This window comes from Hyperolius riggenbachi, chromosome 3 (assembly GCF_040937935.1).
Source record: "Hyperolius riggenbachi isolate aHypRig1 chromosome 3, aHypRig1.pri, whole genome shotgun sequence".
Taxonomy (NCBI): domain Eukaryota; kingdom Metazoa; phylum Chordata; class Amphibia; order Anura; family Hyperoliidae; genus Hyperolius; species Hyperolius riggenbachi.
The window spans coordinates 13786241-13858329 of NC_090648.1; the positions used below are offsets into that span (position 1 = coordinate 13786241).

A 72089-nucleotide genomic window follows, 5' to 3' on the forward strand; every position below is an offset into this window, starting at 1 on the left:
CCCATAATGCCCCCGTCCCTGCGTTTCAAAGGGCTTACAAACGATCCATTAGTCGCGTTGCAAGCCTCGCTATGGCGCACTTCCTCCTGCAAGCCGGAAAGAGGAAGTGCTCCATAGCGAGGCTTGCAATGCGACCATTAGGACGCTTGTGAAACGCAGGGTGGAAAGCGGCATTCTGGGTAATTAACCCTGCCGCATCTACCCGCCCAGCTGCGGCAATTACAACTCATTTTAATCACGAGTAATCACCGTAGTTACTAGTGATGGACAAGCCTGATTGCCAGGCCACAATGCACAGCGATTTGAAATCTATTGGAAATCGTCTTGCCTCCACCTGCCAGGCCAACCCAAGTGTAATGCGGCCCTGTCAGTGTTGGTCTCACCTCTCCACCCACCTGACTGGTTGCTTCCTCAGGTGTTCGGCGTCATCGCTAGTGCCTGTACCACATGCCTCAGTGCGTGTAGTGACATCACCACCCGTGCCAGTGTCCCGTGAAATAGGCGCCTGCAATGAAGGCAGACACCGGAAGCCAGAAGTCACCCGGCAGAGGGGTCTACTTATACTTGAGGGACCACCACAATATCGACCACCATTACCACCGTACACCCAATCGAGCCCTTGCGACTGACATTTTTCTGCCATTCCAGATTGACCCATTTGACCGGAAAACAATGAGATCAACATGCGGCCATGTTGCTGCATCAATTCTCTTCAGACTAATGCTGGGCATACATGGTAAGTTTTTTCCTTATCAATCGGGCCGCTGATGGCTCGATCGATAATAACCGACGACCCGCCGGATAGATTCCCTGCTCGATCCCCGCGGGCGGACAATAGCAGGGAATCGAGCGGCTGATAAGGCATGCCCGCGGGGACGAGTGGGAATCTATCTGCACGGACTAGAAGTGGCGCGCCGGCATCAAGCTGCTGGCTCAATACCGGCGCAGAAACTGTCCGTGTATGCCCAGCATTAAATTATCCAGTCAGAAGTTCTATAAGGTCGCAAAAATGATTAACTGTATGGACACCCTTAGAGGCAGTGGATCAGCAGGGCAGCCAGGCAACATGCATGGTTTAAAAGAAAAATGTCAGCCTCCATATCTCACACCTCAGGCTCCCGTTAGATGTGGTTAATCTAGGAAGTCGTGCTTCGGAAGATCAGATGGAGCACCTTCCCCTCATCTCCACCAAGAGAGACACACACTGTACACACACACACTGTACACACACACACTGTACACACACACACTGTACACACACACACACTGTACACACACACACTGTACACACACACACACTGTACACACACACACTGTACACACACTGTATATACACACACACACACACACTGTACACACACACTGTATATACACACACACACACACTGTACACACACACACTGTATATACACACACACACACTGTACACACACACACTGTATATACACACACACACACACACACTGTACACACACACACACACACACTGTACACACACACTGTACACCCACTGTACACACACACACACCCACTGTACACACACACACCCACTGTACACACACACACCCACTGTACACACACCCACTGTACACACACCCACTGTACACACACCCACTGTACACACACACACACACTGTACACACACACACTGTACACACACACACACACACTGTACACACACACACACACACTGTACACACACACACACACACACACACTGTACACACACACACTGTACACACACACACTGTACACACACACACTGTACACACACACTGTACACACACACACACTGTACACACACACACTGTACACACACACACTGTACACACACACACACACACACTGTACACACACACACTGTACACACACACACACACTGTACACACACACACACACACTGTACACACACACACACACACTGTACACACACACACACTGTACACACACTGTACACACACACACACACTGTACACACACACTGTACACACACTGTACACACACACTGTACACACACTGTACACACACACTGTACACACACACTGTACACACACACTGTACACACACACTGTACACACACACACTGTACACACACACACTGTACACACACACACACTGTACACACACACACACTGTACACACACACACACTGTACACACACACACTGTACACACACACACTGTACACACACACACACACACTGTACACACACACACACACTGTACACACACACACACACACACTGTACACACACACACTGTACACACACACACACACTGTACACACACACACACACACTGTACACACACACACACACACTGTACACACACACACACTGTACACACACTGTACACACACACACACAGTACACACACACTGTACACACACACTGTACACACACTGTACACACACACTGTACACACACACTGTACACACACACTGTACACACACACTGTACACACACACTGTACACACACACTGTACACACACACTGTACACACACACACACACTGTACACACACACACACTGTACACACACACACACTGTACACACACACACTGTACACACACACACACTGTACACACACACACACTGTACACACACACACACACACTGTACACACACACACTGTACACACACACACACTGTACACACACACACACACACTGTACACACACACACTGTACACACACACACACTGTACACACACACACACTGTACACACACACACACTGTACACACACACACACTGTACACACACACACTGTACACACACTGTACACACACTGTACACACACAGATACACACACACAGATACACACACACAGATACACACTTATTAAACAAAACCATGACACATTGAGATAAAGTCTTTGAGATTTTATTTAAAAAAACAAAGAGGACCAGTAATACCTGGGGAAGTGCAACAACTGAGAGGGGTGAGCGGGTAAAACAAACAGGGGCGTTAAAAGAAGTCCACATCGTCCGGCGCGTCCAGGTCGCGGTATTCGATGATAGAACGAGGGTCTCCTCGCATCATCCTGTGGGAGCAACAAGGAAGTGTTCAGAGAGGGAGGTACCAAACATGAGGCGGAAACACGTGGGGTGCCGCATCCTACCTGCTGCGCGGTTTGGGGTAGCCGCCGCCCTGTCCCCTGAAGGAGTCATAGCCACGCCCAGCGCCGTAAGCATTGGGAGCAAACTGAGGAGCTGATGGAAGGAATGGCAACAATGTGTTAATGACCCTACAAGCCACGCCCTGCTGCCCTATCCTGAACAACAGATTATACACTCACCTCCATATGGCATTATTGGGGGGCGGGGCTGACCGTAGGGCAAGAGAGCCTGGGGTCCCTGGTGAGGGTATAACAGTCCGGGGGCCAGGCCTGGAAAAATAAATTCATGAGTAGAAAGAAATCTGAGAATCCCCTGCCCACAGCAAGACACAGTCTGCCCCTCCTCCTGCAGGGAGACACAGACAGAAGGGAGCTGCCAGTCTGCACCTCCTCCTGCAGGGTGACAGAGAAGGGAGCTACCAGTCTACCCCTTCTCCTGCAGAGTGACATAGAAGGGAGCTGCCAGTCTGCCCCTCCTCCTGCATGGTGACAGAGACAGAAGGGAGCTGCCAGTCTGCCCTCCTCCTGTAGGGTGACCAACAGAAGGGAGCTGCCAGTCTGCCCCTCCTCCTGCATGTTGACAGAGACAGAAGGGAGCTGCCAGTCTGCCCTCCTCCTGCAGGGTGACAGAGAAGGGAGCTGCCAGCCTGCCCCTCCTCCTACAGGGGGTGACACAGACAGAAGGGAGCTGCCTGTCTTCCCCTCCTCCTGCAGGGTGACCGACAGAAGGGAGCTGCCTGTCTGCCCCTCCTCCTGCAGGGTGACAGAGAAGGGAGCTACCAGTCTGCCCCTCCTCCTGCAGGGTGACATAGAAGGGAGCTACCAGTCTGCCCCTCCTCCTGCAGGGCAACACAGACAGAAGGGAGCTGCCAGTCTGCCCCTCCTCCTGCAGGGTGACACAGAAGGGAGCTGCCAGTCTGCCCCTCCTCCTGCAGGGTGACACAGGCAGAAGGGAGCTACCAGTCTGCCCCTCCTCCTGCAGGGTGACACAGACAGAAGGGAGCTGCCAGTCTTCCCCTCCCCCTGCAGGGTGACAAACGAGAACTAGGGAAAGCTTGCTGTGGCCATAGACCACCCACCTTGAGCAGCAGCGACTGGAGCCTGGAGGGGTTTGATCTCGGGCAGCGCGGGACGCTTGCTGTCTATCAGGAAGTTATTGAAGAAGGCCACTTCCTTCTTCACCTCCTCAATCTTCTCGGCATGCTTGTTGAAGATGTGTTTCCGAACAAACTCTGGACCCTGAAGGCACAGAACACAATTCCAATGATAAGACACATATCTCCCTATAGTGATGCTAAAGACGGGAAAACTTATAAGCAAACATCCTCCTACATGTACTGGGCCATTTAAAAAGGAGCCGTCAACCATACAAAAAAAAAAAAAAAGAAACCTTAGGATTGCCAGCTCCTACACATTAGGTAGGATTATTAACAGAAAGAAGTGCAACTCTTCATTTAGCGTTACTACTTTAGTCTGTTAATATCAATGGGTATTAAGCCACTGAAAGCTTGCATATATTTGTTTTTAGCATATCCCAGGTTGAAATAAACAGAACACGCAGACAAGAGAATTATCACTAAATATAATGTATTCTTGTGATAATATACAGAGAATATACAAAAATTACATATAAGCAAGTTATGATTAAGATGCCAATTACTAAGATATCTGCTAACATATTATAAGGTCCACCAAAAAAGATATTGCATGAGATACATACCAGTTCCTAGAGACCGTTTAAGCAAGAGCAGCAGCCTAAAAATCTCTCTCTCGTTACCTATCTTTATAATGTTAGAACAAAGAAAGAAATCTAACTCCTCCTGCTGATTAACATACGCGTATGTCAGCACATCACATTCCAGAAATTCATTCCGATGATGTAATGTGCTTTTGGTTTCACTTTCTATCTTATGAGCCATTCTAGGAGACCTTGCCAACTATTAGCTACTTGCTAAAATATTTCAGCTATTAGTTACGTCATTTGCAGCATGAGAAAACCCAAGTGTGGGAATACATGAGAATAGTTTCACATCATTACACTCTATGCGTGATATAAGACTGGTTATACAACAGTAATTTTGAGACTATGGGTTAGGAATAAATCAAAAGATATAAATTCATGATATATAAAAGGAATACAACGTTAAATACTTGACAGGATTCTTAATTTTAATTGCATCTTGAAGCCAATCCTGATGTCATTTCCTCCCTTAATCTCCTCTGCCTGATTGTGTATACATTGCCTGCCCTCCTCCCAGTCTTAAAGCGGAATTGTCACCATAAAAATCAAATTTCAACAGCAACTGGTCTGAGTGTATTAAGTGATAAAAATGATAATCCTGCATTCAAAACTTGCAAAACTTGTTCTGCTGTTATGGTTTGGAGTTATCACATACTTTAGGAGCACTGGCTCTTTAGTAGTCAGTGCCAAAAAGTTGCATGCTGGGGGTTCTTTTTATCTACAATATATTCCTCCTCTTCCATTTATTTCCCTGCCTAACTGCCTATCTGAAACATAATGCCCTGCTCACTTGTGTTTACAAGAAAGGCTGAGGAGACTCCGCGATTGGAGCAGTTCCTAGTATACACCTCAGTGGGAGTGTCTGAAGACTCTGGGAGGAGGGCAGCTAATGAATACACAATGAGAAAGAGAAGGGAGGGGGGAAAACAAGAGTCAGGGAGGATATGATGTCAGTGTTAGCTTGGCAAGATGGCCACTGCCTAGAATAGGATTTTCTGCTTTTCCTTTATAAAATTCACAGGAATCATTACCAGGACAGTACACCTGTTATGCAAGTAGAAGTAGTAATTATCTACTTATATATATGCGTTTTTTTATTTCTAGGTTAAATATCTCAAGATCCGCACCATCAGAAGAATTTTTATTAGTAGTTCAATCCATAAAAACACATGTTAAAAAGTATGGGTTACACATGTGAATGATGATGCACAGGCGTTTCAGACCACCACGGTCCTTCCTTAAAGCGGAATATAACCCAGCATTTCAACTTTGCTCTAAAATATTATTTACAGCATATTATATGCAAAAAGCATTTTTTTTTACTAGACCAGTATTGGAAGGGTTAAACACAGAGGTTTAAAGTTCCATGGAGAGATATGCAGAAGTTCAGATTGATACATTCTATTTAGTTACATGTATCTATTGATAAATGTTACACACTCTTTGGTTGTCCTCCAAGCTCCTTCTCAGTCAGAGAGATGAGTCACATTCAACACTTAGATACATTTATGTAAACAAAATGTATCTATTTCAGCTTCGGATGCGTCTGCAGAAATCTCCAGGAACTTTAAAGCCCTGTGTAACCCTTCCAATGCTGGTCTAGTAAAAAAAAAAAAGACAACCCAGCATGCCCTGCAACTTCCTTTGTGCGCCAATGTACCAAATAAGAGCCACGGAAACTTGGGAATGATCATTAATCAACAAAAAACGTTTTGCTGGGAATACTCCATGAGATTTTTCAGCAGATTTACTGTCCAATCGATTTCCATTCACTTCTATGACAAAATCAGATCAGACATGTCGGAAATGATCTATCCAATCATCTATCTGCCCAAAAAAAAAATCTCATTCCCAGCATAATAGAGATTTGTAACTTTTGGATTGCCTGGTTAGCATCCTTATTACTTGTTTACTAGATAACAAATAAAGAATTGATTTTATGCCCGACAGTTGCACTTTAACGGGCTACAACATCTATCCACTAACGCCACACTACAGAAAATTCACTGAGTAAGTCCAGAGGTTGGTTAGCACAGAGTGGGAATGGGAATCCGGAAAAATTCTCAGCTAGGATTTGATTGGTTCATTTTTAAGCTGCACAAGTTTGCATAATTCTGTAACATCCTGAAATGATTTGCATCTAACTGACCATCTCTAACCAGCACATCCGAATCAGATGTGCTTACCGCCCCCAGTTTCCACATCCGCTGCGTTTGCATTGCAGTGTGAACCAGGCCTAAACATCACTGGGAGTGCGGGGTAACCTACCGGCATACAGCAAAATATACATACAATAATTATACAGGTCCTCTTAAGTGTCCAGACACTGACCTTGAACTTCTTGCCGCTCAGCGGGCACAGCCACTTCTCCTTGCCCAGTTCCTGAGTGTTGGAGGTCACAAACTTCTCCACTTCCTGTTCCGGATCCTTCTTCCCAATCTTCAGGACGTCCTCTTCTGAGAGGGTCTCCCGCACGGCGAAGAGAGGGGCGAGCTTGTCCTCGAAAGTCTTCTGCCAGTCACCAACTACGGGAGACACAACCAGACCTTGTGAGCTAAACAAATACTGAGAGCTGCAAAACCACCACCACAGGGACTACACAACCCAACAGGCAACTACGGGAGACACAACCAGACCTTGTGAGGTACACAAATACTGAGCTGCAAAACCACCACCACAGGGACTACACAACCCAACAGGCAACTACAGGAGACACAACCAGACCTTGTGAGCTACACAAATACTGAGCTGCAAAACCAAAACCACAGGGACTACACAACCCAACAGGCAACTACGGGAGACACCAGGGCTGTGGAGTCGGAGTCGAGGAGTCTGAGTCAGGGCAATTTTGGGCACCCGGAGTCGGAGTAGTCAATTTCATAAACTGAGGAGTCTGAGTCGGATGATTTTTGTACAAAATCCACAGCCCTGTTAAAGGGACACTTAAGCCAGAAAAGCGAAGTTTTTACCGCATTCCGGACTGTAATTAGCGCTATTTACAAAAATACGCGTTGCCGCATTACGAACGCATAGATATGCGGCAACACGTATTTTTGTACGCGTTACGGCCCGCAATAGCGCTAATTGCAGTCGGGAATGCGGAAAAAGCTACGCGTGGACAGTCCTGACAGGCCTGTCGGCAAAAACGAAACTAGCTGGCAGCGTGGGACCAGAGGATTAGTGAGTGGCTGCGAGGGCACAGGACTGCTGCAGGGGGCTGGTAGAAGCCCAAGGTGAGTAAAACAGGGCTGTGGAGTCGGTACAAAAATCTTCTGACTCCAACTCCTCAGTTTCTGAAACCACGACTCCGACTCCAACGCCAACTCCAGGTACCCAAAATTGCTCAGATTCCGACTCCGACTCCACAGCCCTGGAGTAAAACTTTTTTTTCTGGCTTAAGTGTCCCTTTAAGTATTAGAGTAAGGAGTCGGGGCCATTTTGGGTACCCGGAGTCGGAGTTGTGGTTTCAAAAACTGAGGAGTCGGAGTCTAAATATTTTTGTACCGACTCCACAGCCTTGGGAGACACAACCAGACCTTGTGAGCTACACGAATACTGAGAGCTGTAAAACCACCACCACAGGGACTACACAACCCAACGGTCAAGAGGTGATCACTGGTTACACAGAGGTGGCCAGTGAACACCAGATATGGACATCATACAAGGTGGGCGGTTACCTTCTCTGTGGGAGACGCGATTGGGCGGGATGGGTCCTCGCACGTGCATGATTCCACACCGGGTGGGCATCTCGTCTTCACTGGGATAGTCGCAGTTAATGTAATAATCCACGGAATGTACAATACGGAGGTACAGCAAGAGCTTATCCAGGACCTGTGTGGGGAAAAAAAAAATCCCATTCAAGTCCCATGCTGAAGGTGAAGCTACAACACAAAGCTCAGAACCTGACTAAAACCTGCACATTTGCACTGAGCATGTGCAAGTATGGTCTGCACATGCCCAGTAGAACAGAGCGCTAGTACACAGCTTTTTTCCCCTCTGTTCCAGGGCTGGGCTTGGTGAGAGTATGATCCGTGCAATGCCCAGTAGAATGAAGCTCCTCCCACACGAGCACCATGTTCTACTTTGTATGTGGACTACTTTGTATCACAGCATACCCAGTCGGGATGCACTGCTACACAGCCAGGAACGCAGCCAGAAGAGGATACTAGGCAGCAATGACGGCCTCAGGGAATCTTGGAAGCCTTCGGACCACTACCAAGTTACGTATCCATAGTTAAACCCCTCCCCTCATGTCACAGATTTGCTTTAAAGTGTACCTGTGAGAGGAAAACTTAAGATACCTCAGTAGATGGAAGCATTTGGATAGTCCTGGGGCGTCACCCCACCACCCTCAGTTCCAGAGCCGGGACCCTCAGAACATATTGGACAAGGGTAGCGGAATGTTTTCAGAGTCGTGCCTGTCCGTGTATGAGCGCAGTCGCACCGCAGCAGGCGTAGTACAGTCCAAGCCTGCTCTGTAGCTCAGACACTCATGTACAGCTTCCTCTTCCTAAGAAGAGGGGGGTCCCGGCGAGCATTGCTGGGCTCCAGGAGGATCGGAGAAACTTCTGGATCATCCAGAGGCTTCACTCTACTGAGGCGAGTATCTAAAGAAAAGGCCAGAAACTGTATACCTCTCAAACATCCAATCATTAGCATGGGATAAACCCTTCAGCAGGCAATTTAGAGGCTTGCAAGTGCTCCAGGCCAACTTATGTTAGCACATTTTTTTTTCGTTACATTTCCCTGCTTCTAATTAGTACTTCTGTAATGTGTATTTATGGTCACTTGTCACTAGAGGGCAGTGTGAGACAATAACAGAGGACTTCTGCTTTCAGTTTATATATCTGCTAGCAGAGAGAGATCAAAGCATTCCAAGAATTTACAGCACAAGTAGTTCTGCCTGATGAGGCCAAAAGCGGCGCACTTACTTTAAAGTGAGTGTTTACCATTTAAAAAAATAAAAAAAGTGGGATACTCACCTAAGGAGAGGGAAGGCTCGGTCCTAATGAGCCTTCCCTCTCCTCTCCCGGTGCCCTCGGTGCCGCGCAGGATCCCCCGTAGCAGTATTCGACCAGTTCGGTCAAATACTGCCACTTCCGCCGCCGAAGGGAGCTTTCGGAAGCCTTCGGGAGCACTCGGGCTCCCGATGACGCGGCCGCTCAATGCTACGCATGCGCGAACGCCCTCTATGATGCAATCGAGCGTGCATAGTATGGAGCGGCCAGTCTGCGGAAGCCTGAGTGCTCCCGAAGACCTCCGAAGTCCCTGCAGCGGCGGACGCGAACAGGGGAGCCAGCGCAGCACCGAGGGCACCGGGAGAGGAGAGGGAAGGTTCATTAGGACCGACCCTTTCCTTTACTTAGGTGAGTATCTGACTTTTTTATTTTTAATGTGGTACCCATTGGCTTTAAATGAGATAACTATTGAAGCTTCTGATGGGTTAAAATACACCCCCCTCCTGCAGGATTGGATGTCTTGAGTGGATCTCCCCCCCCCCCCCCCCCCCCCCCATACCTTGATGAGCTTATCATCCCTCTCCACGGTGATCTCTGTGGGATTTCCCTCTTTCGGGGGCTCGGCTCCGCCCGTCCTTCCTGCGCCCCACAGCAAGTCCTCCTCTTCGGCGCTGACTTCATCAATCAGGTAGTCTGTGATGTTCTTCAGGATGGGGTTCTGCACACTGACCTCCTGACAACACAAATCAGAAAGAGACTGAGTAAGGTATATTCACACCTCCAGGAAGGCCTGGACTCATCCTCAGTACTAAAGATGGTTCCTTGTCACCATGACGACACCAAATATCCAGTATGACCACCATCCCCAACCATTCTGGCACTCTGCATTTGGGTAAAGGCCTCTGGTGTCAAACATATTTAATCTTTATTATCAGGTTGTCATTAGGTAAACTGAAGTAGTGCAAGAACTAGAATTGGAGAAACACATATATGCATATCTTATGGTAGATGACTAATGTAACTGTATGCATTAACCACTTGAGGACCCACCCTTTACCCCCCCCCCCCCCCTTAAGGACCAGCATTGAATTATGTGATCTGTGCTGGGTGGGCTCTACAGCCCCCAGCACAGATCAAACACCAGGCAGAGAGATCAGATCACCCCCCTTTTTTCCCCACTAGGGGGATGATGTGCTGGGGGGGTCCGATCTCTCCTGCCTGCGTGTGGCTGGCGGGGGGGGGGCACCTCAAAGCCCCCCTCCGCGGCGAAATTCCGCTTCCCCCCTCTCCTACCTGGCCCCCTGGTGATCGGGGCTGCACAGGACGCTATCTGTCCTGTGCAGCCTGTGACAGGACGTCCCGTCACATGGCGGCGATCCCCGGCCGCTGATTGGCCGGGGATCGCCGATCTGCCTTACGGCGCTGCTGCGCAGCAGCGCCGTACAATGTAAACAAAGCGGATTATTTCCGCTTGTGTTTACATTTAGCCTGCGAGCCGCCATCGGAGCCCCCTGCCGTGATTTGACAGGAAGCAGCCGCACTGCGTCGCTGGTCCTGCAGCTGCCACTTTGCCGACGCACGGTATAAGCGTGCGGTCGGCAAGTGGTTAATATATCATGTGCAGTGTGTGTTTATTAATCCTAGAATATCTGGTGTGCTGTGAACAACAACTGTATGAACTGCTTGTGAACTCTGGAATACCTTTCACCTACTTAGAATGAACTGCTTGTGAACTGGGGAGTACCTTTCACCTACTTAAAATGAACCGTAAACGAACTAATCAACTGTGTGCACCTCCAGTCGTAAATTTCAAGTTGGCTCCATTCAAGGCCAACTCCCCTCACATGGATGAGACGCGTCTAAACGTGGCTGTCTCTTGTGACAACCCCGAAACTCACGTGAGTGAAACTTGGTGTGGGTATGATGTCCCCTATAAATCAAGACAATGCTCAGATAAGACATTGCTGAGATATGCTGTAAGGGAGGTGGTACGTATCTCTTTAATTTATGTACTCCTGATGGCTGAGAAATGTTGCTAGATATTTTTACAATTGCTCTTTTTATTATAACCCTGTTATATGTAATCTTTGTATATTCTATGATTATAATTACAAGAATACATTTATTTTAGGACAAAAAGTGATCTTGGTCTGAGAGGGGAGGGCGGCTCGGCGCGGCGGGTAGCGGCGGCTCGGCGCGGCGGGTAGCGGCGAATGGGCGGCGATCGCGTACTACACGCGTGTAGGGAAAAAAAATTATGCAAATCGGCCCACCGGGCCTGAGAAATCCTCCTGCGCAGGTTACCTCGAGCTGAGCTCGGGATAACCGGCAAGGAGGTTAAAGGGACACTTAAGTCAAACAAAAAAAAAAATGAGTTTTACTCACCTAGGGCTTCCAATAGCCCCCTGCAGCTGTCCGGTGCCCTCGCCGTCTCCCTCCGATCCTCCTGGCCCCGCCGGCAGCCACTTCCTGTTTCGGTAACAGGAGCTGACAGGCTGGGGACGCGAGTGATTCTTCGCGTTCCCAGACACATTAGCACCCTCTATGCTGCTATATGGTATATGATATATGCTATAGCAGCATAGATGGCGCTATTGTGGCCAGGAACGCGAAGAATCATTCGCGTCCCCAGCCTGTCAGCTCCTGTCACCGAAACAGGAAGTGGCTGCTGGCGGGGCCAGGACGATCGTAGGGAGACGGCGAGGGCACCGGACAGCTGCAGGGGGCTATTGGAAGCCCCAGGTGAGTAGATGACTGGTCTATTTTAACACTGCCATGTAGTCTGAGGGCTAACAGATTGTGAATACTATGAACAGACTGTGCAGGTAGGCTCTCATACTACATGAAAGTGGTAAAATTGGCCAATCATCTGAAGATAAAAATTGGATGTGTGTACAGACCTTTAGATGGCTGTAACAATAACCGACTGCTAAGTGAACCTGTCACCCTGAAAAGTAAGCTGACTGGGGAGCAGCAGCTCTGTATGCATAGCCTCACCTGACCGTCCTGCGTCTCCAGCCACAGCTGCCCGCGCTCGTCCAGGGCGTGGATGAGCTTAGCCGCCAGCTTGATGTCATTGCGGAGGATGGGCCGGTGCTGTGTGATGCCGTTCACATGCCGGATTCGCCAGGACAGCTCTCTGTTCACCACCGGGCTGAGCTCGCAGTCACGCAGCTGTGCATGAAAAAAAGATCTTACCGAGAACCCAGGAAACGGAGAAAAGTATAAAAACAGATCCCCGGGCAGAACTACATAGGAAAACGCTCAGGGATGTAATAAGGCACCGTGAAAGTGATGGTAAAGTGAGATGAGCTCCTGCACTCTTATTGGTCAGGGAGCTTGTCCATCAGTCAAGGCCACACCCAGGAAATATATTGCACTTTCATACACACACTTATAAACACTCATTACAGGAAGGTTCTGAGAGAAGTCTTGTGTACCGCAACCACGCAATCCGTTTGGCTCCCCCCAGTGGCAGCCTCTGGGGACTGCTGTCCAAACAATTCCACCCTTGCAAAGCCAAATTACCCTCATGCAGACAGTCCCCTTATAAACGACTTGATTAGGACATTTCAGAGATACAAAGTTGTGTTCATGTACAAAATATACAGTATTGTTTTTTTATAACCGAAAAGTCCCCAGTATCCGGCACCAGCAGTGATCCCAGATGCCGGATACAGAAGCACAAACCTCCCCTCAGGCATTCTGGGTAGTTGAGACTTCCGGTTGTCTGAGTTTCAGGTAGCAGGGACTTTGCTGTACATATTTGTTTGCTATTTTGTTGTTAAATGTTACAGTACTGTGATCTGTTAAGTAGATTAAAACACTTTAAAGAGAACCAGAGATGAAGCACCCTCTTGTATTTTACCTTATAAATCAGTGGGAACATGACAGTAAACACCTAATCTGCCCTTTGTTTCATTGTTCTCTGTGTAATCCGACTGTTATCACGTCTGATAAGAATCCCCGACTGAGAAGTCAGGCTGCTCCGTCTAGCTTTGCTACAGAAAGATTATAGCTAAGTCTGTCTTCTGTGGTGTTATTTCAAGCCCAAGCCTGCCCCCTTGTGGCTTTGCTATGATGACTCAGCAATAATCATTCCCAGCAAAGCCAGATTTAATTGCTCAGTCTGGGATTCTTGTGACTGCTGTTAACAGACACTTTTAGCAGTGAGGAGGAAACAGAGAGCATGGTAAGTGTTTTCTCATAGTTCTTACTGATATACATGGTAAAATACACAAGGGTGCTTCCTCTCTGGTTCCCTTTAAACTCCTTGCGACTACCTAACGCCAATTGGCGGTCGAAAGGTGGCAGCCCCAATAACGCCCAACGCTGATTGGTGTCAAGTCATGGGGAGGTGTTTAGCAGGAGATTGCACACCGCTCCATCATAAAGGTGGCCTCACACAATACAATAAAATCCAATTTTACAGCAATTCGATAAAAACATTCGTATCCCGGAAAAAAAAATAGAAAGCTTTTTTTCATTCGACTGAAAAATCCGATCAGATTTCCAGTTTTTTTCGATTTGAATCTATTTGGAACGCCAGATATTTCTCTTCAATTTCTACTAAAGACTGTATGGTGTGTGTTGGATTGTCAATTTATTAATATACACACCCTAGCAATTTTCTCAGTTCCAATCATTTTTACCATAATTGGGGAAAAATGTGTGCGGTACATTGGTCATATTGTTGAAATGTTAGTCAGAAAAATTGATTGCAATTCTTAAATTGAACAGATATTTAAAAAATTGTATAGTGTGTGGCCAGCTTCAGTCTAGCAGCGGCGATCTGTTAGATGGCGTAAACGACCTACGGCAGCGCTGTGCTGAGGACAGCCTGTACTGTACTGAGCTCTCCCCCTGGGAGACTCAGAGAGCGATCGGCTATCATAGGCCGATGTCTATGAGAGTTGATCGCTGTGATTGGTTGACGGGCGTGGGGGGGGAGGGAATACACAATTTTATTAAAGTAGTGCTCTGCAGCAAGTCACTAAAGCTGCAGAGCACCAGTTTGTAGAAAACAGCCTGGTCACTAGGGGAGTTTCAGCCTATGGTCCTTAAAGGAGTCATCAGGGATAATTAAATAAAATAAGTGCTACTTACCCTAGGCTTCCTCCAGCCCCAAGCTCCCAGCATGTCCCTCGCCGCAGCTCCGTCCCGGTCCCCGGCGATGACGTCAGGGCAACCTCCAGGTCGGCCTGTACTGCGCCTGCGCGAGTGGCGTTGTCAATCACGGCCAAGGGGGCCAGGGCGGACTGTGCAGGTGGTAGTACTGCGCCTGCGCAGTTTGTTCCGGCCCAAAAAGGAAAAAAAGAACAGTTTATACTATTATGTCCAAATCCACTGTTTTCCAAAAGTAAAGCTGGCTTATACATCTTGTGAAATCGCGGCCTAATCGACGATTTGATTTTATCAAAACAGTTGAAAACTGGTGCTGCAACAAGCATGCTCAATCAATGATTTGGCCGATTGTGAAAAAACAAAAATGGTCTAGTGTATCGATCACGCTGTAAAATGTCAGCAGACCTCTGGCCGCTGCCCCCCAAATGGAAAACCGCTTATCCAGCAGTGATAATCAGAGAGAGGCAGAGAGTATAATGCAGAGTGACTGGAGGGCTTTCCATACCCGAATGTTCTGCAGATTCCAGCAGATCTCCTTTATATTGACGCTGCGATCAAACGTCACATAACCTTTCCGCAGGAACCTGCAAGATATACCACAATCAGCCACATTGTCCTGCAACAGAAACACCAATACACTGATCAGCCAGAAGCCCCACCTCCTCTCTGGCTGAGGGTCCGACAGCGCCACCCGCAGGAATCCGGGGTATCTCTTACACAACTGAAAGAGAAGGGCAGAAAGAGAACATTACATAATATGGCAGGCACAGAAAGGAGAACTGAACATTTAAAGCGGGATTATACTTATTATAAAAATGTATTCCTATCCTCTCCTTCAGTTATCCAAGGCACTACTGTCCCTTCCCTTCTATCTGCTATCATCCCCGCTCCTTCTACCCGGTAATATTGTTTCCAGCCTGCCTGTTAATATTGTCCCCACCCCTTCTACTATAATCTTGCCTCTTCCACCCGCCAATATTCTCCCCACGCTTTCTACCTGCCACTATGGTCCTTGCCCCTTCTGCCTGCTACTATCAGCCCGCCCCTTCTACTACTGTCCAGCCCCTTCAACCATCATCCCGCCCCATCTACTATCATCCTGTCCCTTTCACCCACTAATATTGTCTCCACCCCTTCTATCTGCTGATATTGTCTCCGCCCTTTCTACCCGCCTCTATCGTCCTGCCCCTTCTACTATTGTCCAGCCCCTTCAACCATGGTCCTGCCCCTTCTACTCAGTAATATTGTCTATACCCCTTCTACAATGGTCCCTGCCCCTTCTACCCCTTTATTAATCGACCTTTTACCTAATATTGCACTCTATTGCCCTCCTCACTTCCACCACCTACTATAGCACTGGCCTCTTCTACCCTTTGCTATTGCCCTCTTCCCTCCCACCTCCTCCTATTGGATCAGGGAGTTGTGTTCTCACCGCAGTGATCTCGGCCTTGGAGATGTTCGGTGCCACGTTTCGCATGAAGAGGGAGCAGGTCTTGTGTAAGGGGCGGGGCTTTACAACGTCTTCTTTTGGATTTTCTTTTGGCTTCTCCTCTTCCTCCTTCTTCGGGGATTCCTCCGCTGCAAGAAGCAATAGCAGCTCAGCAGATCGGTCACATGACACGCAAACGTCAACCCCTATGTGTCTCTCCATCTCATCTCTGCCAAGCGGCAACACCTGGACAACACCGTCTTAGTGATGCACGATGCCGCCCACCCAGCTTACAAGAGCTGGAGAGTGAGCTGTGGGGACTTCTCCAGAAGCCCCGACAGTGACCTCATTACACTCCTGTGGGCAGTACGGGGTCCGGGAGGCACTGAAGCCCCGACAATGACCTCAGTACATTCCTGTGGGCAGTACGGGGTCCGGGAGGCACTGAAGCCCTGACAGTGACCTCGGTACACTCCTGTGGGCAGTACGGGGTCCGGGAGGCACTGAAGCCCCGACAATGACCTCAGTACATTCCTGTGGGCAGTACGGGTTCCGGGAGGCACTGAAGCCCCGACAATGACCGCAGTACACTCCTGTGGGCAGTGCGGGGTCCGGGGGGCACTGAAGCCCCGACAATGACCTCATTACATACCTGTGGGCAGTACAAGGTCTGGGAGGCACTGCAGCCCCGACAATGACCTCAGTACATTCCTGTGGGCAGTACAAGGTCTGGGAGGCACTGAAGCCCAGACAATGACCTCAGTACATTTCTGTGGGCAGTACGGGGTCTGGGAGGCACTGAAGCCCCGACAATGACCTCAGTACATTCCTGTGGGCAGTACGGGGTCCGGGAGGCACTGAAGCCCTGACTATGACCTCAGTACATTCCTGTGGGCAGTACGGGCTCCGGGAGGCACTGAAGCCCTGACAGTGACCTCAGTACATTCCTATGGGCAGTACGGGGTCCGGGAGGCACTGAAGCCCTGACAGTGACCTCAGTACATTCCTGTAGGCAGTACGGGGTCCGGGAGGCACTGAAGCCCTGACAGTGACCTCAGTACATTCCTGTGGGCAGTACGGGGTCTGTGAGGCACTGAAGCCCTGACAGTGACCTCAGTACATTCCTGTGGGCAGTACGGGGTGTGGGAGGCACTGAAGCCCTGACAGTGACCTCAGTACACTCCTGTGGGCAGTACGGGGTCCGGGAGGCACTGAAGCCCTGACAATGACCTCAGTACATTCCTGTGGGCAGTACGGAGTCTGGGAGGCACTGAAGCCCTGGCAGTGACCTTTGTACACTCCTGTGGGCAGTACGGGGTCCGGGAGGCACTTACCGTGGTCATTCTGCACCGGACTCTCCTTCGGATTCTCCCGGGGAGTTTCCCGCTGAGTCTCCCGCTCTCTCTCGGGCGGTTTGGGGCTGCTGGGCTCAGACCCAGAAGCAGACTCAGAGTCGCTGCCGTCATCACTGTCTCCACTGCGCTTCCTCTTTCGTTTACTGGACTGTAAAGGAAGAAAATGGATGGTAAATTCTACATAGACACTGACAGATGGAGAGCAACATGTTCTCTTCCCAGGCAACCAACAGCCAGATACACATACCTGTACTCTCCATGGGCAACCAATCAGAAGCTGAATACACACAACTCCTCTGTACATCTGTTCAGCTAGTCTTATGATTCCAACTTTCCTGCTCTGCATTAGTAGTGTGCTTCCACAACCTGAACATCTTCCTTCTGCCCCGCCTAGTGCCCACGCGCCTCTCCCCTCCAGGCCCCTAGCGCCCACGCACCTCTCCCCTCCAGGCCCCTAGCACCCACGCGCCTCTCCCCTCCAGGCCCCTAGCGCCCACTAGTGTCCACGCGCCTCTCCCCTCCAGGCCCCTAGTGCCTACCCGCCTCTCCCCTCCAGGCCCCAAGTGCCTAAACGCCTCTCCCCTTCAGGCCTCTGGTGCCTACACACCTTTCTCTATGGTACCCAAAGTCAACAATCTCTCCCTCTGCTTCTTTACTGGTATCAAGATACAGACACAGAAATGGGGATTCATAAAGCTCCTTTGTGTCCTCAGAGAACAGACTGGAAAAACAGCCACGTCCATGCTCCACAAGAGGCAGCCATGACACGCCAAGGCAACACCCATTCCTACCTTTCTGCTGGTTTCACGCTCTGGTGGAGGCTCTGGCTTCTCCACTTTCTTCTCTTCTTCCTCTTCAGGCTTGGGTGGCTTTTCCTCCTCCTCACCCCCTTCCTTTTCTGCCTCAGCCTGGAAGACAAATCATGACAGGTTCTCAGAACCACCAGAAGTGACAATTCAACCGTCCCACCACACATAGTCCATCTCTAAGGCCGAATGTCATGTGGTCATCTTAGAAGAAACGCACCTTAGGGGCAGCTTCCTTCTCTTCTGCCGGTTTGCTGGCCCCGTCAGACGTCCGTCCTTCCTCCTTTTTGGCGGCTTCTTTCTTAGCCGCCTCCCTCTTGGCCTGCTCCTCCTCCTCGTCCAGAATCTTCAGGTCAATCTCCGTTCCCCCCTCCATCCTTATCACAGCTGTGAGTGAAAGCAACAAAACCGTGTCAAACATTTAGCAAAAGGGGTTACCAATGTGGAAAACATGGAGAGTATGTATTATAAAATGAACCACATTGCACACACAAGTAGCCACAGGAAGTGACTTAGTACCACCAAAGGAAGGCGTGTTAAAGTAAACCCAAAGTGAAGAAAACTAGATACCCAGCACTGCATAATATGGTAGAACTTTATAATTAAAGTTTAATTTAATAGTAATGTCATGTCTGTGTACAGGGGGTAACAAATAGTGTTACACCTGTAATGTATGTATCCAGTTCCACACCTTTGAGCCTATAGTAACCATACAAAATACAAATCATCAAGCAGGATGGCATCTCACAGTGATAGCCGAGGATCGTTTCTGGGCCATTAAGGGTCCCTCCCCTTGTCAAGATACTGGCAAAGAGGTTGTTAGAACCACTCCACACATGGGGCACTTGGCGCTCCCATCTCTACTCCTGACTGCCAACACCCGGTCTCCTGGTCTGGTAACTGTACCGGTTCACTTCATTACACCTCATGTGCCGCTGGGCACCTGTTTGTGTGTCTTTACATCCTTCACTGCTCAGCCTGCTTGTTATCAGCCCTGATAAAATCCCTCACTGAGCATTCAGTCTGGCTTTGCTCAGGAATTATTATAGCAGAGTCATTATAGCAGAGCCAGAAGGGGGCAGGCTTGGGCTTGAAAAGACAGAAGACAGGCTCTGATATAATGATTCCTGAGCAAAGCCAGACTAAATGCTCAGTCGGGGATTTTATCAGGGCTGATAACAAGCAGGCTGAGCAGTGAAGGATGAAGCAGAGAGCAGGGTAGGTGTTTTCTATAATGTTCCCACTGATATATATGGAAAAATACATGAGGGTGCTTCGTCTCTGGTTTACTTTAACCAGTACATTGCACTAGGCTAATATAATCATATACTCTCCACCCGGACCAAGGTTCAAGTGGTTTCAGGAGAGAATCTCTCCTGTGGGCAAGTGTAATCGTTGGGGGGGGAGGGGTCACCTTTATAACATCAGGGAGACCATTACAATTGCTGAGGTTGAGTGTTCAGGCTATGATTTGCACGGCACTGTTTTTAAAATCTGTACCAGTGAATGTTTAAGTATTAGAATGATTAAATCATATTAGCGGTGCAGGTGCAGCCTCCTTTACAGCTTATACTTTTCTATTTGCTTTATTGCGCTTATTGATACTCTGGACTTGCACGCTCTTTACTCGCATGTGCAGAATCTTAGAATACCTTTGTCAAGATACAAGAGAGACAAACATACAACCAACCGTCGGTTGTGGCCACATAAGTCAGATGCCATAACGTGTGTGTGTGATGGAACAATGTTCCTGAAGTAACCTGTGTGTGGACCTTTCCTGGATGATCTGTTCTGTATGTAGGACACGACTACAGGGTCACCATAAAATGTGACTACAGCTCTCCCTGAATGTCCGTACAGCCCAACGTCTTGGGTGAAGCTTACATTACCTGCATCTAACAGTTTGATGATAGACGGGGCCTTCTCCATGTCCAGCTGGATTTCGGTCAGCCACCCATTGTCCATCAGGTAGAGGAAGGCATTGAGCCGGTTGCGCAGGGCGGCCTGTGACTCCTGTTTGTGGCGGCCCACCTCATCCGGGTGATACTTGGAGCGGAACCTGGAAGAGCACGGCGACGGAGGGAGGAGAAGATAGAGGGGGAGGAGAGAGGGCGACGGGAGGAGAGATAGTGAGATCATCGGAATCCACAACCAAAAAAAAAAACACGTAAAATCTGTACATCCAATGGCACTGAAACCCATAGCCACCTCCACACACTCCACCACATAAACTCCCTCAGCGGCCTTAGCTGCCCCAAGCCAGACCTGCCCAGAGGATCATCAGATCAAGGACACTCAAGAGACAGCAGGAACCAAAACGGTCGCTTCAACAACCAATCTCCATCCAAAACTGAACTTACAACTCGAAAGTAATTCGGGGCAATTTATTTTGGTACTTATCCCATCTGGAAAGTTTGGCAGCTTTTTGTTAAAGTTCTGTTTGCTCCCCCAGGAAGATCTGACCATTTTTGGAAAGCTGAGAGTCCTGGCTTTCTGTTGCACCAGGTCCCAAGTCGGTATGATGCTCAATTCCCAAGTTATGGGGTTTTGAAGGAGGGGTGTCCCCTGAACTTGGCTGCAGGAAGTGCAATTACAGAAGTATGGGACAAACCTGACATGATAAAGCAGCACACCCGGGAGGTCATATTCTTCCTTTACAGCATAAATCTGTGTCTTCAAAACTTATGTCAAGTGCCCTGGGTCTCATTACAGATAAAGGAGCAGAGCAGCTATGCACCCTCGTCTCCTCTGTCTTACTGGCATTGGCAGGACAATCAATTCCACTGCGCTCTCTGCAGCAAAGTGCAGGGGACACCCATCCCCCAAGCCCCCACTAACTTGGGAGTGGGGCATAGAATTGACTCGGGACCCAGTGCAAAGGAAAGCCGGGACTTTTAGCTTTCCAAAAATGGTTCGATCTGGCTAGGGGATAAAACAGAACTTTAACAAAAAGCTGCCAAACTTTCCAGATGTGATAATACGCAAGTACCAGTGTTCTCCACAGGCTATTTTAGCCGGGTGCTCCACCCGGCTAGGTTTGGTGAGCACCCGACTGTCATCGGCTCACCTCCTCCTAGAATTGCACACAGAAGCACTGGCCCTGCATTCTCTCATCTCGCCCCACCCGGCTACAATTTCTTGCCACCCGGCTGGAAAAAAATTCTGGGGAGAACACTGAAGTACCTTTATTTTTAAGTACGCACTAGATCAGAGTTGTTGCAAGGGACCATTTCCTGAGGAATAAACTATTTATTAGTTGCACAGCGACTACATGCTGGCATGACAACAGCTTCCTGCAATGCAGTGCTGACAGTAGAGGAAGCGTCTCTGGAACAGCTGCTCATGATCTAGTGCAGGGGTGTCAAATTTGAACACTGGGACCAAGTCGTGAGGCAACCTCAATGTCTAGCAGCCACTTTTAATTCCTTTCCTGGTGTCTCGTGGTTCCCCTACCTTTTAAATGTTCCCTAGTGTCTAATGCCTCCTGCTTCCCCTATACAGTTCACTAGTGTCTACTGGTCTTCCCTCCCCTATACAGTTTCCTAGTGTCTAATGCCACCCTCCCTCTCCCGTAGTCTCCCTGGTGTTTAGTGGTCTGATTCTCCACAATAAACAGTTCGCTGGTGCCTAGTGGCGCTCTTGCACCCCTAAAAAGTTCCCTGGTGACTAGAGACCCCTCTCCCGACCCTAAACCATTCCTTGGAGTTTACAGTTTTTTCCTCATTTTCCTCATAGGGCTTCCCTTGTTATCTAGGACTTCACCGCCAATATAGCTTCCCTGGTTGTCTAGAGCAGGCCAAACAATGCAAAGTGGGGAGACCGCCCCAGGGCCAACTTTGATGTCTCTTTGGGCCAGATTTAGCCCTTGGGCTGGGAGTTTGACACGTATGGTCTAGTGGTACAAGTACGCGATCTCAAGTGAACTACAGCCAGAACAGATGCGTCAGGATAGGTCGTATACAGAGCCTGAAAACCATTGCTCTGATTTCGTGTTGGGCATTTTTTCAATGAACATTTATCGGACAACTAGTCATGGATGGCTCTCCCCAACAACACCTCTAGCATTTGTACGAGGCTTTTGTTTTCTAAGACAGCGTGAGGGAAAGATTAGAAGGCGTTAGGCTCTTATGGCTCTCTGTGTCCCAGCTGAGGAGAATTCTCACTTCCTGTGCGACTGACCAGCGATACACACACGGGACTTAGCATCGATCTCTTCTGCAGCACAGACCTCACAATATCTTTCTGGAGATAGGAAAGTGATCAAGCTACAGATATACCATCGTCTCGACCAGAACCTGTGCAGGTCTCCACATCGTCTAGCATTCCAAATGCCACCTGATAACTTTGTTCAAAGGATGCTCAAGTAGAAGGGTGTTGCTTAAAACTCCCACCTTAGAGCCAAGAAGCTGGTCTATACAGCGCTTGTTACCAATGTTCAAAACTATCAGCAACAAACAATTACAGTGGTAGATTGTAAAGCTGCCGTTATCCCCACCAAGATATTGTAACTTTCTCCCCAAGTCGGCCTGGGGCCCACAGAAAAGCTATAGGGGGTCACCACAACAGGAAGTGAGGAGTAGTGGTGGTGGGCGTGCCTAGAAGTCATGAAGAAGCAGGTGATCAGTTTGGTCAGGTGATAGATACGCAAGGCTCTGATTTGCTAGTCATGATCACGTGCTAAAGTAAGATGTGATCGCAGCAATTCAAAGCTTTCCAAGCTCTCAGCTGGACAAACAAATTACATGTCTCTCTGACTTCTCCTAGACAGGACCTTGACTAAGGAGAAGTCCCCATAGAGCATGCCTCGGACTTCTCCTAGACAGGACCTTGACTAAGGAGAAGTCCCCATAGAGCATGCCCCTGTGACTTCTCCTAGACATGACCTTGACTAAAGAAAAGTCCCCATAGAGCATGCCTCTGTGACTTCTCCTAGACATGACCTTGACTAAGGAGAAGTCCCCATAGAGCATGCCTCTGTGACTTCTCCTAGACATGACCTTGACTAAGGAGAAGTCCCCATAGAGCATGCCTCTGTGACTTCTCCTAGACATGACCTTGACTAAGGAGAAGTCCCCATAGAGCATGCCTCTATGACTTCTCCTAGACATGACCTTGACCAAGGAGAAGTCCCCATAGAGCATGCCTCTGTGACTTCTCCTAGACATGACCTTGACTAAGGAGAAGTCCCCATAGAGCATGCCTCTGTGACTTCTCCTAGACAGGACCTTGACTAAGGAGTCCCCATAGAGCAGACACAGAAATAACAGTCTACCCATTCGCTCACACTATAAAAAGGAAAAATTAGCACTGCCATTATAAGTTCATCCAGCTGCAGCAGAAGTGTATAACAAACTACACGTTGGCATTACCCACCTCCCCCAAGTCACTTGTTTAACATTTACAAACATTGTCATCAATCATCAAATCACAATCAGTTAGTCCCCCCCAACAATCCCCTCCCCACCCCCAACAAAACAGCATTAATAATCAGAGCAATGAGGACACCCCGTGTTTTACCTGAAACATACCGTGCAGAGGGTTCCGAACAAAACATTTACACCAATTTCCACAGGACTTTTTTGTATTTGTTTTTTTTGTTTTTTACTTTGAGAGTGGTGTTTGTTTTTTTATTACACTTTTTTCTCTCCCCTGCTGCGGGGAAGGCCTGTCTAGCTAAAGCCTAAGACATTTCAAAACTAATGAAAACAAAAAAACCTGACTGGCTAACGTCGCCAAAAACTGTACGGACAAGGCAAAAAAATAAAACGGCAAAAATGGCACCAGGAGGAGGAAGTCTGCACCTTGAGGAGAGAAGTGCATTTTAAGTTACAGGGAGAAAATATTACATAAAACAAAAAACACAATATATATGCGTACATTGGCAAGACATTCATATAAAAAAGGGCAACATTGGCAGTGGGAGGGGGGGGGGGGGAGGAATGCAGATCATGAAAATCACTCATATCAGTGTACTTATAATTTAAGTATATGTTAAGCGAGGACTCTCGCTGCAGGTTGGATACTTGCCTGAGTAGAGGGGAGGCTTTGGATAGACATATCCTATAGAGCCTTCCCGCTGACTGTCGTTTCTGCGCCAACTCCCGTTAAATTTCCTAGACTCACAAGGACGAACAGCACTTCGGGAAGATTTCAGAAGTACTCGCCTCCTGTACTGCGCTCGGCTTTAGAAGGGCTCAGGGACGCACAAAGTTCGAGGCTTTTTAGGGAAAGACTGTGCAGGAACAGGCAGCATGGAAGGGGCGAGAAGGTTTCAGAGTATCCTGTGCCTTCCCTCTAAGGGCCCGTTCATACTACGGCGATTCTCACTAATCGCCAAAGCGCTAGTACCATTTCACCCTATGGCAGTGATCTCACTGCCGCGATAAGCGACGATCGCGGGTGTTATGCAGTTAGCGCCAATCGCAATACGAGTTACATGCACCGTTTTGCCGTGACTCTGGAGCGATTGCGGTACAGTTCTAATAAAGCGCTGACCGTGGTTTCACTGAATCGCGAAATTGTGAGCAGTAATTTTACCATGCTTATCGCGGTAAAAATCACCCGCGCAAAACAGTTTTGTGATTCATAGTGTGAATGGGCTGTTAGGCAAGTAAGAAACCAGAGGTCAGTTTCCTCAATTCTGCACATATCTCGTGTTAGATAATCTGTGTCATGGCTGCCTAATGCGCAGGGAGCTTTTTCTTATATTTACCTGTTCCGAGCTGGATCGTCTGCTCTCCTCCACTTGCAGTGCTGCACTCCTGGCATCCTCTTCTAAGTTCCGATCACATGATAGGACATGTGACCCAGGGGAGGGTGTCAGCGATGCAGTGCCACCCAGTGGCGGAAGATGGATGATGGGAGAGACTCTTCCTTCAGCAGGTGGCGCTGCACCACTGACACACTCCCCTGGGATCACAATCACGTGATTGCAACTCAGAAGAGGATGCTGGGAGTGCAGTACCACGGCTGCAGGAGAGAAGCTGATCCGGCTGCCCGAAACAAGTAAAATATAAAAAGCTCCCTGTGCCGCTCTGCATACCCAGTCAGGTTAGGGAAGGCACACTTCCCCAGCACCAGGAGAAAAAAAATCGTCCCCGCAGTCTTTCACCAACAGTCAAGAGTTCTGCGATTATGCCGAATGACAACTGCTGACTCCACAGGCTGCCAGGAAGGGACTGGATGAGTAGCTCGCTCTAGCTTGCTGCTTTTGTGCACACACAAACCATCCTGACGCAGTACAAAGTATACATGGAGGAGGAGACATGTGCAGCCTAAACGGCAGTGCTCAGTCTCCATCCTGCATGCTCTACACTGCAACAGGAGGATCAGACTGAACAAAAGCAGCAGGCGAGAGTAAGCTGAGGAAGCTAGGTTTGCAGGTGATTACCCAACAGTGCCAACCAACCAGCAGTCAGCATTATCACATGACAAGGCTTTGCTAGAAGTAGGAAGTCTGCTGTGAGCAGAATAAAAATGTTAAAGCAGAGAATCGGTTTCAAGGCTTATACACACCATGCAATTCTCCCGTCAGATTGACTGATCAATCGATAATTTCCAGAACGTCTGGTCTGCTTCCAATTGAAAGGGTCGATTTAGTGCAGTACTGATCTTAAAAAACGATACCTTTCTCGATTGAAAGCAGATTGGACATGCTGGAGATTATCAGTCCCTTGATCTGACTGGAGAATTGCATGGCGAGTGTAAGCCTCAAACTATGCTGCTATTGATGGCAGTAATATCACTGTGGCTTCCACGATTTGTGTCAGGCTGACTGGCAGGCTCCCTTCCGCTAAGGGAGCTACTGGAGAAAAATAAAATAAAATCACACCCCATCTCCGAACCACGTTCATCTGCTCAACTCCTGAGCGGGAGAGGTGCTGAGGGAAAGCCTGGCCACACCCCTTCGCTGGACCCTGACTGGGAGGAGCACAAGCAGCAGCTAAGCCCCACCTCTTCCATCAAAAGAGATGAAGTTGAAGTTTAAGGCACGGCTGTGAATGTTATACAACTGCCTCTTATAAACAAACAGATGGAGGGTGGCATCAACGCAATAATAAAAATATGCCTGAAGAGGGGGAGGAGTTAGATTACGCACACTTAACTATAAGTACACTGATACTTTAAAGAGACCCGCCTCAAAACAATGTAGTGAATTTACTTCATCAGTGGATAGAAGACTTTAAAGAGACACTGAAGCGAAAAAAAAAAATGATGATATTATGATTGGTATGTGTAGCACAGCTAAGAAATAAAACATTAAGATCAGATACATCAGTGTAATTGTTTCCAGTACAGGAAGAGTTGAGAAACTCCAGTTGTTATCTCTATGCAAACAAGCTCCCTGACTAAGTTAGTCGTGGAGAGGGCTGTTATCTGACTTTTATTATCTCAACTGTTCCTGGACTATTTACTTTTTCTCTGCCAGAGGAGAGGTCATTAGTTCACAGACTGCTCTGAAAGACTCATTTTGAATGCTGAGTGTTGTGTAATCTGCACATATTATAGAATGATGCAATGTTAGAAAAAACACTATATACCTGAAAATAAAAGTATGAGAATATTTTCTTTGCTGCTAATCTTCTAGTAATTATTCATAGTACACAACCAATTCACTTTATCATATTTTTTTTTCGCTTCAGTGTCTCTTTAAAGACAAGTTTACGGGGTTTTATCCCTGAAGTTCTATCTTTGGATTTACTGGGGTTGAAATGATTTAAACCAGTGGTCCTTACTACGGCCCGAGGGCAAAATGTGGCCCCGAGGCTTTTTCACTGGCCCCCAAACACAAAATGTACAAATTATAGATGTGGCCCACTGCACTGTTAAATATCCGCGGCCCGCATATAGAATAGCAGTGCTGACACCACCCATCCACATACTGTAGAAGCCAGTGAGAAGTCATTCGCTGGCTTCCAATCCAATTCTGCATCAGGTGACACTGCTGTCCAACTGGAAGGCAGGTTATCACCTGGGTATGCTTCACTGTCTGGTGCACAGACGTTCTTTGGGCGCTGCGTGACTTAATGGCTGCTGTGACTTCTCTGGGCATGATTGGGGTGAATAAACACCTAGATTCAATGTATCTATGTGTTCATGTATGTTCCGCCCCCCCAGCAGTCTGAAGTTTGTTGACCCGACCCTTGACCGAAAAAGTTTGGGGACCCCTCGATTTAAACAAAACGTAGAAAACACACAGCAATGCTAAACTAGTTTGGCAATGCCCTGCAATTCTCCACATTCCCCTCTACGATTTTCTATAGTAAAGTGTCACGTGGTGTATTGGGCAGACCACAGTTCCCAAACAATGACCCCCGACTCCCATTCCAGCATCCAGTGCTTATACACTAGCACTGGGTTATGGCACTGCAGTAGTGGAGAGGATGACGGATGTATGACAAGAAAATAGAGGAATGGGGAGGATTTAGCTAAGAGCACACATGCGATAATCGTCTCCCATTGAGAATCAGGAAACGATCCCTCGGGTGAGAATTTGGGGTGCGGTGCTGTACAGACTTATTGCTAGCCGTCAGGCTCTGGCATTCCATATTAATCTTACATAGTTATTTGGGTTGAAAAAAGCCATACTTCCATCGAGTTCAACCAGTAATCTGTTCACCGTTACACTTCATACACTCCACGCTCCAGCCTGTGAAATCTACAATTTATCAGGATCATGTTGAATTGCAGATGAAAAGAACGCACATAAATGTATTTGCAATAGCCTACATTATAAACGGGACTTTATGCTTCTGCCCTTGCTGAAGTGAAATCACAGCTTTGTTTGAAGCACAGGTTCTCTTGGATAATGAGGGTGACAGAAAGGGACACACAAAGGAGCAGAGGATTCTGGGAGAGAAGCTGACAAAGGCTGGACACGTACCATTCCTCATCCTTGTGGGCCAGGAAGAAGTCCTGCATCTGCTGCCGCCGGAACTCCAGCTTATACTCATTGTAGCGTCTGACGGCCTCCGTCTCGTCCACCGTATCCTCCAGCGACAGGAGGAACTCTTTGAATGTCTTCATCACCGGGGTTGGGGTCCCAAGATCGATGTCATGAAGGTTCCCCAGCCTGCAGAGACCAACAAGAGGTTAGAAGCGATCATCAGTCAACATAACCCGAAAGACATGGTGTACCCAAAAATAAATACAAGTTTTAGGCTTGGGGCTCACTACAGTGACTTCAGCATTGCCAAAAAGTGCTACGCTGATGCAAGTAAATGAAGGTGAACCCACACTTGCGATCTGGCCAAATCAATCAGTCGCAGGTCCCGCATGTTCTGAGCATTTGCAAAAGAGATGCAAAACATAGGAGCGGTGCAAGATTGCTCTCAATGCGCTTTTAAAACAATTTTACAGGCAATTTTCCTGTTTTAAAGTTTGAACTACTTGACGGGTCTCCAGACGTTCAGCTTCCAGCAAAGCCCCGCCTCCTAGCACATGAGATCAATTGTGCTTCTCTTCTGGAGGTAAAAACGCGTTTATCAACTCTTGAGATCGAGGGCGGGGCTATGCGCCGGAAATGAACCCCAGGAGACCCATAAGAATTTTGAAAACTTAACAGGATGCAAAATAAAAACAGCAAAATCTGAAGCGCTGCGCAACTGCCGGCAGTAGATTGTACAGAACTTCCAATTGCCAAACAAATCAAACCGGAAATCGGTGTAGGAAACTAGCAAAAATGCTGAACATCTGTAGTGGGCCCGCGGCCTTAGAAGTACGATCAAATATCAGACCATTCTTATCCCTTTTAAAGGGAACCTTAACTGAACGGGGGGGTAAAGAGTTTCACTTACCTGGGGCTATTACCAGGGGGGGGAGGGTTTAAAGAGGTTTCACTTACCTGGGGCTATTACCAGCCCCCTGCAGCCCTCCTGTGCCCTCGGAGCCGCTCTATAATCCTCCGGTCCCCCGCTGTCACTTAGTTTCATTTTTGGCGACTCACCAGTCGGCCTGCCGCCATGCGTACTATTGGACGCATTCCCTACTGCAATTAGCGCTGTTGCGGACCGCAACACGTACAAAAATACACGTAGCCGCATTCCGCACGCGTAGATATGTGGCAACGCATATTTTTGTCCGCGTTGCGGTCCGCAACAGCGCTAATTGCAGTAGAGAATGCGTCCAATAATACGCATGGCGGCCGGCCGACTGGGGAGTCGTCAAAAACGAAACTAAGTGACAGCGGGGGACCGGAGGATTCCAGAGCGGCTCCGAGGGCACAGGACTGCTGCAGGGGGCTGGTAATAGCCCCAGGTAAGTGAAACTCTTTAACCCCCGTTCAGTTGAGGTTCCCTTTAAGTTAATGGGAAGCAGAAAAAAAAAAAAAAAAAAAAACAGCACTTACCTAAGGAGAAGGAAGGCTCTGCGTCCTATAGCGCCCTCCTGCTCCTCTCATGGGCAAACATGATTCATCCCCAGGAGATTTGGGCGCAGGGTAAATCTGATAAATGGCTCACCCTGCTCCTGCACAAGTCCTGGTGGTGTTACTATTCCCCCTCCAGGCCGCCATAGATAGTTGATGTAATTCATCTTCCAGCTGTAGCCAAATTAAAGTGTATTTTAAAGTAATTTGAGCTCAGTCTTTTCACTGTTTCCAAATTACTCACTGAGGGCCGCTTTAGCCATAATTCCATTACGGCCTATGGCAGAACTAGTTGCGCCCAAATCTCCTGCGCTGTTAGTATAGCACATGCTCACAGTCCCCTGCGTTCCAGCGCTGGCTCCTCCGGTAGCAGTATTTGAACGATCAGTCGAATACCGCTCTCTGCCACCGCAGGAGGCTTCGGAGCCCAAAGACTGGCGGCTCCGAACTGCACCTGCACTCTGAATCTATCTATCCAACTAATCCTGTTCAACTGCTAAACTTTTATATTCCTAAATGTTTACTTTACTCACAGTGCAATCGCCATCAGAAACCCCTAGTGGACAGGACCTGAATGGCAACTGGGGAATTATAAAACTGGGGTGGCGTCTGTGTTTTCTTTGCTTGTGGGAAGTAGTTTTGTGCGGAATGCCCACCCCTTGTGGTGGGACCAGTTTTGGATGGTCCCTAAGGTGGTAAGTGCAGTTTTGGGTGACCTGGGATCCCGCCTGATTTGCACACCTTGGTTCGTATATTTGTAACGTAACAGGTAAGTTGGCTTCCGAGTCAGATTAGTGGCAGGGTCCTTTTTCGAACCTGGAGGGACCTCATCATGGTGAAAGGGTCTACTATGGAATACCTTTGCATGCGACCCATTTTGGAAGCAAACTTCTTCCATTAGTGCTACTGAATGCAAATTATGCAAGTTGTTTTTATAATTACTAGAGTTTCACCTATTCGGTCTAGTTGAGGACCTCCCTTTATTCTGAGGAGATAATAGGTTCAGTTCAGCTCATGCACAATTTGGTCCTGCAGTCTGAATGAAAACACTGCCTTTCATTTGCTGACAAGCTTCTGCAGACTATTTATAAGGCAGGTACTGCTGGGGATTTCATTCTTCACTATTCAGTTTTGTTTTTGTTTTTTTAACACTGGAAATGCTGCAGTCATGTAATTCCTCTGAAGCATAGCAAGTCACGTGAGTAAATACCATACCAGTCATGCGATTCCTCTGAAGCATAGCAAGTCACGTGAGTAAATACCATAGCAGTCATGCGATTCCTCTGAAGCATAGCAAGTCACATGCGTAAATACCATAGCAGTCATGCGATTCCTCTGAAGCATAGCAAGTCACATGCGTAAATACCATAGCAGTCATGCGATTCCTCTGAAGCATAGCAAGTTACATGAGTAAATACCATAGCAGTTATGTGATTCCTCTGAAGCATAGCAAGTCACATGCGTAAATACCATAGCAGTCATGCGATTCCTCTGAAGCATAGCAAGTCACATGAGTAAATACCATAGCAGCCATGTGATTCCTCTGAAGCATAGCAAGTCACATGAGTAAATACCATAGCAGTTATGTGATTCCTCTGAAGCATAGCAAGTCATATGAGTAAATACCATAGCAATCATGTGATTCCTCTGAAGTATAGCAAGTTACATGACTAAACACCATAGCAGTCATGTGATTCCTCTGAAGCATAGCAAGTCACATGAGTAAATACCATAGCAGTCATGCGATTCCTCTGAAGTATAGCAAGTTACATGACTAAATACCATAGCTAGGACTACATCGGTCTGAAACATGTGGCTTGTTGTGATTGCTGGATGAGTCCGCAATAAAGATTTCCTACTTTGGACATAGTGCGGACCCTTTTTCTCCTTTACTGTCGTTACCAGACTGGCTGCCCAGGTCCAAGAAGAGAGCGGTTTTCCGACATTCCACAGAGTAAACACCATAAACGTAACACTGCCACACACACAGCCATGCTGTATAGGTACACAGGTCACCCCTGACTCCCATTACCTGGCCTGGATGGGGATACCGGGGTGCTGCATGACATGCATGTCGGGGTGCCCCCATGGCTGAGGGGGTCCGTAGGTGGGGCCACCAGAGGAGGCGGAGTACGGCATGTCATAGCCGCTGTGATACGGGTCAGAACTGTGATCGTCCCTGAAAGGTAAAACACAAAAAATGAGTAATGATGCCGATTCCGTAGAATACGAGCCCACACTAAGGCGGTGTATCCTAATGTATGTCCTGGCTGCCAACTGACTCCCTGCGATCCAGAGGATCCCCCCCCAAGGCAAGTACGTTTATATTTTAGCTTTGCTTAATTCTTAGACTGCATGACGTCCTGAGATATTTCCCCTCTGTGTGATCTGATGCAGAGAGACTGACTGCACTTGTAAACACATTTCCTTTAAACAATACTGTAACGGGAAGCTAATCAGAATTTACAAACCCCGTATTGCCACTATCACCCTGTGCAATGATCAGAGAAGTGTTGCCAGCATCACCCTGTGCAATGATCAGAGAAGTGTTGCCAGCATCACCCTGTGCAATGATCAGAGAAGTGTTGCCAGCATCACCCTGTGCAATGATCAGAGAAGTGTTGCCACTATCACCCTGTGCAATGATCAGAGAAGTGTTGCCAGCATCACCCTGTGCAATGATCAGAGAAGTGTTGCCACTATCACCCTGTGCAATGATCAGAGAAGTGTTGCCAGCATCACCCTGTGCAATGATCAGAGAAGTGTTGCCAGCATCACCCTGTGCAATGATCAGAGAAGTGTTGCCAGCATCACCCTGTGCAATGATCAGAGAAGTGTTGCCAGCATCACCCTGTGCAATGATCAGAGAAGTGTTGCCAGCATCACCCTGTGCAATGATCAGAGAAGTGTTGCCAGCATCACCCTGTGCAATGATCAGAGAAGTGTTGCCAGCATCACCCTGTGCAATGATCAGAGAAGTGTTGCCAGCATCACCCTGTGCAATGATCAGAGAAGTGTTGCCAGCATCACCCTGTGCAATGATCAGAGAAGTGTTGCTAGCATCACCCTGTGCAATGATCAGAGAAGTGTTGCCCAGCATGCGCCCATAACCTCAGCACACCGGCTGGCGATGTAGGGATTGCCCTTACCAGTCTCGCCTCATCCGCTTCTGCGGCGGGCTCATGTCATGGCGAGGAGGGGTGAACCTCTCCCGTCTGCTTCTGTCATAGTCTCTGTAGTCCCGGCTCCGGCGCTCCCGTCCTCGGTCCCACTCTCTGTAGGAGGATACAAGGCAGAGGAATGGTCATTCTATACAGCACAAACACATGCAATCCCAGGTGACCCGTAAGCATGAGGTGACCCTAAAACTGCAGCATCCCAGGCATATGACATGATCAGAGGAATGCACGTTCCAGCGCTACATAGCAGTGAAGAATGTGAAAATGGACTATTGTTGCCAAGCAGGGATGGCTGAAGAGTTGCTAATAATTCTGAGTCGTTGCAACTTTTAGCAGCTTGGAAATGGACTGAATGCAATGATTGCTACCTCTGATTGGTTCATTTCCAAGCTGCATTCATTTGCACTGCATCAGAATCATCATCTAGCTGACCCTGCCTACTGCTAACAGACTGAATGTTATTTCTTTGCATTGGACGTTTTAAAGGGAACCTAAACTGAGAAGGATATGGATCTTTACTTTTAAAATAATACCAGTTGCCCTGGTATTGTTTAACCCCCTTAGCGGTGTGCTGACACTGTCAGGCATACCGCTTCCTTGAATTACAATTCACCCACAAAGATTGTAAAAGATGTAATGGCCCCACAAGCAATAGGCTAGCTAGTCCAAGTGCCCGGCATCCTCCGATCACCGCAGATCCCCCGATCCAGCCACTTATTACCCCCCCCCCCCAGCGATCGGCTCAGCCTTTCCGCACAGCTCCAGTCTCTCTATGGGGAGGATCGGGTCTGCGTATGACATCATCTGTGATCCTCCCCATAGTGATGACCAGGGCTGTGTGGGGAGGCTGCGCTGATCGCTGGATCCAGGCTGGGTAAACTATAATCGGAGCGGCAGCAATCGGAGGGTGCCGGCTGCTTATGCTAGCTAGCCTAGTGCTAGCTACAGCTTGTGGGGGCAAGAAATCTTCTACGATCTCCAGGGGGACTCTAACTGCAAAAGCTTCTGAGCGGCGTAACGCTCAGGAGGTTAATAGGAAATAAGCATGGCAGCCTCCAAATTGTGGGTAATGATGTCACATGAAGCTCCTCGGTTTCATAATAAATTACGCAGCCGATATGAAAGGCCCGATATCTCCACACTCGTACCTCCTGTTCATTCCCAAGAGAGCTTTGCATACCTCATCTTAAGGTGACCGTACATTACACGTTATGGGCAGATTCGACCAAGAGAAAAATGTATCTCTAATCGAATCTACCCATACACTACAGGGCGATTCCCGTCCAATTTCAGCATTAAATCATCAGGGAACCAGCTGAGCCGTTGCGTCCGCCCTGCAATGTATAAATGTATGTAGTGTGTGTGCATTTATACATTACCTGTCCTGTAGCAGCTCCCACACGGTGTCCGTCCATCTCGCCGGGTAACAGCCGCATACACGCTAGCGGCGTATAGCGTCTGACATCAGACATAGCGCCACCGGCATGTATGCGGAACCTGGCGAGATGGATGGAAACCGTGTGGAGGCTGACACTGGACAGGTAATGTATAAATGCACTACACTACATACATTTATACAATACATAAATTTTTTTTTAAATCACGCATCAAAAACTTTGCATGCTGCGTGTTACCTGCGATCGCCGCCGATTCGAAGCTACCCGCCGCGTTAGAGGGCCCCCCCGAACGCAGCCTGGCCAATCAGTGCCAGGCAGCGCTGAGGCGTGGATCGGGACTCCCGCTGACGTCACGACGACATAGAAGCCCTAAAGGAAATCCCGTTCAGAACGGGATTTCCTTATGGGCGAGTGCAGCGGCGGGGATGGGAGGGATGCCGCAGGGAGGGGGGCATCATGTAGCTGGCGCTAAAAATAAAAACCTTCCTGCGGACCGGCAAGGAGGTTAAAGGGAACCCGAGGTGAGAGGGATATGGAGGCTGAAATATTTTACTTTTAAACAATGCACATTGCCTGGCTGTCCTGCTGATCCTCTGCCTCTAATACCTTAAGTCAGGGGTGCCCAATAGGTCGATCGCGATCTCCCGGTAGATTGTGACCACCTGGCCGCGTCCTGTCAAAATCTGAAGCCGTGGCTGTTTTGCTGCCGCTTGATACCTCAGGGAGAAGAGAGGCGCGGCTAAAGGGGAGGTGCAGCTAGAGGAGCAAATGAAGAGACAGCTCTCCTCCCCTCCAGGCGTGCGCAGCGCCTTCTCCCCCCTGGCTGCATGTGAGGTAGTGTAATGTGGGCAAATAGCTTCAGGAGGATTCTGAAGCTATTTGCTAGGTTTGTTTGTCTGAAGGGGGGAGAAGGATTGTGGACTGCCTAAGCTACTGGGATAGGGAGCAGGGATTCATTATGGAGCAGTGCCTTTCAGCGCTGCTAGATTTGGGTGCAGCCGGCGCCTCCATAGACTACAATAGGAATCACTCCTTTTGCAGCGCTCAGTGAGTAACGTCGGCGCTGTCAGAAGACGGAGCCGAGGTTGCTTACAAAAACACAATAAGTCGGTCTCCAGCAATCGCTGGAAGCCGAATTATATCATTCCCCACTATCCATGGCGGCCTGGAGGGGGAATAGTAATTAAAACGGCCCGGACTTGTGCAGAAGCAGGATCAGCCATATACCAGCTGTATCCTGCGCCCAAGTCTCCTGCGCTGATTTCAAATGTACTTGATTCATTATACTGTGAAGGAGCAACTTTTGTAATGTATTCACTTGGCTTGAAGCGGGGATGGGGGGGTTGAGGATATTGTGACTGCCTATGTATGCTTGGGGGGGGGGTAAGATCTTGTGGCCGCAGCGGTTTTAAAAGTAGCTCACGAGCCAAAAAAGTGTGTGCACCCCTGCCTTAAAGGACTTACGAGGTGAAAATAAACTTGAGAAAAACAATTATATCTATCCTACTTCTCCTAAAAATGACGTTTAGATATCCCAGTTTTATTTTATATTTAAACCTGGTTTTTAAGTTTTTACTGTTTCATTGTCTCTGCTCAATGACACCTTTATTGAAGTATGCTAGAGCTCAAATCTATGAATTATTGACCCTTTTTATCTCTTTTCTGCTCTTAAAAGCCATTTACTGACAGAAAAATGTTTTATGGTTGTAATTACTTATCAGTGAGGGTAATGCTATAGTCTGACCCAGTCCGACCCGGTCCCGACCCAGACAGAAATTGTCACTTGCATACTTGATGTTTAACTTTTTCAGGCAGAGAAAGAAAAAAAGGAACACAGCATAGTTATTTGTGTGCTAGGCACTGTATATACACGTCTATCTCATCATGTCACATGTCACCTCGTAAGTCCTTTAAGTCAGACACCCTGAACAAGCACGCTGGTCAGAGGTCTATGATAAATCTCACACCTCAAGTTCCTTTTAACAGACAAAGGTGTCAGCACAGGATCAGAACCAGCCTAGCATAGCAGTCTAGTGGAGGGCAGAGAAACAGCAAAAAAAAAAAAAAAGTGTATTCAGTTTCACAATTAAAAAAAAAAAAAAAAAAAAAAAAATCACAGCTTTGCCACAATTGCATTTGCGATTCTTGTTCTTGTCTAGTATACGCCCAGATAGGTTTTGTTATTGACCGAAACCTTACTAAGGAGGCTTTCCAGCTTCTGTATGCTGATCTTGGAAAACACTATTGCCAGCAGATCCAAAGGCCGTGACCTGATGTGAGGGAAGAGCTCGGCACCTCATACAGTCTGCCCACCTCATAGTTTGGGTTGGCATCTTTTCAATTGGTGTCGGGTGCACTGTGTTGTCTGAACACCTGGGTGTTGTGTTCCATCTATTGCACTGGAATATCGAAATCAGCTGGGACGTGCCGATTTTAGCAGCATTAAGGTGCGTACACACACATTACTGTAATGAATGACAGGTCCATCAGACCCTCCCACTGGGCGGGCGTTCTGCCAACAGTAGTGCGTGTGTAATAAACAAACACAGAACATTTATATTGCGCTTTTCTCCTGGCGGACTCAAAGCGCCAGAGCTGCAGCCACTAGGTCACACTCTATAAGCAGTAGCAGTGTTAGGGAGACTTGCCCAAGGTCTCCTACTGAAAAGGTGCTGACTTAACAGGCAGAGTCGAGATTCGAACCCAGGTCTCCTGTGCCAGAGGCAATTACACTATCCAGCCACTGTGTATAGTCTGTCGGCAGATTGATAAGGCTGTTCCTGAACGATCCGCTCAGTGGGAGGGTCTGACGGACCTGTCATTCATTACAGTAGTGTGTATGCACCTTTAGTTTGGACTAATTATTGCTAGAGGCGCGGTTTGTTTTGATTTAGACCATGCACATTACAGCACAGGTAATCGTTACTATTCTGATAGGGAAACAATAGGGAACATGGTACACAGGCACATCAAGCAGCAAATGCCGCATTCTCTCACCTATCACTCCAGTCATCTCTCCGCCTCTCATCGCGTTCTCTCGATCGGTCGTAGTCGCTCCTCTCCCTTCTGAACTTGTCTCTGCGCCTGCGGTCGTACTCATCATCACTATCAGCCATTTTGCGTGCTCAGGGCAGGGCTGCAGGGGAGAAAAAGCATCAGTTATTACAATGTTGTGGTGTGAGACCCCCTCACGTCCTATAGGAGAGTCCCATCCCCTACCTGGGTTCCTAAAGCAGCAAATCTGAATCTGACAGACTAACCTAGGAAGCTTCCAGCCACACAGAAAGGAATACAGAGGCAGGATATTATAATTAAAGCAGTCTAATATAGCTCCCAAAAGCCCCTCCTCCACTTACCCCAATCTACACCTCCCTGCACCCCAATATGCACGGTCTCCTCAGCCCCTGCTGCACCCAGGCCTGACTCTGCCTGTGCTTTGGGGTCTCCCCGGCCCCTGCTGCACCCAGGCCTCACTCTGCCTGTGCTTTGGGGTCTCCCCGGCCCCTGCTGCACCCAGGCCTGACTCTGCCTGTGCTTTGGGGTCTCCCCGGCCCCTGCTGCACCCAGGCCTGACTCTGCTCCGGGGTCTCCTCAGCCCCTGCTGCACCCAGGCCTGACTCTGCTCCGGGGTCTCCTCAGCCCCTGCTGCACCCAGGCCTGACTCTGCTCCGGGGTCTACTCAGCCCCTGCTGCACCCAGGCCTGACTCTGCTCCGGGGTCTCCTCAGCCCCTGCTGCACCTAGGCCTGACTCTGCTCCGGGGTCTCCCCGGCCCCTGCACCCCGCCAGCACACACCTCTACCTCCTTCCACCTTCAGCAGCCAGCACTGTGCACGGGAACAAAGATGGTGGCGCGAAAAGGGCGGAATTACCTCACTTCCTGTCAGGACCGGAAGTACGCTCCGGCGGCCATATTTTGTGAGGGGAACTTTTTTCTTTCATACTTTCTCACATTTAATTTGTTTCTATAAAGTGAGTATTACCATGTCGTTTTACGGGTCTCCGAGGCCCCTTATTCTCAAAGGTTCGAGTTTTTGTCTCTTTGCTACGATTTTGTTATGAAACTGAAGAGAATTCGCTCACTTCCGGTCAGGATCGGAAAGACGTCACGGAGCGAGGGAGAAGCGTAGAGCGCTGGCGGCCATCTTAGGTGAGGGCGATGTTTTCTCTGTCGTACACTTTACACGGGTAGGGAGGTGGGAGGATTGGAGAAGCTCGACCCGCCCTCCCCAGGTGACGTCACGGTCATCGTGCTGCTCGGTGACCGGAGCCGGGGAGAGGAGACAGGAGGAGGGGCTGGGCTCAGTACCTACCTGTAAATTGCCAGATAGAAAGATGGCGGGGCGTCTCTCCAGCCTTACAGAGAGAATAGGCTGAACTGTCTTCTGTTTCCTCATGTGACAGAGGAAGCCTGGTGGGGATTTTCTGACCCCCCCCCCCCCCCCCCTCCTCATATCACTATTAAAGCGGATCCGAGATGAAAAACTAATTTATAACAAGTAACTTGTCTAGATATCTTATGTAAAGTTTAGTTTTAGTTTACTTAGCAAATCTAGCTGCAAACAGCTTCAACAGTTTATGAGTGTTTATTCCTTTGATACAATAAGGGCAGCCATGTTCTGTTTGTCACATTACACACAGGCAAGCTGATCTGTATCTCCCCTCTCCTACTCCCTTCTCCCGCGTACATTTTAAATCGGCGCCGGTAGACTTGGGCGCAGGATACAGCGGTATATGGCTGATCCTGCTTCTGCACAAGTCCGGGCCGATTTAATTACTATTCCCCCTCCGGGCCGACATGGATAGTGGGGGAATGAAATAATTCGGCTTCCAGCGATTGCTGGAGGCCGAATTATTATGTTTTTAAGCAACTTCGGCTCTGTCTTCTGACGGAGCCGACGTTACTCACTGAGCGCTTCAATAGGAATGATTCCTATTGAAGTCTATGGAGGCGCCGGCTGCGCCCAAATCTAGCAGCGCTGAAAAGCACTGCTCCGCTTCTCCCCTCTGCCTCTGAAATCTCTGGCTAGTAACCTCCTCCTGCCAGACTGAGCTCCCATAAGCCCTTGCTACTAAGGCTGAGAGTGCCAAGGCTCTCTGGAGAAGCTGTGGGCGAGGCATGTTTAGTTTATAGGGAATTAGAGTATTAAAACAAAACAAAAAAGAATTTTGCTTGAGAAATGCCCTTTAAAGGACTTACGAGGTGAAAACCCCAAAAAAGTTAAGTACCTGCATCAATTTAGAATTCACGGAGGATGCCATCCACGCCCTCTGTGTAGTTTCACCGGGTCCCCACTGTTTAATAGCCCCCTGGGCTGGCTCCCAACCCCACAGCTCTCCTGCCTCCAGTAAAATGGCCGCCGGAGCTGGTCGCGGCTGCGCAGTCCGCATGGACGCGAGTGCGGCTGCGCAGCCCTAGGGCCTTCCCCCAGACTCAGCAATTCTGTTTTTCTTTGCCCAAAAGACAGACTTCATAGATCTGCCTAGCAGATTGCTCGGAGGTCGCCTACTGCCGTACACATGTCTGATTGTTGGCTGACGTGGTTGTTATTTGGCGTGTGTACGAAGCTAGCGGTTAGCATCATTTGTCTAGGTACTACAATAAAAAAAAAATTATAGTAGCGTAGGGAAATACACTATATAGATACTGTATATAGAAAGATGAGTTGGAGTAGGATATAGTAAAGGAATATGAAATGTAGACAGAGGGTGGGGATGAGAGGTCCTAACGCCATAGTCCAGAGGACTGGGGGAGTATTGTATGTATATATGGTAAAATAGATTGATCAATACGTGTGTCTGCACCGTACAGCAGGTGTCCCTTGAAAGATGTGAGAGGTCTGCCATTCCCAACACACACAACTGCTGCTGTTACCAGAGGAGGTCATTGAGATGTTAATAATACCAGCTCACATGTAAATTGTATGGACTGGAATGGGGTTGATCAAAATCATCAGGAAGTGTGTCCGATTGGTCCAATTCCAAGCTGCACACACTCATCGATTATCTCTAGTTGTGACCTAAAAGGAGACTATTATTAATTGGTTGCACCAAGCTCGAGACCTAAAGAGTACCTGTCATCCCAGCTAGGAGTTTTCAGACAGGGCTGAGCTTTTAAAGTGGTAATAAAGTGGCGAAAGGTAGGCATGGCCACTTATAACTAGCGGCGCTGCGAATTTCTGCTGTCCAATCCAAAGTTCTTTACATTATAATGCCCCCATTGTTGCCTCCTTCCACATTATAATGCTCCCATCTTTGTAGTCAACCTCATCAGTAAACCGTTTTTATTATGTCTTTAATAAAATGGAACACCAGTTTTAGCTCCCACTTTTTTATAATGCCCCATACAGAATGAACTCCAAGGGACTAAATAAAGTGGTTTACTGTATCAGTAATTGTCATACACAAGCACATAAAGTATGCTATAGTACTGGATCTTATTTCTGTCAGTGAGCACAGATAGCTGGATCACAGTGCACATTGCTCAATATGCAGGGATTTGCATGCAGTAATCACACAACAGCTTTCTGCTGTGCAGATACAGTGCTGATAGTGAGCTCCTCTGTCCACATTCTATGCAGCCTGGATAATAATGTAGCATTGCAGCCATGCACAAGATGACAGGCAATTCCCTCAGTAATCAGACAGCAGATAATACAGGAAGAATAGGTTTCCCCAGTTAATGCAGATACAGTACTTATAGTGTGCTCCTCTGACCACATGTCTGTGCACCCCGGATGATACAGTAGCATTGCAGCCATGCACAAGCAAGTCACAAATGACAGACAATTCCCTCAGTGATCAGCCAGCAGCTTACACAGGAAGCATAGGTCTCACCAGTTAATGCAGATACAGTACTTATAGTGTGCTCCTCTGTCCACATGTCTGTGCACCCCGGATGATACAGTAGCATTGCAGCCATGCACAAGCAAGTCACAGATGACAGACAATTCCCTCAGTGATCAGCCAGCAGCTTACACATGAAGTACAGGTCTCACCAGTTGGTGCTATTGGGGTCTTCCACACAGGCCCAGAGTAGTGTGCAGATAGCGAGCAGGCTACAAGTGGCTGCCAGCCCACCCACCGGCCACGGCTCATGAGTCTCTGACTGATGTATGAAAGCTGCAGGTGGCTTGTTATCTGATACAGCGGGACACGGAATGATTGGCTGTCCTCTCCAGGACAAGCCCCCTCTCCTCTGCGATGGTCGTGTGGGAGAGACGCCAGTCACACTACACTGCACACGTCTTTTCCAGACAGACATCAGACATGTCATCACAGCGACACTATGAGGACATGTCAGGTGCAACAGATGTATCAGAGCGTTGGTTCCGAGGGAGCTCCGTTTCGTGGACGTGGCACAAAACACTGTAGTGCGAGACCAGGCTAAAGTAAATTGGAGAAAATGTGGACTGGCTGCTCAGAGCGGCCAATCAGAATGCTTTGGCCATCTTCCCCTCAGTGGCACCAGCTGTACTCCAGTCTTCCTGACACTGGGTCTGGTAAGTATGCCACACTGTTCCCCAGATCTTCAGCTCCCATCACGCACTGCTGCAAGTATGTCACCACTGCAGTTAAAGAGTAACTATTTTATAATTTGTAAAACGTTTAATGCAAAGCTCTATCTCAGAGCTGCAAGGATTGGCGGGCGTCAGCGGCAGTAACTCGCCCACTCCCTCTGAAACTCCACCTCCGTCTAAGGAGTACATTTGAAATCGGCGCCGGTAGACTTGGGCGCAGGATACAGCGGTATATAGCTGATCCTGCTTCTGCACAAGTCCCAGCCGATTTAATTACTATTCCCCCTCCAGGCCGACATGGATAGTGGGGGAATTATATAATTTGGCTTCCAGCGATTGCTGGAGGCCGAATTATTATGTTTTTAAGCAACCTTAAACGTTACTCACTGAGTGCTGCAATAGGAGTGATTCCTATTGAAGTCTATGGAGACGCCGGCTGCGCCCAAATCTAGCAGCGCTGAAAAGCACTGCTCCGCGTCTAAGACCCCCTGGCCATCTTAATACAAAGTATTCTGAAGCTCTTCGGCCACAGAGCTTTGGAACACTTTAGTGAACCTGAGCCGAAGCTCGGCTTCAAAATCTGACACTTATTTAGAGAGGGAAGCCTCAGAATCCTAATGATGCTTCTCTCGGTTGTCGCAAGCCCCCCATTGCTGAGCGCAGCCCCCCTTCACACTGGGACCACACAGCTCCTTCCTGGATCATGTCCGCGCGATGGCCACGCGAGCCGTCCCCACATGCGCAGTAGCCCGCGGCTCAGTCAGCCATTGCACACACTTGAGGAGCTGCAATTCATTGTGACTAATCTTCCGGGGGCGAGCTCAGCAACTGGGGACCAAGGAACAGTGATGGAAGCCTCAATAGGATCCTGGGATTCCCTCTCTTAAAGAGAATCTGTATTGTTAAAATCGCACAAAAGTAAACATACCAGTGTGTTAGGGGACATCTCCTATTACCCTCTGTCACAATTTCGCCGCTCCTCGCCGCATTAAAAGTGGTTAAAAACAGTTTTAAAAAGTTTGTTTATAAACAAACAAAATGGCCACCAAAACAGGAAGTAGGTTGATGTACAGCATGTCCACACATAGAAAATACATCCATACACAAGCAGGCTGTATACAGCCTTCCTTTTGAATCTCAAGAGATCATTTGTGTGTTTCTTTCCCCCTGCAGCTATCTTCCACTGAAGTGTCAGGCTGTTTCTTCCTGCAGAGTGCAGACAGCTCTGCCTGTCTGTAATTCCTCAGTATGTGAAAGCCCAGCCAGCTCAGAGAAGGTTTTATCCAGCTTGTAAAAGATAAGAGAGAAGAGAGAAGCTGGCTAATCTAAATAATACACAGGCAGTGTGCAGAGAGGGGCCTGGAGGGGGGAGATGCATCACAGAACCACAACACTGAAAAACTTGGCAGCCTTCCAGACACAGGCTGACAAGTCTGACAAGAGAGAGATAAGTTGATTTATTACAGAGATGGTGATAGTAGAACGTGCTGCAGTAAGCCAGAACACATTAGAATAGCTTTTGGAACTTGTAGGATGATAAAAAACAGGATGTAATTTTTGTTACGGAGTCTCTTTAAGGTAAGTATGATTTTGTACCAGAGCTTTGGCACGGGTACATTTTAGGCCTGGAACCCACTACATACCACCAGCGTAATCGCTAGCATTTTTAAGTAGTGTTTTGTAAGCAATTTCATGAACATTTTCTGACGATTTTAAAACCTGCAAACGTGCGTTTAGCGATTTTAATCATTTTTGGTCTTTTCAGATTATCATTTTTTTTACAGTTTGCAGTAATTTCAAATCGCTATGTGTAGTGATTCATGAGCGATTTGCCAGCGCCTCAGTACTTTACATTGAAGCGCAAATGCTCCTAAAAGTATGTTCTGCAGTTGCGATTTTGCTAATCGCGATCGATACCGTGGAATTTGTTACATTTATTTACATTGGCAGAGCGTTTAGGGAAATCACTGGCGATTTAAAGCGCTCCCTAAACGCTCAAAAAAGCGCTGTAGGGGGTTCCAGGTCTGAAGCTGGATACTCACCGCCCAGCGGAGGAAGATGAATCCAGCGACATTCCCCTGACGACGAGCTGATCTTAAAGATCCGCGGTGACAGTCGATGGCACCATACGTCACTAAATATCATTTGCGTGATCACATGCCTGGACCCTCGTCACTAGATCGCAGAACCGATCACTCGTTGCTCAAAAAATAGCCAGTCATTGGGAAAAACCATTGGAAAAATCGAGTAGTGGGTATGGGCCTTTGCTGCTGCTGAGATGATGGGTGGTATCCTTACAGCTATGAGATCAGATTGGATATGTCTGTGATCTGCAAACTTGGCTTTCCAGCTGTTAAGGAACTACAAGTCCCACAATGCATTTCCCTTTATGAATCATGACTCTGGCTGTCAGACTCCTGCAATGCATTGTGGGACTTGTAGCTCTTTAACAGCTGGAGGGCCAAGTTTGCAGATCATTGGGATATGTGATGGGATATGCTTTAAGGCCAGATTCACATAGGACATAGTGTGAAAAGTTTGTGTTAGCGTAATGCATTTGCGCTTTGCTTTTTTTTGTGCAGTTGCGTTTTCCAATTGTTCTGCGTGCGTTCAATTGCACTAATACAAAACGCATATGCATTTTTACATTTACATATATGCAAATCAATAGGAAGACAACAGGAAGCGGAAATACGTCATCTTAAATTTTTACTTAAAAACGAAATGCATATGCGTTACCATAGACTTTCATTATGTGCGTTTTAGCTGCCAGCCTGCATATTATGCGACACTACCAGCATCTGCAGAACACTCACTGCAAATCGCAGGTGGAACACTGGTCCTTCTGCTTCCCATAGACTAACATTGCTCCATAAAACGCAGCGTTTCCCGCTCCGCAAGAGCTGCAGACTTCACAGAGACTCAGTGCCCCGCCCCCTAAATTCTGAACAGTGGTATTAGGTGAGGGGGCCCCGTATACCTCTCATTGCTGTTTTCTTCTATTAAAGTGAACCTCCAGACTAAAAATCTGCTCAGCAGCACTGAAAAGGCTTGGTGTTTCACCTCATCAAAACTTAGTTTTTCTTACCCATGCCTAATTTTTGGCTGCACAACAGTTGAGCTCCTCCCTATCAAAGAAATCTGCCCGGGCATTTTTCCGCTGATACTGTGCAAAGCATAATGAGATTTTTGATGTTGTTCTTGTTGCCTAGCAACTGAGAGGGATGATCAGGACACAGGACAGTTGGAACTGTGTCTCATGCTCCCTGTCACCTCCTTTCAACCAAAAAGATGGCTGCCCCCATGAAATCACAAACATTTGCCTGTTCTCTTAAAGCGGACCCAAACCAAACATTTTTTTTAATTTAAAATATTTAGTTGCACCACTCTGACACATAGAAAGATAAATAAACACTCCTTCAAGCCTATTAACATTTCAGTGCATGCTTTTCACCCTTCTCTTTTCATAACTAGGGTTACACAGGTGGCAGCCATTAGCAATTCCTCCTTTTGCCGGACACCTCCTACTCCACCAGTCTGCCGGATTCTGTCCCGGCAATATGAAAGGAAGGGAGGGGTTCCTCCAATAAATGTAAAATATTTTATATTTGTCATCATGCAGCTGAAAAAAGGCTGCTATTTAATATTATAATTTAGAAAACAGATTTTATTTCTCAAATTTTTTAATTTGGGTCCGCTTTAAAACAGGGTGGGTAAGAGATTATATTGCCTATCTATTTTAATTAACACAACCAATGTAACCTAATGATAGTATGTTTGTTTAGGCTGAAGTTCCTCTTTAAGGAGATCGAACCCTAGGATGTTTCTTGTAGAGGAATTTTGTCAAAAGTAAAAACAAGGAAACTGTGGTGTAACTAGTAGAAAAATAGTTTATTTATTTTATCAGTACAGTTACATTGATATAAACATTTTATTTTATTCATGACCATGCTTTCTCACAGCGCAGGATGGACGCGAAGGCTCGGGATATAATGGCCGCCCCCTAGCGGATGTTTACAAAATATAAATCACTAATAGGGATAGTCAGTCAGATGGTAATCACTCCTAGTTGATGCAAATGTTATGCTTAATTTATACCAAATCGAAATCTGCGTATTACCTGCATACCACTGATCGCCCTTAATCACCAATAATAAAATAATACCCATAACAACTTTTCAAAATAAAATGCTTATCTGAAAGGGGAACTGACAACGCTACTTTCAGTGTGAAAAAAAGCGCAAATGCGTTTTTGGGGCACATTATACAACCTCTATCGCGGTATAATAGATGGCCTTACAATTTTGTTTGCTGACTTCCAAGGCAGCTCTGAAGAGAACTAGGTGGGGGGAACCCGTGAGACTGCAACGTTTTGTAGTGTAGTGGGAGGGGCAGTGTCTGCTCCCTCAAACACACATTTACTGGAACAGATTCATAGTCACTTATCTGTTTTTATTATCCCCCAAACAGCTGTATGTGGCTGCACATTTTCCATCTATTTCATGTAAGTGTTGCAGTTGATTGTGGGCAATTATGAAACTCTGTCACCTTCCCATATCTCGATATCTTTCGTGACTTCAGCCATTTATTTATATTTAGCAGATGACTGAAAAGGGAAAGGTGAGCTCCTTTGTCAGATTACTTTTGCACTGAGGAAAACGTTAAAAGAAAAAATAACTTTAAAAATGGCGTGGGGGTCCCTCTCCCAAGCTATATTGGCTCCCGTACTCCGACATAGGGGTTGGTAACGAGCAGATCTCACCGGCCACCTGAGGTTATCATTTACTTAATAGCTGAGCAAGAACTTTCTAAGGTGCTTAAAAAGTGTATCTGGCATGGTACTAAAACATGGAAAACATTAAAAAATAACCAAGGTGACATGTGACACGATGAGATAGACGTGTATGTACAGTGCCTTGCACACAAATAACTATGCTGTGCTCCTTTTTTTCTTTCTCTGTCTGAAGGAGTTAAATATCAGGTATGTGAGTGGCTGACTCAGTCCTGACTCAGACAGGAAGTGACTACAGTGTGACCCTCACTGATAAGAAATTCCAACTATAAAACATTAGCTTTCCTAGCAGAAAATGGCGTCAGAGAGCAAGAAAGAGATGAAAAGGGGAATTTCTTATCAGTGAGGGTCACACTGTAGTCACTTCCTGTGTGAGTCAGCCAGAGAAAGAAAAAAAAAGGAACACAGCCTAGTTATTTGTGTGCTAGGCACTGTACATACACATGTCTATCTCATCATGTCACATGTCACCTCAGGTATCCTTTAAGTGTGAAAAGAAGTTAATGGCAGTGGGATGCCCCTCACAAGATGTACCGACTCCCGCACCCATACAAAGGGGCTGGTAGCGAGAGACCTCTGCTGTAGACTGGAATTTGCCATCCTCATACTTGTTATATCAGATAATAGTACAGGTTGCTGATGTATGAATTAGTGGTCTGCCGTTGCACGGAAAACCCCAGCAAGCAGTTTTCACAACATCTAGTTCAGGGTCACTGGAGCACCGATGAGATCCCCAGTGAACATACTGCGCCATTAGGTACATCGCCAGACATTTCTAGAGCTCTCTGAGTACATCAGGCCCTGAGGTATGCTGGGAGAGATTGGTTCAGGTCTGAAAAGATTTGCAATATAGATTACCTTGGAAATGGGTGAAATTATCACCATGGTGACCAGTTGTGGTAAATTTTGGGAAATTCATCCCAAGAAATGTTTCTAGTTGTAAGGTGCCAATATTTTTAGAAATGGTTAATTACACTCATAATATACAGTACATTTTCATTACCCTGTCATCCTTAACTGTTTTTTTTTCTAAAAGTAGCAACTAAAGTGCAAAAAATAAAATATACATCACCTCAAGCAAGCCATCTTGTTGGCACTGACGTGTCCAGTGTTACAGTAAAATCAGTTCCTAGTTTGAGGTGAACCCAACCCTAAGTGAAGCAAAGTCCAGGAGTTGTGGTTTGCTTAAGCCTTCGAGGTTCCTTCAAACTGCTTTCTTTGTTCCTATGGGGACCCTGGATTCTCGGAATACTCTGTACAAGAGGACTTCCAGCCTGCTAACCTATAGCCAAGCCACACCAGAGGGTGACTCCATACTTTTGTCCATAATACAGTAGTATTAAGAATAATCTTTTGGACTATACATTTTTGAGCTACTACATGCCTATCTTGTTTTAATATGACTTCTTATTCCTATTATTTTCATTTATTATAGGAACCTGGAGTTTCTTCTGGTCTGGTGCACCTAAGAAGAACAGTTTACTCTACATAGTGAGTAGTCAACCCTGACCTGCAAGTTGTTGTGACCTCCAGTGCCATTGTCCCATGTATAGGCATCACCTATTGGCCTACCAAGAACAGTCCACATGTAGGTGGTCTTCCCTAACCTACAGGTTTGTGTGCCCTCCAGTGCAGTTGTTTCCTGTGCAGGCATCACTTATTGGCCTGCAAAGGATAGTCCACATGGTGGGTGGTCAGCCCTGACCTACAGGTTAGCGTGATCTCCAGTGCCGATGTACTCTGTATAGGCATTACGTATTGGTCTATCAAGAATAGTACACTTGGTGGAGTGTCAGCCCTGACAAACAGGTTAGTGTGGCCTCCAAGGCCTTTGTTCCATGTGTAGGCATTAACTATTGGCCTACAAAAAATAGTCCATGTGGTGGGTGGTCAACCCTGAACTACAGATTAGTGTGATCGCCAGTGCCCTGTATAGGCATCATCTGTTGGCCTACCGAGAATAGTCCACATAGTGTGTGTTCAGCCCTGACCTACTGGTCAGTGTAATCTCCAATAACATTGTCCCCTGTGTAGGCATCACCTATTGAGCAGCCAGTAAACCATGAGCAAAGTAGACCAGTAGGCCCTTTTCAGAGTCCAAAAAGCCAGAGAATTACCATCGGAAATGTTAAGGATCACCGGAGATGGCAAACATGGTGGTCATGTGGGCGGAGATTATATAAAAAACTAGGGTGGATCCCGAGTCCTCCAGGATTTCCATCGGCGACTGTTAGGAAGCATGGCCGAGCCCAAAGAGACATTATGGAGTGTAAGCCAGGGCAGAGAAGCCCACTATTAGTAAGCCTAGTGTACCGTTATCAATCCCTTGTTATACTGTTCCCTTCAACCCATCATTACATTGCATCTATTTTGCGCTTGTAAGCTGAAAGTGCACATTGTGGTGCGGCAGCAGGAAAGCTGCGGCAGTGTACGGACAGGCAGGAGGGCGGACCTCTCACTTCCTGCCTCCCAACGTCCATTTCATACAGTGTCTAATACCTTAATTGTATCTGTTCATCTGTTTAAAGAGCACCTGTATAGTAAGGGAAGGTGGTTCTCTCAGTAAAATCCCCTTATGAGCATTTTAGTGCATTTCTAAAGCATCAAGTTTAAGAAGGACTGTTCTAGTCCAGTCAATGCCTGATCATCCAATAGGTAACCTAGGCAAGTGCCTAGGGCCCGGTGGATGTCCAGGGGCTTTTGTGGCACTTCTGATCTCTTCTACCCCCTCACCTTACCAGAAAAGACATGTGATAGGTAGGTGGAGTCAAACTTGCTACCTTGCCTGGGCCCCAATAAACCTTAAAGCGGACCTGAACTCATAACTTCCTCTCTGCTCCAAAAGATAAGCAACAGCATATGAACCTTTAAAGAAAAAAAAACATTTCTTTGTTGCAGCTGATACAAATCCTGCAATAAATCTGCAGTGTGTCTGTTTCCTGCTTTCATGGAAGCAGACATAGGGTTAAGATCCTGTGTTTACAAATTAGTTACTCTGCCATGGCAGAGGAGATTCCTGAGCTGACACAGCCGAGAGATCAAATTACACTTGTGATTCGTCACAGGTGAGGGGAATTAGACAGGCTAAACTCTCTAAATACATACAGGGTGCATTTCTCTATGTTTCCCCTCCTGTTCTTCACAAGAGTTCAGGCCCACTTTAAACTGTCTCTGGTTACCATGACAGCACTGGGAGGTTAGGGTGTGAAGGAGTTAGGTGCAGCAGTGTCCATTGCCATTTAGCATCTTAAAAATGCTAAGGCCCTGTTCACAGTGCGTCAGTTGGGTTGCAGAATAATTCTGAATGTGAACTCACTGCCCATACAATGCTATGGGTCTGTTCACAGTACTGCATTGTCACTGATCGCGTTATTCTAGCTCGCTGCATGCAGGCTGTGTATTAAAGTCTATGCCCCATGTCCATTGAATCCAGCCTAAGGCCATGTTCACACCGTGCGTGTTGCATAATGCACGCGTTATAATGAGTGTGAACTGCAATGGAGACTGAACACTGACTTTAATTCAAAGCCTCCTACCTTTTAATTACAGGTGCCCTTTAAAGTGGATCCAGCGACTGTCACAGGAAAGCCATTTTGTGTGTTACTGACTGTCACGGGATTGCAGCCTGTCACAGAATATCACATGACAGTCGTTCATGCTTCACTTCCTTTAGCCAGGAGAAGATGGCGACACTGAGCAGAGATGAGGGAACCGCAGCAGCTTCTCACGCTCTGATTGGCTTAGCCTTTTCATATTTGAAATACAGAACAGGACTCGAGTTGGAACCAATACAAATCTAATAAACAACTCTTAAGACCCAAGTCCAGAAAAAGATGTTACGTTTATAAACTTTTGAGATACTTTGTTTTGCTTTTTTAAATTACCGGTACTATGGGATTGTTGGAGAGATTTTCCTCCACTTCCTGTCTCAGTGACCCCCGTAGAGCTTTCTGGCTGTAATATGAAGGCAGGTGGTCTCAGGGACAGGAAGTCAGCAATAAAAACTAACCAGAGAGACTAAGGGCTGATTCCAGGGGTGCAACTAGCCGGAAGCAGCCCCTGCGATTGCAGAGGGGACCAGAGCTTCTACCCTTCCCAACGTTCTCCCCAGAAATGTTTCCCAGCCGGGTGGCATGAAATTGTAGCTGGGTGGGGAGCGATGGCGCTATGCAGGGTCGGCACAACTCTGCTTATAGCATAGGTGGAGGATTGGGAGGCGAGCTGATGACAGCCGGGTGGCATGAAATTGTAGCTGGGTGGGGAGCGATGGCGCTATGCAGGGTCGGCACAACTCTGCTTATAGCATAGGTGGAGGATTGGGAGGTGAGCTGATGACAGCCGGGTGGTCACCAAAATTAGCCGGGTGGAGCACCCAGCTACAAGAGCTTGGAGTGAACACTGCCTCCCCTTCCCCCGGTACAGAGGACCATCCTCCAGATCAGGCGTGTTTGTGGCTACACTTGTTATGGGGGGACGATCATGATAGCCACACTTGTTTTCTGACCGTTGCCTCTTTCCAAAGAGCAAAACGCATACTATAGTAAAATGAGTCTTTTAAAGTGATAGAGCACCAAGCCTCAAAATGAACTGGGAGAAATAAAACTAATGAGAGTTTCAGAGGCAAAAAATAAAATAATGAGAATATTACACAGCGGTGTTAGTGGCTTTCTCTCATACAGACAAAATGTATCAAGTCCTTGAACAATGTGTTTCGTGAGCTCTTAGCTCACTTCATCAAGACAACAGCGCACACTGAGAAACTAAACAGCAAAAAAGGCTTCTGCTAGTTCCCTCATCTCTAGCCCAGAGGCCCTGACAGGCTGGAATCCAAGTAACAGTGATGACTATTGAATGGCTGATTTCCTGACAGTCAAGATGATCAGTATATTCCTACTGACAGTGTTTATGTGCATGAAGTCCAAACAGTTATCGCGATAGTTTGCACAGTTATTGCCTGAGCCCCCCCTTTTCCCTCCCCCCAGGAGGCGGGAACATGGAGGGATCGGTGCTTTCCTCTGTATTTCATTGGCTGGGGTGCGTTACTAAGTCCCTCCCCTTTTAGATTCCAGCTTGGTGCCATTGGATAACCAGAGTGTGTGAGTCAGCCGCTGGTCTTGCGTTCATACGCCTTTCCTGGACGCCTGCACGCGGGAGGTTATGTCAGACAGCTGCTGTTGTGTAGCCAGAGTCCTTAAGAGGCCATTCTCTCGTTCCAACAGGGAGTTCCGCTCTGAAAGTTCCTTAATCTGTTCCTTTAAAGCCTCAACTTCCTCTCGAACCGCGAAAAGAAGATGTGTTTTCACTAAGTCCTGGCAGAAAGATACTTGTTACTGTTAGCCAAGAGAGTATAAAGATAGAGACGACATAGAGGACGGGATGGAGGTGACCAGTTATGGTTGTGTCTAGAAGAAGTCATGGAGAAGCATGTGATCAGTTTGGTCAGGTGATGGATATGTAAGTCTCTGATTAGTGATGGTCATGTCTAGGAGAAGTCATGGAGAAGCATGTGATCAGTTTGGTCAGGCGATGGGTATGTAAGTCTCTGATTAGTGATGGTCCTGTCTAGGAGATGTCATGGAGAAGCATGTGATCAGTTTGGTCAGGTGAAGGATATGTAAGTCTCTGATTAGTGATGGTCCTGTGTAGGAGAAGTCATGGAGAAGCATGTGATCAGTTTGGTCAGGCGATGGGTATGTAAGTCTCTGATTAGTGATGGTCCTGTCTAGGAGATGTCATGGAGAAGCATGTGATCAGTTTGGTCAGGTGATGGATATGTAAGTCTCTGATTAGTGATGGTCCTGTCTAGGAGATGTCACGGAGAAGCATGTGATCAGTTTGGTCAGGTGATGGATATGTAAGTCTCTGATTAGTGATGGTCCTGTCTAGGAGATGTCACGGAGAAGCATGTGATCAGTGTGGTCAGGTGATAGATATGTAAGTCTCTGATTAGTGATGGTCCTGTATAGGAGAAGTCATGGAGAAGCATGTGATCAGTTTGGTCAGGTGATGGATATGTAAGTCTCTGATTAGTGATGGTCCTGTCTAGGAGAAGTCATGAAGAAGCATGTCATCAGTTTGGTCAGGTGATGGATATGTAAGTCTCTGATTAGTGATGGTTGTGTCTAGGAGAAGTCATGGAGAAGCATGTGATCAGTGTGGTCAGGTGATAGATATGTAAGTCTCTGATTAGTGATGGTCCTGTATAGGAGAAGTCATGGAGAAGCATGTGATCAGTTTGGTCAGGTGATGGATATGTAAGTCTCTGATTAGTGATGGTCCTGTCTAGGAGAAGTCATGAAGAAGCATGTCATCAGTTTGGTCAGGTGATAGATATCTACAGCTGGCCATTCATCAGGCGCTGCCAAGTGCTTGTCCGATCGACGATACAATCAATTTCGGGCTGAAATTGGTTGCATTAATCGGTCGGACTGCAAGATGTTAGCCATTGTGGTCGGTCGGGGGCGCAGCTGTAATGGCGAGTGATATCGGGTCGTGCTCTGACTTGGAGATATATCTGTTGTCCAGCTGGTGGGGCGGATTGTATATGTTGTATATATGCCACAGCACTGTTATAACACCTGCTGATGAAGCCTTTCGGGTTGAAACTGGTGGAGGGATTGTATGTGTGTGTGGTAGCGCTGTAATATAATATGAGCACCCCATAAGTGTGTACGTTTGTTTGAGATACCCCCATGAGAGTCTGCTGGCAGGCTTAGCTTTAAGCCCCATCTACACCATACAATTTTTTGACCGATTGGATTTGATTCATTGACTCGATTCGATTCAATCCAACATGTCTGATCGACATTCGATTCGATTCAATTTGCCATTGCAAAACAATGGCAAATTGAATCGAATCCCGATCGGACATTTCGGATTGAATCGAATTGAATCAATGAATCGAATCGGACAAAAAATTGTATGGTGTACACTGGGGCAGTGAGACTGCACAGATATGATTGCGCTGTGAATGTATAATTTGCCTTATATCGGTATCTCATGAGTAATTGCACCTGAGTGTCTGGGGGAAAGCTACACCACACACCAACAGACCGCAGGAGTAATGGGGGATCCGCGAAGACCCCCCCTGGCCATTTGTCTAGTGCAATTTTCTCTGCGATCACAGCAGACAGATTTTATATACAGAGCAGTCCACACACAGGATTGTCTCTTTAGTTTTACAGATTCGATGTTATATATGACAAAGAGACCATTCTTTTAATATTTTTGTACCTATAGGGCAGGTCCAGTTGGACAGATGGTGCATCGATATCGGGTCAAGCAACAAAACCCCCAACACTGTCCCCTCTAATGGTCAATGTGCTGCCCCCCGCCCCGTGTCCTATATATTACCTGTCTGTGTCCGCCGCTGGCTCCAGGATCTGTCCTTCGTCCATACAATCGCCCACGTTACAAGTTGAAGTGTATGTGATGTCACACACACACACACGTTAATCCGACAATCACGGGAACGCATCTGTGGATGAAGGACCCATCCTGGAGGACTCGGTGGACACGGACAGGTAATGTATAGGGCAGGGATTTTCAATCTTTTCACTAATTGTACCACTTTTATCACCTGAAAATGTACAAGTACCACCCGTGTGCCTGCGCAGTAGAGTGGACCTGATCAGGCTCGGCTGTTTCCACCAGAATTCAAGCGAAGAGCTGCTACTGCGTATGCGGGTGTGCTGATAAGGAGATCTTTGGGTGTCCTATCACTGGATTCCCTCTACTGTGGAGGAATGGGGAGACATCTTTGGCTCCCGAGGTCCTCGCTGTGCTGCCCTGCAGAATAGTTCAGACCTCAGATCAGCAGTAACCCGACTGACACTATGCACCATTCACCTGGCTGTCTCTTCACCACTGATCTGAGGTCTGAAGTATGTCGCAGGGCAGCATAGTGAGGAGCGAGCGTGGGGGAGCTAAACTTTGTGGAGGCAAGATGGGACCAGGACAAGTGGCAGGCAAACCTGAGGTGTACCACCTGGCCAACAGCAAAGTACCACTGGTGGTACGCGTACCACAGGTTAAAAAGCCCTGGTATAGGGCACCAGGGGGAGGGGGGTAGATTGACCATTAGGGGGGACAACGTCGGGCCAGCGAGGTGGCGGATGTGGCGTCACAAGGTTGATTCCGAATCGATTTCAGCATATAATTGATCGGGAATCGGCCTGCGGTGTGTGGGCAGCTGCCAGATCTCTCTCTAATCAGATTCAGTCAGAGAGAGATCTGTCTCTTGGTTGATCTGCCCATATATTGTATATCGTCTGATACATAGTCTTATATATGGGCACCATAAGCCTCTGATTTGCTAGTCTTGATCATGTGATACAGCAGGATGCGATCACAGCAAATCAGAGCTCTGCAAATCTATCAGCTGATCAGACAAATCACATGCTTCTCCGTGAGTTCTCCCAGACACGGCCATCACTGGAGGTGTATGTCAGGTCAGGTCTTTTAGGGTTTCAGACACTTACCATGGCTTGTTCGATCTTGTTGTCGATGGCGCCCATGTTGCTGTTGGTTGCACTGTGGAGGGAGGAAGCAGAGTTAGCATCAGGGTGTCACTGGGGGTGTCACTGGTAGGACAGATGCCTCTTGTTGTGTTTTGGCCTTTGAGTTTTGTGCATGAATGTGAATTCCGCACCTCACATTCCTGAGACACATTTCTGAAGCCAGGACTCACTCACAATGCGTCCATAGAATGACTGTCTGCTGTGAGCTCCTCCTAATGACCTGAACTGTCCATATTATCAGTACAGCCATGTCTGGTCACCAAACAAGACACACAGCTTCCCCCCCACTAGGCCTGAAAGATAAATCGAATTCAAACCGAAATCGTGATCACAATTTCGGGAATCGTCAAAGCGTCAATTATTGCAATCATGTAATTTCCACATGGGGGAAGTTTGAAGAAGTGGCTTCAAACTTCCCCAAAGTCCTGGCGCATGCGACCAGCAGCGTTGGACATACCTTCCGTACGAGTCCAACGCTGCCCGTCCTCTATCTCCGCCTGCCAGCTCTTGTGCTTGGGAAAATTGCGGGTTCCTGTAGGTCACATGACATACAGGAAGTATGCTGTGCATTAGAGCCTGCAGGAGGAGAAGTGGATAGACGGGCTTTGCTGGACTCGTGCTGGAAGCTATGTCCAGAACTGATGCAGCTTAGGAGACAGAGGAGGCACAGAGAGACACAGAGTGGGCACAGACAGAGACACACACAGGAGCAGGCACAAAGACACAAAGGGGGCAAGAGAAAGGCCCAGAGGAGGCATAAAAGAGGCACAAAGAGACAGGGGGACACAGAGAACAGGCACAGAGGGAGAACAAAGCTTGATTTGATGGAAATCGTGAATCGAATCGAAATCGTAATTTCGGACAGAAATCGCTCAATTCAATTTTTTTCTAAAATCGTTCAGGCCTATTCCCCACAGATCTCATTGGACCGTATAACCCCTGCAGAGTGCTTTATCATAACTATGTAATACCCAGACAGCTCATAGTGACCCAGAACCTCTAGGGGAGTATAAGTATAAGGGGCTAAAAGAGACCAAAAAGCCCGCTTACTAAAAAGCAAAGCTAAAAGTAATTTTGCCTTCTTAGGAAACCTGAGGCGATGGCTTGAAGTAGGAAGTGCTATAGTGAGTGGTGGAATGTGGCCAACACTTGGCATGTGAAGGGATGGAATGCAGAGGATACTGCGGACTTCTGGGTAAGTTAACCCCCCATCACCCGTGGTCACAGCCGATTAATCAGCTCTTCATTAACATTTATATTCCGAGTAGCTACGGACTTGTGCTAACTGTAAGAGCGTCACTGCCTGGGTTTTCCTCCAGCCCCCTTCAGGCCGTTCGGCCCCTCGCCATCTTCCCGAGCCATTCTGGTCCCCCGCTGGACGGCCTGGTACATTGGCTCAGTTGCTCTTCATTGCACATGTGCTACCGTGGCCGAGGCGTTCTGTGCCGAAAAGGCGACTGAGCCAATGTACCAGGCCGTCCAGCGGGGGACCAGAGGGGGCTGGAGGAAGCCCCAAATAAGTATTAATGGTAGGACAATATTCATCTCTGGTACACTTTAAAGAGACACTGAAGCGAAAAAACGTATGATATAATGAATTGGTAGTGTAGTATGGATAATTACTAGAACATTAGTAGCAAAGAAACTAGGGCTTGATTCACAAAAGGGTGCTAACTTAGTTAGCAGGCCTAAAAACCCCTTAGTACGCCTAAAGCCCCTTAGGATGCGCAAAGTTTTGCGCGCTGTTAGTAAGCTGTGCGGTGCGCGCGAAGCGTCGCACCTGGTGCCCCTAGACCGTGGCACCTGGTGCCCCTGGACCGTGGCACCTGGTGCCCCTGGACCGTGGCACCTGGTGCCCCTGGACCGTGGCACCTGGTGCCCCTGGACCGTGGCACCTGGTGCCCCTGGACCGTGGCACCTGGTGCCCCTGGACCGTGGCACCTGGTGCCCCGGGACCGTGGCACCTGGTGCCCCGAGACCGTGGCACCTGGTGCCCCGAGACCGTGGCACCTGGTGCCCCGAGACCGTGGCACCTGGTGCCCCTAGACCGTGGCACCTGGTGCCCCTAGACCGTGGCACCTGGTGCCCCTAGACCGTCGCACCGGGTGCGCCCGAAACGGCGCATGGTGCGACGTTTCGGGCGCACCCGGTGCGACATTTTAGGGGCACCAGGTGTGCCGTTTAGTCGCACCCGATGCGCCGTTTCGCACGCACCGCGCAGCGCTAAATTTTGCGCGCGATCAATAAAAGCTTTTGGGCGTGCTAACTGCTTAGCACCCTTTTGTGAATCAAGCCCCTAGTTTCATATTTTTATTTTCAGTTATATAGTTTTTTTTTCTAACATTGCATCATTCTCTAATATTTGCAGTTCCCACAACACACTCAGCATTCTAAATGACTTCACAGAGCAGGCTAATGACCTTTTGAACTTTCCTTCACAGAAAAAAAGAAAATACAGTGACACACATTTGAGATAATAAGCTTCAGAAGACAGAGCTCTCTGCGACTTTGAAAGTCGGAGAGATCATATCTTATGCATAGATAACAACTGGAGTTTCTTAACTCTTCCTGTACTGGAAACAATATTAAGGTGGCCAGACACTGATAGATTTGCAGCAGATTCGACCATCGGATAGATTTCTGTCAGATGCCTGTCAAGTGGAATCTGACAGGAATCTGATGTGTGCCGCACACTAGGGACAGATTTCCAATAGATTTCAGAATAAAATCTATTAGAAATCTATTGGAAATAATACATTATTGGACCATTAGATCCAATGCAACTCTATGGGCCGTCCATCTGCTGATTTCCATCCTGTCCGATAGACCAAATCTATTGCAGTCGGCTGTAAATCAATTGATCGATAGGTTTAAAAGTATCGATTTCTGATCGATCGATCGACGGCTTGACCAGTGTATGGGCCCCTTTAGACTCATATCTGTGCTCCTAATGTTTTATTTCTTAGCTGTACTACATACAAATCATTATATCATAAGTTTATTTTCACTTCAGATTTCCTTTCAAACAGAAGGTATTTGCCACAATTCAGCTTTAACCCTCTGGGCGATACAATTATATCGCCCAGGAGGTGGCGCAGCACTATTTTTTTAAATTTTTTATTTTTTAAATCATGTAGCGAGCCCAGGGCTCGCTACATGATAGCCGCAGCGCAGCGGCATCCCCCCACCCACTCCGATCGCCTTCGGCGATCAGAGTAAGCAGGAAATCCCGTTCAGAACGGGATTTCCTGCTGGGCTTCCCCGGTCGCCATGGCGACGAGGCGGGATGACGTCACCGACGTCATGGACGTCGTGACGTCAGAGGGAGTCCCGATCCACCCCTCAGCGCTGCCTGGCACTGATTGGCCAGGCTGCGCAAGGGGTCGGGTAGGGGGGGGGCTGCGCGGCACGGCGAGCGGCGGCGGATCTACTGCAACTGTAGGTTTGTTCTTAACCTGAATCTGTTCTTAAAGGGACTCCGAGCAGTGCAGTAACTATGGAAAGATACATATATCATTTTAAAGCTCTCTTTCTCCTCTTTCCGATTAATATATAAACCCCCACCCTACGCCTTTTACTTTTCTCTATTTTGTGATTGAAATTGCCGCGGCCACGATTTAAATCGCGAAAATAAAGAAAACTAAAAGGCGTAGGGCGACGATTTAGGTGTCGTCAGAAAGAGGAGAAACAGAGCTTTAAAATGATATCCATAGTTACATTGTATTACACAGGATGACACTTTCCCCAGTGTCAGCAGCTCCATTCTGCTGAATGGAGCTGCTAACTTTAGGAAAAAGTCGCCCTGTGTAATACAAGTAACTATGGAAAGATGGATATCATTTTAAAGCTCTCTTTCTCCTCTTTCTGGCAACACCTAAATCGTCGCCCTACGCCTTTTAGTTTTCTCTATTTTCGCGATTGAAATCGCAACCGCGGCAATAGCGAAAACTAAAAGGCGTAGGGCGGCCGTTTATAAATCATTGGAAAGAGAAGAAAGAGAGCTTTAAAATTATATGCATCTTTCCATAGTTTCTGCACTGCTCGGAGTCCCTTTAAGTCGGCACATTGTGCCATCTCTTTCCTCTGTACCTCATCTGTGCCCCCAGTGTCCCCCTCTGTGTCACCTCTGCCCTCTGTACCTCCTCTGTGCCCCCAGTGTCCCCCTCTGTGTCACCTCTGCCCTCTGTACCTCCTCTGTGCCCCCAGTGTCCCCCTCTGTGTCACCTCTGCCCTCTGTACCTCCTCTGTGCCCCCAGTGTCCCCCTCTGTGTCACCTCTGCCCTCTGTACCTCCTCTGTGCCCCAGTGTCCCCCTCTGTGTCACCTCTGCCCTCTGTACCTCCTCTGTGCCCCCAGTGTCCCCCTCTGTGTCACCTCTGCCCTCTGTACCACCTCTGTGACCCCAGTGTCCCCCTCTGTGTCACCTCTGCCCTCTGTACCTCCTCTGTGCCCCCAGTGTCCCCCTCTGTGTCACCTCTGCCCTCTGTACCTCCTCTGTGCCCCCAGTGTCCCCCTCTGTGTCACCTCTGCCCTCAGTACCTCCTCTGTACCTCCTCTGTGCCCCCAGTGTCCCCCTCTGTGTCACCTCTGCCCTCTGTACCTCCTCTGTGCCCCCAGTGTCCCCCTCTGTGCCATCTCTTTCCTCTGTACCTCCTCTGTGCCCCCAGTGTCCCCCTCTGCCCTCTGTACCTCCTCTGTGCCCCCAGTGTCCCCCTCTGTGTCACCTCTGCCCTCTGTACCTCCTCTGTGCCCCCAGTGTCCCCCTCTGTGTCACCTCTGCCCTCTGTACCTCCTCTGTGCCCCCAGTGTCCCCCTCTGTGTCACCTCTGCCCTCTGTACCTCCTCTGTGCCCCCAGTGTCCCCCTCTGTGTCACCTCTGCCCTCTGTACCTCCTCTGTGCCCCCAGTGTCCCCCTCTGTGTCACCTCTGCCCTCTGTACCTCTTCTGTGCCCCCAGTGTCCCCCTCTGTGTCACCTCTGCCCTCTGTACCTCCTCTGTGCCCCAGTGTCCCCCTCTGTGTCACCTCTGCCCTCTGTACCTCCTCTGTGCCCCCAGTGTCCCCCTCTGTGTCACCTCTGCCCTCTGTACCTCCTCTGTGCCCCCAGTGTCCCCCTCTGTGTCACCTCTGCCCTCTGTACCTCTTCTGTGCCCCCAGTGTCCCCCTCTGTGTCACCTCTGCCCTCTGTACCTCCTCTGTGCCCCAGTGTCCCCCTCTGTGTCACCTCTGCCCTCTGTACCTCCTCTGTGCCCCCAGTGTCCCCCTCTGTGTCACCTCTGCCCTCTGTACCACCTCTGTGCCCCCAGTGTCCCCCTCTGTGTCACCTCTGCCCTCTGTACCACCTCTGTGACCCCAGTGTCCCCCTCTGTGTCACCTCTGCCCTCTGTACCACCTCTGTGACCCCAGTGTCCCCCTCTGTGTCACCTCTGCCCTCTGTACCTCCTCTGTGCTCCCAGTGTCCCCCTCTGTGTCACCTCTGCCCTTTGTCCAATTTGAAATTTTTTTTTTACTTGGAAACACAGAATCCATGTCGTTCGTAAGTTGGGCATTTGTAAGTCGGAAACTACCTGTACATTCCTAGTAGTTTGGGTCACCCCGAGCTGCTTGATTACTCTGTTATACTGGTCCAAGCCCCTATCCCATAGAGCCATATCAATCCCCACCATGCACTAAGGAGGGCCAAAAGTCTGAAACAGCCTGTCTGCATGTCACGGTTTTTAGAAGGAAAACTTCTTGGTACTTTTAGACCTTTTATACCATCTTACTGATTCTGGGTCACCGTGAGCTGTCTGGGTGTTCCTTAGTACTGGTCCCATCCCTACCCCATAGAGCCACATCAATCCATGCCATGCACTGATGAGGACCAATAAGAGCAAACCAATAACAGCCTGTATGCATGTCGGATTGGTGAGACCCTGTAACATGTATAAGCTGCAGGCTCACAATACACCAGCGGCTCTGGATGTCCAGCCTGGCCAGAAAGAGATGATTTGCATATTCAAGAGAGATGCATCATGGGAAACCACAGTTGCTCACTTAAAGCAAACCTGAAATGAAAATAAACTTATGAGAGATTGTGAAATGTATGTGTAGTGCAGCTAAGAAATGGAACATTAGTAGCAAAGAAACAAGTCTCATTGTTTTCCAGTACAGGAGGAGTTAAAAAAAAAACTTCAGTTGTCATCTATGCAAAAGAGCTTCTCTAAACTATTCACTTGGGTCCAATACAGTCCTGTTTTCTGAAGCTTTTTCACTGTTTTTGGGCTGTTTGATATAAGGTTTTACTTCAGGGAAGTTCAAAGGGTCATTATTTCTGTCTTCTTTTCTAGTTCAAAATATAGAGTGTGGTTTTTAAACAAATATCAGAGAATGATGCAGTGTTATAAATAAAAGCTGTATAACTGAAAATAAAAATAGGAGACTCTTTTCTTTTCTACTGATGTTCTATTTGTTATTCGTACTACATATACAATTCAGTTTTTTTTCTCTTCAGGTTTGCTTTGAAGCGTAACGAATTATTGCAAATAACTTCTGCTTTAATAAGGCAAAGTTACATTTATCATATCTATGGACCAGAGTAAAGCTGCTGAACCCTCCGGCTTGCCGTCTCTGCATACATCACACTTACTCCCATTGTATTGGACAGTTGCAGCTTGTGACCTCTATAGTGATATCACACTACAGGATTGCTAGGCTGACGTGAGGGTAACTGCTACTGGATCGCTAGGCTGACGTGAGGGTAACCGCTACTGGATCGCTAGGCTGAAGTGAGGGTAACCGCTACTGGATCGCTAGGCTGACGTGAGGGTAACCGCAACGTGATCGCTAGGCTGACGTGAGGGTAACCGCTACTGGATCGCTAGGCTGACGTGAGGGTAACCGCTACTGGATCGCTAGGCTGACGTGAGGGTAACCGCTACTGGATCGCTAGGCTGACGTGAGGGTAACCACTACTGGATCGCTAGGCTGAAGTTAGGGTAACTGCTACTGGATCGCTAGGCTGAAGTGAGGGTAACCGCTACTGGATTGCTAGGCTGACGTGAGGGCAACCGCTACTGGATCGCTAGGCTGACGTGAGGGTAACCGCTACTGGATCGCTAGGCTGAAGTGAGGGTAACCGCTACTGGATCGCTAGGCTGAAGTGAGGGTAACCGCTACTGGATCGCTAGGCTGACGTGAGGGTAACCGCTACTGGATCGCTAGGCTGAAGTTAGGGTAACCGCTACTGGATCGCTAGGCTGAAGTTAGGGTAACCGCTACTGGATCGCTAGGCTGACGTGAGGGTAACCGCTACTGGATCGCTAGGCTGAAGTTAGGGTAACTGCTACTGGATCGCTAGGCTGAAGTGAGGGTAACCACTACTGGATCGCTAGGCTGACGTGAGGGTAACCGCTACTGGATCGCTAGGCTGAAGTGAGGGTAACCGCTACTGGATCGCTAGGCTGACGTGAGGGTAACCACTACTGGATCGCTAGGCTGAAGTGAGGGTAACCGCTACTGGATCGCTAGGCTGACGTGAGGGTAACCGCTACTGGATCGCTAGGCTGACGTGAGGGTAACCACTACTGGATCGCTAGGCTGAAGTGAGGGTAACCGCTACTGGATCGCTAGGCTGACGTGAGGGTAACCGCTACTGGATCGCTAGGCTGAAGTGAGGGTAACCACTACTGGATCGCTAGGCTGACGTTAGGGTAACCACTACTGGATCGCTAGGCTGACGTGAGGGTAACCGCTACTGGATCGCTAGGCTGAAGTGAGGGTAACCGCTACTGGATCGCTAGGCTGAAGTGAGGGTAACCACTACTGGATCGCTAGGCTGAAGTGAGGGTAACCACTACTGGATCGCTAGGCTGACGTTAGGGTAACCACTACTGGATCGCTAGGCTGACGTGAGGGTAACCGCTACTGGATCGCTAGGCTGAAGTGAGGGTAACCGCTACTGGATCGCTAGGCTGAAGTGAGGGTAACCACTACTGGATCGCTAGGCTGACGTGAGGGTAACCGCTACTGGATCGCTAGGCTGACGTGAGGGTAACCGCTACTGGATCGCTAGGCTGACGTAAGGGTAACCGCTACTGGATCGCTAGGCTGACGTGAGGGTAACCGCTACTGGATCGCTAGGCTGACGTGAGGGTAACCGCTACTGGATCGCTAGGCTGAAGTTAGGGTAACCGCTACTGGATCGCTAGGCTGAAGTTAGGGTAACCGCTACTGGATCGCTAGGCTGAAGTGAGGGTAACCGCTACTGGATCGCTAGGCTGACGTGAGGGTAACCGCTACTGGATCGCTAGGCTGAAGTTAGGGTAACCGCTACTGGATCGCTAGGCTGACGTGAGGGTAACCGCTACTGGATCGCTAGGCTGAAGTGAGGGTAACCGCTACTGGATCGCTAGGCTGAAGTGAGGGTAACCGCTACTGGATCGCTAGGCTGACGTGAGGGTAACCGCTACTGGATCGCTAGGCTGCAGTTAGGGTAACCGCTACTGGATCGCTAGGCTAAAGTGAGGGTAACCGCTACTGGATCGCTAGGCTAAAGTGAGGGTAACCGCTACTGGATCGCTAGGCTGAAGTTAGGGTAACCGCTACTGGATCGCTAGGCTAAAGTGAGGGTAACCGCTACTGGATCGCTAGGCTGAAGTGAGGGTAACCGCTACTGGATCGCTAGGCTGACGTGAGGGTAACCGCTACTGGATCGCTAGGCTGAAGTGAGGGTAACCGCTACTGGATCGCTAGGCTGAAGTTAGGGTAACCGCTACTGGATCGCTAGGCTGAAGTTAGGGTAACCGCTACTGGATCGCTAGGCTGAAGTGAGGGTAACCGCTACTGGATCGCTAGGCTGACGTGAGGGTAACCGCTACTGGATCGCTAGGCTGACGTGAGGGTAACCGCTACTGGATCGCTAGGCTGACGTGAGGGTAACCGCTACTGGATCGCTAGGCTGACGTGAGGGTAACCGCTACTGGATCGCTAGGCTGAAGTGAGGGTAACCGCTACTGGATCGCTAGGCTGAAGTGAGGGTAACCGCTACTGGATCGCTAGGCTGAAGTGAGGGTAACCGCTACTGGATCGCTAGGCTGAAGTTAGGGTAACCGCTACTGGATCGCTAGGCTGACGTGAGGGTAACCGCTACTGGATCGCTAGGCTGAAGTTAGGGTAACCGCTACTGGATCGCTAGGCTGAAGTGAGGGTAACCGCTACTGGATCGCTAGGCTGAAGTGAGGGTAACCACTACTGGATCGCTAGGCTGACGTGAGGGTAACCGCTACTGGATCGCTAGGCTGACGTGAGGGTAACCGCTACTGGATCGCTAGGCTGAAGTGAGGGTAACCGCTACTGGATCGCTAGGCTGAAGTGAGGGTAACCGCTACTGGATCGCTAGGCTGATGTGAGGGTAACCGCTACTGGATCGCTAGGCTGAAGTTAGGGTAACCGCTACTGGATCGCTAGGCTGACATGAGGGTAACCGCTACTGGATCGCTAGGCTGAAGTTAGGGTAACCGCTACTGGATCGCTAGGCTGACGTGAGGGTAACCGCTACTGGATCGCTAGGCTGAAGTTAGGGTAACCGCTACTGGATCGCTAGGCTGAAGTGAGGGTAACCGCTACTGGATCGCTAGGCTGACGTGAGAGTAACCGCTACTGGATCGCTAGGCTGCAGTTAGGGTAACCGCTACTGGATCGCTAGGCTAAAGTGAGGGTAACCGCTACTGGATCGCTAGGCTAAAGTGAGGGTAACCGCTACTGGATCGCTAGGCTGAAGTTAGGGTAACCGCTACTGGATCGCTAGGCTAAAGTGAGGGTAACCGCTACTGGATCGCTAGGCTGAAGTGAGGGTAACCGCTACTGGATCGCTAGGCTGACGTGAGGGTAACCGCTACTGGATCGCTAGGCTGAAGTGAGGGTAACCGCTACTGGTCGCTAGGCTGAAGTTAGGGTAACCGCTACTGGATCGCTAGGCTGAAGTTAGGGTAACCGCTACTGGATCGCTAGGCTGAAGTGAGGGTAACCGCTACTGGATCGCTAGGCTGACGTGAGGGTAACCGCTACTGGATCGCTAGGCTGACGTGAGGGTAACCGCTACTGGATCGCTAGGCTGACGTGAGGGTAACCGCTACTGGATCGCTAGGCTGACGTGAGGGTAACCGCTACTGGATCGCTAGGCTGAAGTGAGGGTAACCGCTACTGGATCGCTAGGCTGAAGTGAGGGTAACCGCTACTGGATCGCTAGGCTGAAGTGAGGGTAACCGCTACTGGATCGCTAGGCTGAAGTGAGGGTAACCGCTACTGGATCGCTAGGCTGACGTGAGGGTAACCGCTACTGGATCGCTAGGCTGAAGTTAGGGTAACCGCTACTGGATCGCTAGGCTGAAGTGAGGGTAACCGCTACTGGATCGCTAGGCTGAAGTGAGGGTAACCGCTACTGGATCGCTAGGCTGACGTGAGGGTAACCGCTACTGGATCGCTAGGCTGACGTGAGGGTAACCGCTACTGGATCGCTAGGCTGAAGTGAGGGTAACGGCTACTGGATCGCTAGGCTGAAGTGAGGGTAACCGCTACTGGATCGCTAGGCTGACGTGAGGGTAACCGCTACTGGATCGCTAGGCTGAAGTGAGGGTAACCGCTACTGGATCGCTAGGCTGATGTGAGGGTAACCGCTACTGGATCGCTAGGCTGAAGTTAGGGTAACCGCTACTGGATCGCTAGGCTGACATGAGGGTAACCGCTACTGGATCGCTAGGCTGAAGTTAGGGTAACCGCTACTGGATCGCTAGGCTGACGTGAGGGTAACCGCTACTGGATCGCTAGGCTGAAGTTAGGGTAACCGCTACTGGATCGCTAGGCTGAAGTGAGGGTAACCGCTACTGGATCGCTAGGCTGACGTGAGAGTAACCGCTACTGGATCGCTAGGCTGCAGTTAGGGTAACCGCTACTGGATCGCTAGGCTAAAGTGAGGGTAACCGCTACTGGATCGCTAGGCTAAAGTGAGGGTAACCGCTACTGGATCGCTAGGCTGAAGTTAGGGTAACCGCTACTGGATCGCTAGGCTAAAGTGAGGGTAACCGCTACTGGATCGCTAGGCTGAAGTGAGGGTAACCGCTACTGGATCGCTAGGCTGACGTGAGGGTAACCGCTACTGGATCGCTAGGCTGAAGTGAGGGTAACCGCTACTGGTCGCTAGGCTGAAGTTAGGGTAACCGCTACTGGATCGCTAGGCTGAAGTTAGGGTAACCGCTACTGGATCGCTAGGCTGAAGTGAGGGTAACCGCTACTGGATCGCTAGGCTGACGTGAGGGTAACCGCTACTGGATCGCTAGGCTGACGTGAGGGTAACCGCTACTGGATCGCTAGGCTGACGTGAGGGTAACCGCTACTGGATCGCTAGGCTGACGTGAGGGTAACCGCTACTGGATCGCTAGGCTGAAGTGAGGGTAACCGCTACTGGATCGCTAGGCTGAAGTGAGGGTAACCGCTACTGGATCGCTAGGCTGAAGTGAGGGTAACCGCTACTGGATCGCTAGGCTGAAGTGAGGGTAACCGCTACTGGATCGCTAGGCTGACGTGAGGGTAACCGCTACTGGATCGCTAGGCTGAAGTTAGGGTAACCGCTACTGGATCGCTAGGCTGAAGTGAGGGTAACCGCTACTGGATCGCTAGGCTGAAGTGAGGGTAACCGCTACTGGATCGCTAGGCTGACGTGAGGGTAACCGCTACTGGATCGCTAGGCTGACGTGAGGGTAACCGCTACTGGATCGCTAGGCTGAAGTGAGGGTAACGGCTACTGGATCGCTAGGCTGAAGTGAGGGTAACCGCTACTGGATCGCTAGGCTGACGTGAGGGTAACCGCTACTGGATCGCTAGGCTGAAGTTAGGGTAACCGCTACTGGATCGCTAGGCTGACGTGAGGGTAACCGCTACTGGATCGCTAGGCTGAAGTTAGGGTAACCGCTACTGGATCGCTAGGCTGACGTGAGGGTAACCGCTACTGGATCGCTAGGCTGAAGTGAGGGTAACCGCTACTGGATCGCTAGGCTGACGTGAGGGTAACCGCTACTGGATCGCTAGGCTGAAGTGAGGGTAACCGCTACTGGATCGCTAGGCTGACGTGAGGGTAACCGCTACGGGATCGCTAGGCTGACGTGAGGGTAACCGCTACTGGATCGCTAGGCTGAAGTGAGGGTAACCGCTACTGGATCGCTAGGCTGACGTGAGGGTAACCGCTACTGGATCGCTAGGCTGAAGTGAGGGTAACCGCTACTGGATCGCTAGGCTGACGTGAGGGTAACCGCTACTGGATCGCTAGGCTGAAGTGAGGGTAACCGCTACTGGATCGCTAGGCTGAAGTTAGGGTAACCGCTACTGGATCGCTAGGCTAAAGTGAGGGTAACCGCTACTGGATCGCTAGGCTGAAGTTAGGGTAACCGCTACTGGATCGCTAGGCTGAAGTGAGGGTAACCGCTACTGGATCGCTAGGCTGAAGTTAGGGTAACCGCTACTGGATCGCTAGGCTGAAGTTAGGGTAACCGCTACTGGATCGCTAGGCTGAAGTTAGGGTAACCGCTACTGGATCGCTAGGCTGACGTGAGGGTAACCGCTACTGGATCGCTAGGCTGACGTGAGGGTAACCGCTACAGGATCGCTAGGCTGACGTGAGGGTAACCGCTACTGGATCGCTAGGCTGACGTGAGGGTAACCGCTACTGGATCGCTAGGCTGAAGTTAGGGTAACCGCTACTGGATCGCTAGGCTGAAGTGAGGGTAACCGCTACTGGATCGCTAGGCTGAAGTGAGGGTAACCGCTACTGGATCGCTAGGCTGAAGTGAGGGTAACCGCTACTGGATCGCTAGGCTGAAGTGAGGGTAACCGCTACTGAATCGCTAGGCTGAAGTGAGGGTAACCGCTACTGGATCGCTAGGCTGACGTGAGGGTAACCGCTACTGGATCGCTAGGCTGACGTGAGGGTAACCGCTACTGGATCGTTAGGCTGACGTGAGGGTAACCGCTACGGGATCGCTAGGCTGACGTGAGGGTAACCGCTACGGGATCGCTAGGCTGACGTGAGGGTAACCGCTACTGGATCGCTAGGCTGAAGTGAGGGTAACCGCTACTGGATCGCTAGGCTGAAGTGAGGGTAACCGCTACTGGATCGCTAGGCTGAAGTGAGGGTAACCGCTACTGGATCGCTAGGCTGAAGTGAGGGTAACCGCTACTGGATCGCTAGGCTGAAGTGAGGGTAACCGCTACTGAATCGCTAGGCTGACGTGAGGGTAACCGCTACTGGATCGCTAGGCTGAAGTGAGGGTAACCACTACTGGATCGCTAGGCTGAAGTGAGGGTAACCGCTACTGGATCGCTAGGCTGACGTGAGGGTAACCTCTACTGGATCGCTAGGCTGACGTGAGGGTAACCGCTACTGAATCGCTAGGCTGACGTGAGGGTAACCGCTACTGGATCGCTAGGCTGACGTGAGGGTAACCGCTACTGAATCGCTAGGCTGACGTGAGGGTAACCGCTACTGGATCGCTAGGCTGACGTGAGGGTAACCGCTACTGGATCGCTAGGCTGAAGTGAGGGTAACCGCTACTGGATCGCTAGGCTGACGTGAGGGTAACCGCTACTGGATCGCTAGGCTGACGTGAGGGTAACCGCTACTGGATCGCTAGGCTGACGTGAGGGTAACCGCTACTGGATCGCTAGGCTAAAGTGAGGGTAACCGCTACTGGATCGCTAGGCTGAAGTTAGGGTAACCGCTACTGGATCGCTAGGCTAAAGTGAGGGTAACCGCTACTGGATCGCTAGGCTGAAGTGAGGGTAACCGCTACTGGATCGCTAGGCTGACGTGAGGGTAACCGCTACTGGATCGCTAGGCTGAAGTGAGGGTAACCGCTACTGGATCGCTAGGCTGAAGTTAGGGTAACCGCTACTGGATCGCTAGGCTGAAGTGAGGGTAACCGCTACTGGATCGCTAGGCTGAAGTGAGGGTAACCGCTACTGGATCGCTAGGCTGAAGTGAGGGTAACCGCTACTGGATCGCTAGGCTGACGTGAGGGTAACCGCTACTGGATCGCTAGGCTGACGTGAGGGTAACCGCTACTGGATCGCTAGGCTGACGTGAGGGTAACCGCTACTGGATCGCTAGGCTGAAGTGAGGGTAACCGCTACTGGATCGCTAGGCTGAAGTGAGGGTAACCGCTACTGGATCGCTAGGCTGAAGTGAGGGTAACCGCTACTGGATCGCTAGGCTGAAGTTAGGGTAACCGCTACTGGATCGCTAGGCTGACGTGAGGGTAACCGCTACTGGATCGCTAGGCTGAAGTGAGGGTAACCGCTACTGGATCGCTAGGCTGAAGTGAGGGTAACCGCTACTGGATCGCTAGGCTGAAGTGAGGGTAACCGCTACTGGATCGCTAGGCTGACGTGAGGGTAACCGCTACTGGATCGCTAGGCTGACGTGAGGGTAACCGCTACTGGATCGCTAGGCTACAGTGAGGGTAACCGCTACTGGATCGCTAGGCTGAAGTGAGGGTAACCGCTACTGGATCGCTAGGCTGATGTGAGGGTAACCTCTACTGGATCGCTAGGCTGAAGTTAGGGTAACCGCTACTGGATCGCTAGGCTGACGTGAGGGTAACCGCTACTGGATCGCTAGGCTGAAGTTAGGGTAACCGCTACTGGATCGCTAGGCTGACGTGAGGGTAACCGCTACTGGATCGCTAGGCTGAAGTTAGGGTAACCGCTACTGGATCGCTAGGCTGAAGTGAGGGTAACCGCTACTGGATCGCTAGGCTGACGTGAGAGTAACCGCTACTGGATCGCTAGGCTGCAGTTAGGGTAACCGCTACTGGATCGCTAGGCTAAAGTGAGGGTAACCGCTACTGGATCGCTAGGCTAAAGTGAGGGTAACCGCTACTGGATCGCTAGGCTGAAGTTAGGGTAACCGCAACTGGATCGCTAGGCTAAAGTGAGGGTAACCGCTACTGGATCGCTAGGCTGAAGTCAGGGTAACCGCTACTGGATCGCTAGGCTGACGTGAGGTTAACCGCTACTGGATCGCTAGGCTGAAGTGAGGGTAACCGCTACTGGATCGCTAGGCTGAAGTTAGGGTAACCGCTACTGGATCGCTAGGCTGAAGTTAGGGTAACCGCTACTGGATCGCTAGGCTGAAGTGAGGGTAACCGCTACTGGATCGCTAGGCTGACGTGAGGGTAACCGCTACTGGATCGCTAGGCTGACGTGAGGGTAACCGCTACTGGATCGCTAGGCTGACGTGAGGGTAACCGCTACTGGATCGCTAGGCTGACGTGAGGGTAACCGCTACTGGATCGCTAGGCTGAAGTGAGGGTAACCGCTACTGGATCGCTAGGCTGAAGTGAGGGTAACCGCTACTGGATCGCTAGGCTGAAGTGAGGGTAACCGCTACTGGATCGCTAGGCTGAAGTTAGGGTAACCGCTACTGGATCGCTAGGCTGACGTGAGGGTAACCGCTACTAGATCGCTAGGCTGAAGTTAGGGTAACCGCTACTGGATCGCTAGGCTGAAGTGAGGGTAACCGCTACTGGATCGCTAGGCTGAAGTGAGGGTAACCGCTACTGGATCGCTAGGCTGACGTGAGGGTAACCGCTACTGGATCGCTAGGCTGACGTGAGGGTAACCGCTACTGGATCGCTAGGCTGAAGTGAGGGTAACGGCTACTGGATCGCTAGGCTGAAGTGAGGGTAACCGCTACTGGATCGCTAGGCTGACGTGAGGGTAACCGCTACTGGATCGCTAGGCTGAAGTTAGGGTAACCGCTACTGGATCGCTAGGCTGACGTGAGGGTAACCGCTACTGGATCGCTAGGCTGAAGTTAGGGTAACCGCTACTGGATCGCTAGGCTGACGTGAGGGTAACCGCTACTGGATCGCTAGGCTGAAGTGAGGGTAACCGCTACTGGATCGCTAGGCTGACGTGAGGGTAACCGCTACGGGATCGCTAGGCTGACGTGAGGGTAACCGCTACTGGATCGCTAGGCTGAAGTGAGGGTAACCGCTACTGGATCGCTAGGCTGACGTGAGGGTAACCGCTACTGGATCGCTAGGCTGAAGTGAGGGTAACCGCTACTGGATCGCTAGGCTGACGTGAGGGTAACCGCTACTGGATCGCTAGGCTGAAGTGAGGGTAACCGCTACTGGATCGCTAGGCTGAAGTTAGGGTAACCGCTACTGGATCGCTAGGCTAAAGTGAGGGTAACCGCTACTGGATCGCTAGGCTGAAGTTAGGGTAACCGCTACTGGATCGCTAGGCTGAAGTGAGGGTAACCGCTACTGGATCGCTACGCTGAAGTGAGGGTAACCGCTACTGGATCGCTAGGCTGAAGTTAGGGTAACCGCTACTGGATCGCTAGGCTGAAGTTAGGGTAACCGCTACTGGATCGCTAGGCTGAAGTTAGGGTAACCGCTACTGGATCGCTAGGCTAAAGTGAGGGTAACCGCTACTGGATCGCTAGGCTGACGTGAGGGTAACCGCTACAGGATCGCTAGGCTGAAGTGAGGGTAACCGCTACTGGATCGCTAGGCTGAAGTGAGGGTAACCGCTACTGGATCGCTAGGCTGAAGTGAGGGTAACCGCTACTGGATCGCTAGGCTGAAGTGAGGGTAACCGCTACTGGATCGCTAGGCTGAAGTGAGGGTAACCGCTACTGGATCGCTAGGCTGAAGTGAGGGTAACCGCTACTGGATCGCTAGGCTGACGTGAGGGTAACCGCTACTGGATCGCTAGGCTGACGTGAGGGTAACCGCTACTGGATCGCTAGGC

General features: G+C 49.0%; 3 protein-coding genes across 3 annotated transcripts in view; 1 reads left to right on the plus strand and 2 right to left on the minus strand.

The window, feature by feature from the left end:
- Positions 1-2866: 2866 nt before the first annotated feature.
- On the minus strand, positions 2867-38344 carry SRRT (serrate, RNA effector molecule). The gene is made up of 20 exons (XM_068273878.1): positions 38267-38344; positions 37469-37607; positions 33045-33170; positions 31928-32074; positions 28414-28602; positions 20420-20589; positions 18751-18917; positions 18516-18632; positions 17704-17872; positions 16373-16518; positions 15600-15661; positions 15446-15524; positions 12814-12990; positions 10376-10549; positions 8536-8689; positions 7190-7383; positions 4197-4356; positions 3298-3387; positions 3121-3211; positions 2867-3042 (listed from the first exon to the last, which is right to left on the minus strand). Exons 2-20 carry the CDS (start codon positions 37585-37587, stop codon positions 2967-2969), a joined length of 2607 nt encoding a protein of 868 aa, XP_068129979.1. The 5' UTR covers positions 37588-37607; positions 38267-38344; the 3' UTR covers positions 2867-2966.
- A 7518-nt stretch (positions 38345-45862) lies between these two features.
- LOC137562492 (TSC22 domain family protein 4-like) overlaps positions 45863-72089 on the minus strand; it is an 88639-nt gene continuing 62412 nt past the window's right edge. The window contains exons 4-5 of the mRNA XM_068273884.1: positions 55263-55314; positions 45863-52091 (exon numbers count right to left, since the gene is read on the minus strand). Coding sequence (XP_068129985.1) covers positions 51903-52091; positions 55263-55314 — 241 coding nt within the window. The 3' untranslated portion in view covers positions 45863-51902. The remainder of the gene's footprint in view (positions 52092-55262; positions 55315-72089) is intronic.
- Positions 56452-72089, plus strand: part of NYAP1 (neuronal tyrosine phosphorylated phosphoinositide-3-kinase adaptor 1) — a 218979-nt gene continuing 203341 nt past the window's right edge. Inside the window, exon 1 of the mRNA XM_068273880.1 lies at positions 56452-56496. The gene's annotated coding sequence lies outside the window, so the exon portion shown is untranslated. The remainder of the gene's footprint in view (positions 56497-72089) is intronic.

Bases quoted from the DNA above. Each gene is read 5' to 3' on its own strand.
- SRRT (XM_068273878.1), bottom strand. From the start codon at position 37,587: ATGGCTGATAGTGATGATGAGTACGACCGCAGGCGCAGAGACAAGTTC. The intron at 17,873-18,515 runs GTAGGAATGGGT...CTTCCTTTACAG, and splicing joins AGCGTGAAACCAGCAGAAAG to TCCAGTAAACGAAAGAGGAA. The intron at 3,212-3,297 runs GTGAGTGTATAA...TCCTTCCATCAG, and splicing joins CCCAATAATGCCATATGGAG to CTCCTCAGTTTGCTCCCAAT.